General features: G+C 33.1%; 1 protein-coding gene across 1 annotated transcript; it reads right to left on the bottom strand.

Moving 5' to 3' along the window:
* Nucleotides 1–22,855: 22,855 nt before the first annotated feature.
* LOC126892953 (putative cyclin-dependent serine/threonine-protein kinase DDB_G0272797/DDB_G0274007) lies at nucleotides 22,856–42,367 on the bottom strand. Its single transcript, XM_050662896.1, has 2 exons — nucleotides 41,917–42,367; nucleotides 22,856–23,193 (listed from the first exon to the last, which is right to left on the bottom strand). Exons 1-2 carry the CDS (start codon nucleotides 42,341–42,343, stop codon nucleotides 23,189–23,191), a joined length of 432 nt encoding a protein of 143 aa, XP_050518853.1. The 5' UTR covers nucleotides 42,344–42,367; the 3' UTR covers nucleotides 22,856–23,188.
* Between the last annotated feature and the right edge of the window lie 29,722 nt (nucleotides 42,368–72,089).

The following is a 72,089-nucleotide window of genomic DNA, read 5'->3' on the forward strand; positions in this document are numbered from 1 at the left end:
CATTATATTCCTTGACAAGTTAAAAATCCTTTAGTTCTTCTACCTTAAGAAGAAAAACATTTTAAGGCCGGCAAAGTGCGACTTTCTGCGAGTCTGTTAGTTGAGTTCCATACTAAAAGATGTTTAATCTTCGAACATGTTTTTGGAACTATCTTTATTTTCAGCGGCGTACCTTGCCTTTCGAAAAATTCTCTTCGTGCGCTGAGCCGAAGCATTTCTCGACCGAGATATTAACCAATCGCCAACTAAAACTCAAGGATCTTTCAAAATTCTGACCAATAATATCATAGGGTTTTTAGCGCTCAAAACTTAAGGGAAATATACTGGGATTTTTCAACGGATCCTTCCAGAACAATAAATGTTTATACAAGTAAACAGGAAATTTCCTATGATTTTACTATGTTGCGAAATACTTTTAAATATTTCGAACAGGAGCGGCTTAGGAAATTTTAAAGATATATAAACTCGCCAAAATATATTAGAAAAATAAATATTTTTCTTGGGATAGGATTAAAATTAATGGATATTATTTATAAAACATTGTAGTAGAAATCCATCTGCTACAAATGTAGCTTCTAGTAGTTGACTTCTCTCTGGCAAATTTGAGGTGATATTTTAATAATTTTTGCTCTTCTCTTTGTTGTTGGGTATAGTCGTGAGTTATATTTATGTTTTTTCCTTTCAACCGATGGGAATTTTTAAGGATTTCTCTTTTCTTTATATTTGAAACCAATTCTAGTTTAATTGGGTTATTTTTATAATTTTTGAACCAGATAAAGTTGTTAATATCAGACAAACAAATATCAATACCTAGTAATTCTTTTAGGCTGTCGCAAATGAATTTAGAAGAAATTTCTGCTTTGCTCAATTCTAATCCATAAATGAAAATTGAGTTTTCCTTGGATTTTGTTTCTACTTTTTCAAGTTTACTTTTTAACTCTAAATTTTCTTTCTCTAAATCTTTTACTTTTTTATTTAAACCTTCAACATTCAGAATAATTCGGGTTTCAGTTGCCTCTATGCTTCTTTTGAGGCCATCAATTTCTTCTTTAAAAGATTTTATTAAGAATTCTACATCTTCTCTCGTTTTCGTTACTTCTGTTAATATTTTATTTACGTCGCTTGCATTCATAATTTTTAATTTCTTTCAGTTACTTCAAATACGTGTGTGGACACCTTAACTATTATTTTGTTAAAAATATAATTATTATAGAAGTACTGATAACCTTTTTTGTAGAGAGTACTTAACTTTTTATTCCACACAATTAGGAAAGTGAATGTTTCAATCTTATTTAAATGTAATTTTTCGGGATATCCAATTATAGAAATAAAATATGACTTACAGATTTATGCAGTCTGCAATTTTACTGTCCTTCTGGTACCAAACGCTACCATTAACACTTAATAAAAACAACTAAAATTTGATACCATCTGGAGACGAACAAAAATGTGTACTTTACAAATTATTTTATTGGTTGATAAGATCGTTCTTTTTGTTACTAGAGTTGAGGGAGGTTTTATTTTAGATTTGAAATTAAACGACTCGGCTTGAGAGTTCCAAGATATGCCAAGAGCCTTATTATTGGGTGAGTCTGATATAATATATTCAGCGTTAGAGTTTTCTAACTTTAGGTTAGGCAATATAGCGTCACTATTTGAGACAAATTTCCGTAAAACGAAACAAAATGAACCTAAAATGGAGGTTAGATTTTTACGAATTAAGATTAATTCCTCCTCGGTGGAGGCACCAGTCACTACATCGTCGACATAAGTATCGAGTTCTAATATATTACTTTCAATTGCAAAATCGTCTTTTACCAAAACTGATATTTCTTTGAGACACCTTGTTGCTAGGTAGGATGAACATGCCATGCCGTAAGTTACGGTATTTAGCTGACTATTTCACTCATCTTAAAATTTTCACATAATCTGACCAATCACAAACCAAAGACAGCTTGTGTTATCGCGAAAACACCAACTGTCTTTCAATTCTGATTGGTCTATCAGCTTCGTGTTTTCAACGACGTAACCATGGATACCGATCCCAAAGCAAAGTTTGACGTTTGCCAAAAAAATTATTGTAGCTGTATACGTCAAAATGAGTCGTTTCGGTGGTACTTCAAACGAAGTTATAAACCAAAACATTGAAGAAAATATACCGAGTAACACAAGAAAATCTAAATCTTATATATGGAGACAATTTATGATGTTCTGTGTGGATCGCAACTACAAATTAGATGCAGAAAATAACAACGAAAGACTAGCATTCATTCTAAAAGACTGGGCCTTCAACTATTTATTGTTATAGGTAAAAAATAATTATAACAAATTATTTATAGTTATAATAAATATTTCATGATTATGACTAATTGTGAATTATTCAAAAAATGGGTAGATTTGGGTTACCTAGATCAAATGTATTATTATTAAATTCCTTCCTCTCATTCTACTGAATTTTTGACCTATCACTTTGTTCGTGAAATAGTCTAATAAAATACCACTCGTGATTTAATTTATCTTATAAGTCTGTCTTTTATTTCTAAACTCAACTGAGTTGCTTAAAGAAAACACCACTCGTCCTACGGACTCGTGGTGTTTTCAAGCAACTCAGTTTCGTTTAGAAGTAAATCGACAGACTTATCGCGAAAATTGAATCACTAGTGGTATTACTATTGATAAGTGGAGAGTGTTTCCGTAGGAGTATTTCGCCATATTATGCGTTGAAGATTAAGTTGTTCAGGATTAATCAGTATTTGTCGATACATTTTCTCAATATCGCTTGTTAAAACAAAATTATGTTGTCTAAAACGAAATATTATAGAAAATAAATCGCTTTTTACAGTAGGTCCTATCTTGAGTACATTGTTCAAGGATAGCCCTGTTGAGGTGGGAGATGATGCGTCAAATACGATACGGGTTTTGGTAGTTAAACTTTCTTGCTTCTCGACAGCATGATGTGGTAAATAATAAGATATTATATAAGTATATAAGTAAAATTACTTTAATGTACAGTATTGTTTTTTCTTTACGCATTTGAAAATATATTACGAAAATAATAATATTAATAATAATAGCCTTTATTCCCAAACAGTTTCCCATTTACAGAGGAATACAAAGAATAAGAAGTTATAACAGCACTGCATGCTTAATACAAATAATAATAGAACTTAAAATCTAAGGTTGTGCAACTTAAAGTAGAACAATAAAACAAAAAGAAAAAGAATAAAAGATGGGTAAATATTACAGAGATAATAAGACAGAAAATTTATATGCTTATATGTGGTAACTGATTAGAAATTACAAATAAGTATTGCATTTGTTTTTCAATTCCGAGACACTACAACAAAAAATGTCACAAACAGATGAAAGTTTGTTTGCATTAGCACACATCATATTAATCGGCGCTTTTAACATTAGATTTGTTTGAGCTCTTTTGCACAGAAACGTCTCATTTTGTCTTGATGCAAGCCTCGGAACAAAAAAATCTAATTGATTTAGTAACACTGAAGTCTATCCCACCGTTTAATAACTTATGTAGAAACAATACTGATGCCTGATTTCTACGTTTTTCTAGAGAGACAAAGATAAATCTTTCTAATAAATTAAAATAATTGCAACCCCTAGCAGGGTAAACGCCGTCAACTTTAAAACTAAGAAATTTTAAGAATTTCTTTTGCACCCTTTCAACAGCTGTTGTATATTGAGCATAAATAAGATTCCATATTAGAGATTCATGTTCCAATTTTGTTCTCACTAAACTAAAAAATAGACACGACAGCGCAGTTACATCAGTAAAATTCCCACAATTTCTAAATATAAATCCATATGTGCGGTAAGCTTGACTTACAATGAGGTTAATATGAACGTTAAATGTTAAATGAATATCAAAATGAACCCCTAAATCTCTAATTGTTTCAGTTCTCTCCAAAATTGTATTATCAATGACATACGAAAAGAATATTGTATTTGTTTTACGACTAAATGTTAAGACTTTGCATTTAGCTATGTTTAAATAAAGTCTATTGCTCAAACACCACCTATGCAACAAATCAATTTGTTGTTATAACATAATGCAATCATTTAAATTGGATACCGAATCATAAAGTTTCACTTACCGATCGTCAGCAAACATTATGGACTCACATAAATCGTTAATAAATATTAGGAGCAATAACGGACCTAAATTGGAACCTTGTGGAACGCCACTAGTTGCAAGGTAAGTGTCTGAACTATATCCATTGTAACAAACATACTGATTACGATTATGTAAGTAAGACTTAAGAAGTTGATAGTCTCAGGAAAACCCATCAAGAAAATCTTTCTAAGAAGTAGGACATGGCTAATTTTATCAAAGGCCTTGGAAAAATCGGTATAGACCACATCAACCTGTCCTCTTCTGTCTAATGTTTCGCACAAATACTGACTGAAAATTGATAAGTTGCTAATTGTTGATCTAGAACTCATGAAGCCATGTTGATGGACAGATATAATATTTTTCGTGCACAGATAAATGCGACTATATAAGATTGTCTCCAAGAGCTTTGCGACATTGCATAATATAGATATGGGTCTATAATTACTAATGTTCGCCCGATCTAATTGTTTATGAATTGGACATAATTTTGCTACTTTCCATTTATCTGGAAAAATTGAGGTTTTCAATATTAGATTAAAAATTACTTTCAAAGGCAAAAGCAAAGATGGTAGACAGTCTTTTAATAAAAAGGACGGTATTTTATCCGGACCACTTGTGAACTTGTTTTTCAGTTTTTTACCCGCTTGTATAATTTCTTCTTCTGATATTGGTTCACAACTAATGTCTAAAAGTATGTTGTGATCGAAATTAATAGCAAAGTGCTGATCTTGATTTCCAGGAGGCGAAAATACACTTTGAAAAAAATTTCCAAACGCGTCAACAATAGATTGGGGGTTATCAATTTGTTCATTGTTATAAGACATTCTACCAGGTATTCTTGAAGACTTGTTTTTGTTATGTATAAATGACCAAAAAGATTTAGGTTCATCTCGTAGTGAGTACTGTATCTTTTGTACATACGATTGGTAAGCATTTTTAATTTCTTGCTTAATATTTGACCTAAATCGACTAAATTGGTGATAATAAATAATATATACAAATTTTGTAGATTTGAACTTTTTATGAAGTTTTGCTTTTACTTTGATGTGTTTAATTATTTCACTAGTATATCAAACCGGATATTTATGCTTAAAGTTTTTAAAAAGCGGTACATTGGCATCTAGAATTTTATAAAATTTATCATAGACATGTTGAACTGCAGTATTTACGTCCGTACAATTAATTAAAAAGTGCCAATCAGTTGTTATGAAATCGTTGTACAAAGATATGAAATTAGCTTTTTTATAATTATATGTTTTACTGTTGACATTTGTGTTAATATTATCAAATTTCTTACGAAGCCCACTCATTATAATGGATAAAGATGGGTGGTAGAGATCTTCGTTTACTAATGGCACGTAATCTCTAGAAACAGTACAATTTGTATTACTAATTACTAAGTCAAACATCCTATTGTAGTTATTTAAGATGTTGTTACATTGCCTCATATTTAAAAAAGCTAATAAATTTTTTACTGAAGCAGCTTTCCTGTCATTTAGATTATTGACTACAAAATTTGGGCAATTAAAATCACCTAGTATAATAACTTTATCAGAGTTTAGTACATCCCAGTTCTCTAGTGCTTCTAAAAAGAGTTCAAACTCATCAACTGTGGTAGGTGGTGGAATGTACAAAACTGCTACAAAAAAAGATCTAAAAGCTAGATGATATTTACATACCAAAAAATCAACCTTTGGAAAATTTGTATCAAAATCAGAAGAGTTAACCAGTTCAGATTTAATAGTTCCGTCTACAGCAAGTAACACCCCTCCACCAGTAGAAAGATCTAGAGTTGATTAAATTTACGATCACTGCGATATACTTCATATTCACTAGTAAACAGTTCACTCGAATTAACATCTGCTTTTAGCCACGTTTCACTGAGTGCAACGATGTTGTATTCACAGTCACTTATATTTGCAATAAAAGAGTCAATCTTGGTGTTGAGACCTCTTACGTTCTGGTAATAAATAGATATATCACAAGTACTGAGGCTGCTGGGGGGACTTAGTTTAAAGGTACCACCTTAGGTATATTGTTGAAGTATTTAATACGGCAGTTTTCTCCGGCATTTGTTCGGTCCGCTAACTCTTGCTTAATTTGTTTAAAATGTTCAATCTGCCTTTTGGTGCGGTCTGCTGCTATGATGAACTTGTTTAAATTGTCTTGATGTTTTCAACTGTTTGTAGTTTTTTAAAATTTTGTTACGGTGTATTCATTCTCAAATGCTACTTTTATAGAACGAATATTATTGTTGGTGAAATAGCCCCATCTATACGATTTAAAGTTAATGTTTAACAAGTCAAGAGCCACTACACCCATAACATCTCTGACAATATTTCCATCCGATTCGTTCTGCGCCGCTATCGATTTTTGTTGATCAGGTTCGGGAACATTAAAAATTACAATATTTTTTTTTTTCGTTTTTGCCGCTCAGATATTTCAGAAATCATTTCTTCGAAATCAAAGTCTGGCGAATTTAAATTTGTATTTTTTACTTCTTTTAACTCTTTAATTGCGTTCTGCAGTTTCAGAATTAGAGCTTTTAATTCCTTTAAATCTTTTCCTACCGCTCTACATCCAACACAAGTCCAATCATACCCTTTTCCGCTATTTAAAGTGCGTCCGCTTTGAATTTATCCTTGCATACGCAACACGTAACCATTAAATGTTCCTCAAATAATTGTTTGCAACAATTGCAAGCGATCCGTGTAGGCAAGATGATATTAGAAACAATAAAGTCGGAACGCCAATGGTAACTTATCAGTTAAAAGTAATGAGGCGATAAAAAGAGGATTGCTAGACCGTATTTGTAATTGAGGTTAGCAAATTTGGGCAGAGCAAATTTTAATTAATAGAATTCATATCTGCATACGAACATTTATAGAGATGAACTAAGTATTTATAAATACCTCTGTAGTCAAAAGCACAATTATTTCCAAATAATTCACTTTAAATCAGTAATTTACTACTAACAATGAAATCGATGATGTTTACAGACCAGTGCCGGCCACATACTCCGCCGCCGGAAAATAAAACACAAGTGTTATATACATACTATTTATTAACAACTAAAGTTATCCAAGTCATTTACAACTTTAGATTCTCGTTCTGTCCTCTGCATAGCTAATTACGGTGATAATTAAAAACTAATTTTGATATAGTTTAAAGTTTTTACCGCAAAAGTAAAACTTACTGTAGTGAATAAAAACAGTGATTTAATCAAGTTCATCCAGATCAACGTTTGATTCTACAAAAGCTGTAAGTAAACAAAGTTTGTTTACATATATTTAAACAATTAAATATTAATTAAAACTTTAAATTTCTTTGAAGTAGCTCCACAAAATACAAACATACTGGATCTTCTTAAAACATTTACAGACAATGTACCAGGTTTCCTTAATGATCTTGACACTATATACCCTCAAAGCTCAAAAAAGTTGAAAACAAAAACCACAAACATTAAAAGGAAATTACACCATCAAATTTATCAACCCGATAAACCGACACCAATGGACAACGAACTCTCATCTTCACAAGAATCCTTAAATACTTAGCATTCACATCTATAATACAATGGAACCTTAACGGGTACCGTACCCGTTGTGAAATGTTACAAAAGCTAATTGCTCAACAAAAACCGTCAGTTATTTGCCTCCAAGAAACTCATTTCAAATATTCTTACCATACTAGGTTAAAAGGTTTTAAATGCTTTTACAAAAACAGGACCAACAGAGATAAAGCAAGTGGTGGAGTAGCAATATATATCAACCAAATTTACGAAACAGAAGTAATACATTTAAATACATCTTTAGAAGCTGTTGCAGTCACTATTAATAGTGATATAAAAAATCTCAATATGCAACATTTATATCCCACCAAGTGAAAATTTTTCAACGGCCGTAATTGAGGAACTACTTCAACAGATCCCATCTGCCCGTATACTCTTAGGAGATTTTAATAGTCACAGCCCGTACTGGGGGTCCAAATTTCGATCATCAAAAGGAAAAATACTAGAACAATTACTTGACAGTAAGAACCTAAACATCTTGAATACAGGGGAACCCAAAAGATTCAATATACAAACAGGAGAACATTCAGTTATCGACCTGAGCATGTGCGATCCTATCCTACAAACATCTTTAAATTGGGAAGTCCACCCCTACTTGTACGGTAGTGATCACTTTCCTCTCCTTATAACCCGTCCTTTCCAAACCGCATCAACAACCCCTCTCTCAAAATGGAAATTAAACCAGGCCAATTGGACACCCTTCTCAGATGAAGTAGAACAAAAACTGTCATACCTTCCTGACCCTAGTACCTCCGATATAGCTCTAACTTATATACAATTTTCCGAGGTACTATTGGAAGCAGGGCTCAAAGCAGTGGGAAAAACCAAAACTCTAAAAACTCACACACCAGTACCGTGGTGAAATAATGAGTGTGACGAAGCCATCAAAAAATACAAGCGGGCTTTTAACAAATTCAGACGATGTCCAACTACACAAAATCAAATAGAATATAAAAAACTAAGAGCCGAATCGCGGTATAAGATTAAGCAAACCAAAAAACAAAACTGGAAATCTTTTGTGGCATCCATCAATAACTCCACCCCCTTTTCTACATTTTGGGGAAAAATTCGCCAACTATCTGGAAAACAGCAAAACGCTCAAATTAGTTTTTTAAAACATGATGACAAGTTAATTACCTCAACGGAAGAAATCACAGAAATTTTTGCTGACCTTTACGAACAAAATTCCAGCACTAGCAACTACTCTCCGAGTTTTCTTCAATACAAATCTAGAAATGAAAAGGAGCTAATCGTCGCAGAGAACACGGATGACTACATGAACTCTCTAATTTCACCAGAAGAACTGGACGATGCATTGTTTGGCATGAAAAACTCTTCTCCAGGATCGGATGATATACCAATGTTTCTCCAAAAACTAAGCACAAACGCTAGATCATACCTTCTTAATGTTTTAAATCAAATGTGGAAACAACGCTACTTTCCAAAATCCTGGTCAGAATCATATATTATACCAATCCCCAAACCTCAAAAACCTAAAACAGATCCCCAATCATACAGACCAATATCCCTAACTTCATCAACTAGAAAACAAAAAACTGCTAATCCCGGAGCAGAATGGCTTTCGTCAAAATAGATCAACCACCGATAACCTAGTTGATCTTGAATCTGAAGTTCACGAAGCACTCATTAACAAACAACACTGCCTAGCTATTTTCTGCGATATAACAAAAGCCTACGATTGCACATGGAGATATGGTATAATAAAAAAGCTTCACTCCTGGGGTATTAATAGACAATTTCTAAAATTTATTCAAAATTTTCTTCAACTCAGAACATTTAAGGTAAGAGCAAATGGAACACTCTCATCAACTCGAATCCAGGAAAACGGAATCCCTCAGGGCTCGGTGTTGAGTGTAACTTTTTTTCTTGTTGCAATCAACGGTATTTTGGAACAATGTCAACAGCCAGTTAAAGGTAGACTGTATGCTGACGACATGGTTCTCCTACTAAGAGGAACACATCTAGAATCCACCCAAAGAATCCTTCAAAGCACATTAAATAATTTACAGAAATGGTCCGATAAAACAGGACTCAACTTCTCTAGCGAAAAAACAAAATGCCTACTTTTCTCAAAAAAGCGAAAAGAAGATAATCCAGTTTTAACGTTGAATGGTAAGAATCTTATCTTTGTAAAAGAAATAAAATTTATCGGTCTTACATTTGACAAAACATTGGTTTGGAAAAGTCACATTAAAAATTTGAAAGGTACTTGCCAACAAAGTATTAATATTTTGAAGACACTATCGAGCATCTCCTGGGGCAGCGATACATCAACTCTTCTACGAATTTTTTCATCCTTAGTTCGATCAAAAATTGACTACGGCTCAGTGGTATATAACTCAGCTAAGAAATCTGTTCTTAAAGAACTAGATGTCATTCAAAATACGGGATTGCGAGTCGCTTTGGTCGCTTTTCGAACAAGTCCCATACTAAGTATATGTACTGAGTCAGGGCAAACGCCCCTAGAATTTAGACGAGATTTTTTGAGTTTGTCGTTTGCTTGTAAAGTTCTATCCTCTCCAGATAACCCAGTTTATCATAATGTGCATACAAATCGTTTTAATCAGTACTTCTCATCTCACCCTCAATGCAATCCGCCTTTCTATGAACGAATCAACCGATTACTGCAAAAATATCATATAACATTCCCGACCATATACCATCCTGCCGAAAACCCTGATCCTCCATGGACTGTAAATAAACCACGAATTATTACTGATCTGTCAAGATTTAATAAACATGAATTCCATCCAACCATAATATTAAATCATTTCAAAGAGATTATGGATAGATTTAGCAACTACCAACAGATATACACAGATGCATCAAAATCAGCGGACGGAGTGGGGGCAGCAATTTTTTCCAATACCCATAATGCTAAATTTAAGCTGCATAACAACTGGACTATTTCCAATGCAGAGCTGTATGCAATCCTTGAAGCTTTAAAATTCATTAACAAATCGAACCAGAGAAATTACACAATCATAACGGACTCTATGAACGCCCTTGGTGACATTCAAAACATATATTCCTGCAACCCTATTCATAAAGACATTTATCAAGAACTTCAACATGCTGCAAAGGAAAACAAACACGTATTAATCTGGGTTCCATCCCATATTGGAGTACACGGTAACGAGGTTGTGGAGCGCCTAGCTCAGGAAGCAGCAACAAGTGATTAAGTTCATCTAAATAAAATTGTGCCAGGTGATGTGAAATTGTGTCTTAAAAACGTAGTTAGTTGTGCGTGGCAAAACAAGTGGTCGCAGTGTTCCGAAAAATTAAAACAAATTAAAGGCAACGCTGTACAAAAACAGGCCTTTTCTTTACCTAGGAAAAACAAGTTATCTTCACTCGGCTCCGACTTGGTCACACCCGTCATACACATCTCTACAAAATAACTAGAGACAATCCTCCATTCTGCCAGCAGTGTCAAACAAATGTAACAATTAAACATATATTATCCGACTGTCAAAAATACCAGCAAACGAGAAGTAAATTTAACCTTCCCAGAGACATATCTGAGCTTCTTGGAGACGTTAAAAATATCAACAACGTCATCAAGTTTTTAACGGATATAGGAATAAAGGACATTTAATTGTACCACAAATTTTCCAGGTTTGCTTTTTGTTAGTTCATATGTATGTACTTAATATTGTAATAACTGTTTATTTTTAATAATGTATTTTCGATTGTTGTCGTTTATAAACCCAGTGGTTCGGACGACATTAAATAAAAAAAAATTTACAACTTTAATTTTATAATAATATCCATATTAGAATAGAATAGAAATATGCTTTATTGCCATGAAAAATTTAACAATTTTATAGACAAAGCTTACAAGAATCATAAATAAAAACAATAACAAATACAATTTACTAAAATTATATAAATCGTCAATATAAATAAAACATAAAAAAGTGAAATAAAAATCAGTAACAATCTATTGCAAAATTAAAAAGAAAATTGCAAATTGCGTTATCTACCTTAAAAAATTTAATAAGTTAAGCTGCTGCATATGACACTCAAATATATATTAAGATTCTACTTATACATAAGAATGCCGTAATTTCTTAGTTATTGGTTAAGAAACTCTGCTATTGAATATGCTCTTTCAGATAAATAGGCTTTTGTCATTTTACGGAACTTGGGGAAAGATGTTGCAGATTTAAGTTGTAGAGGGAGATGGTTGTATAGTTTTTTTGCAGAATATAATATAGATTTCTTTACTAACTCACTGGGCGGGATCGGTAAATAGATATTAAAGGTAGAATTTCTGGTGGAATAGTCATGTCTAGGTCTTGCTGGAAAGACATGTAGATGTTTACGAATTAAGCAAACAGTTTCTAAAATATATAAAGAATGTAGTGTTAGAATCCTGTGATCTTTGAAGTAGCTTCTGCAATGTGTTGTTCTTCTGAGGCCAAACAGATATCTTATTACTCTTTTTTGTAATTTAAAAATAACATCGGATTGGGCGGCTGTACCACAACCCCAAAAAGGAAGATGAAACAAGATAAAAAGGAACTTCTGTTGGAGTGAAAGTAAAGAGAGTGATAAACTCCAACAGAAGTAAGGAAAAAGAAAGTAACTGTAAGCTAGATATATATAAATAATGATAAGATAGTGTAGTGGAAGAAAGGGGAAGTAAAATGGGATAGAGGTAGAAGTGGGAAGAGACAGAGGCAAATTAAATGGAGTTGGCTAGCAAGAGATGCAAGAGAACAACTTGACACTCAAGGATGGATACGGCTCGTTTGCATGCCTGTCGAAGAACAGTAGCTCAAAGTAGATAATAATGACTAGAAAAGGTATATACTAAGATAAGAATAATGTTCTGAAAATAAATAAAGGAGAATAATTGTCAAAGAAGAACAAATTAAATAACACTAACAAATCATGGGCGCCAAGAAAATGATCTTCGATCATTCTCCCAGGTATCTTACACTGCTGTCAAATATTAAATATATTAAATCAGTAATAATGAACATAAAGAAATAATAAAAATAAATGATATACAAAGTAAATAAATATTTATTAAAAATAACTACCTAGATTTTTGACAATCTTTGAGTTAAACCAAATTTAATATTATGTGACTCTAAAATGACATACGTTATACAAATGCTATATCTGAGATAACAACAATAATGTTACCTGTTACAAAATTACATAAGCACCTCTTACTTACATATAGGGTACAACTCACATGAGATTTCTACCAAATGGTTATAGTACGTAGTTTACGTAGTTATTTTATATACCTTCATGAAATGGTATGAAACCAGGCAAAAGGTAGTTATTTGACAATTTATAAATATATTGGATGCTCAATCACTTTAAAACGTACAGAGAAGTAATGATAATTATTTCCAATATTAATTTGAGGACTTCAGAAATGTTTGGTTATGTAAAAACCCAAAACATGTTAATATACCTATAATTTCTCTTTAATGGATATTAAATAAAAATCGAAATAATCTACATAACTTCACCTAATCAATGGACTAAGAAAGTTTAACAATGGGACTAATATTTTAATATTCAAGACTAACAAAAAAATTATTATAAAAAAGGTTTTATTACCGGTGATTTTTATTCCAATTCCAGAAGGAGTGGTGTTACCCACATGTCTCCCTACTGCAGAAAACCATTTGTGGTAACTTTTCACTTCACTTTAAAATTGCTGGATGTTAAATAAAATAATTATAATAGAAATCAACCGCCATTTTATGGTACCAACTACCCATCTTACAGCCACAAGTCAAGTGTCGGTCCTTCCTCTCTGCTTCAAAGAGGAGAACCTCAAACGACCACAGAACATGAATTAAATGTCACGGAACGATTCGATAAGTATGTTCAGTAGACGCCGACGTGTGACGTCACGTAAGTGGTCCTTTACGAGAAAGTTACAGAAATTAATTGGGAGGTCAAGAGAAAATAATTATAAAAATAATTAAAGAGCTAAAAATGATATTATAACGGGTGGACCGTTACAAAGACCATATCGAAGATGGGAGTCGAACAAAGAAAATTATGTTATTTTGGAAGAGGCTAAATTCATTTCCTTCGAAACAGATCTTATTGCAAAGCAAGCTGAGGATAGTTTCTTGCTTAACACATCAATATGAAGGGACCATTTAAGGTTGCTATCTAAAAAAATACCAAGAAACTTTACAGAATCAACTATACTGATCTGGCTGTTATGAAGAGGTAAGGGTTGAAGAGTTCCTTTATAGGATGTGCTACCATTTTTATTTAGTTGCAATGCGAGGCCAAAAATGTCTTAATTTTTACTTAGATTAGAGAGCGCAACCAGCACTCTTATCGACGATTTCACCTCTTGTTAGAGGCTCTTCAGAGAATGCATAGGTTGCTTTCTCTAATCCAGTAAATTTTTTGACACATATTAGTCCCACACTGCAACTGACGTGAATGGATTAGGTGACTAGCGTCATCTGGCAATTGAAAGATACAGTTTTTCAATCCTAATAGCAACATTAATAATATTGAAAAATATTAAAAATATTACTAAACTATTTTTAAATTGAAAACTTATTGGCACATTTCCATGGTGAAACCTCCAAGGCTTCTACAATTTGCAAGCCAAATGGATGCTGTGGTGAAGACAAAAGGGAAGGAATTCTACACTATGCAATTCACAACCCCCGTCTGCAGCTTGGTAAAGTTCCAACGGAAAATGCACCTAGTTACTCCACGGAGTAATACTACTATAAAATAAAAATGTACACCATTTTTATTCATTTTTATTCGTATTTATACTTTATCTGATAAAGCTACTGTTTTATCTACGTTAAAACAGAGTAAATTAGAATCGGACCAGGATTTTATTGTGAGTAGATCAGAAGTTATAGTAGCATGAAGAGTTATTCTCTCATCGCATGGCTTAACAAAGTATCTGGTGGAGAAATTTCACAAAACGCAGTTATAGCTTCAAACGGACCAGATAAACTAGTATCTGTACAAAAATTCTGTTGCAAAAAATATATAACATTTGTATAATATGCATGAAGTTTAAATTTTCCAACAACGATATGTGATGAGTCACTATACTGTGGTGTACTTGTAGAATTTGCGTGACATCAGTTTCATCTAAATAGTATTGCCCACCTTGTTTTTCAATGACAAGGAACTTGATTGCATCCAACACCAATTGTCGTATCTTGCAGTAGTCTCCACACTGAAACTCGATAGGATCATACTCATCTGCATAGAAAAAATCATTCATCTTTTGTGTGAACAGATTCAAAGTCTTTTGTAGTTTCTTGTTTTATTGCATTCTGGTCACTTATTGCTTTTTGTAAATCATTCATTTCGTTTGTTAAATCAGATATTTTCGAAACAACCAGTTTATTCTATCAGATAACTCATTACTTTTTGTTATTAAAATTGCTTTGAATCTTACCGATGGAATTTTGAAAGTCTGAAATTTTTTTGTTAAAGTTGAGTATCTTTTGAACTATATTCTTTTCGCATCAAATTAATCGCAAAAAAATTTTTATATTTACAGTGTGGTCATCTACGTAATTCTTGTTGAAAATATGTATACCTGCTACAGGAGTATCTAGTTTAATATCCTTATTTACTGCACGTGTCTGATTTTGTAAATCTAAAATAGATTGTTTGAATCCTTCACGCAGCTTTTTAACAGCTTGTTCATTAGAACGATAATGATGACAACCAAACTTATCAACACTCATATTGGAAATAATGTCTAATCTGACCTAACATTAATATATAATACACGTACTTCACGTAATTCGTTGATAATGGCAACAATTTCGTTACTGTGAGATGTGTTTCCTGCTTCTTGGGAAGCAATTAACAATTTGAGTCTGTCATATAGTTCATTTGGATCATTCCAATATACGTATTCAATAGGATTATCGTTGTAGATCAAATGAGAAGCAGCGACGAGCCCTGATCCTTTGGAGGTAGATGATGAAGTTAACGTTGTTGACGATGATGAACGATTCGCTTTTTCTAGACCTTCGAAAGGCGGTTTCTTTAATGTAGTAGACCGAGTTTTCGGTGGTGAACGAGTCACTTTTTCTAGACCTTTGAAAGGAGGTTTATTTAATGTAGTAGACCGAGTTTTTGGTGGTGAACGAGTCGCTTTTTCTAGACCTTCGAAAGAAGGTTTCTTTAATGTAGCAGACCGAGTTTTCGATGGTGAACGAGTTGCTTTTTCTAGACATTCGAAAGACAGTTTCTTAATGTAGTAGACCAAATTTTTGGTGGTGATTGCTTCTTTGCTACTTTAGGTTTAAACAACGGTTTAATATATTTTTCTGCAGTTGCACCTTTAAGATGGCCTATGGAATTGTGATGAACTTCAGTATTATTTAATAATTCTTTATACTCTTTTAAATCTTCATTTTCATGTTCGTTAGCTTGATACGTTGAAGCTGCATCGGAAAATATATCGTCATCGCTGTCTTATTTTTTCATCTCTTCTTCTGTTTTCACCTCTTCCTTTTTGACGTGTCTAAACTTGTGACGTTGTGATAGCATAATGTGACGTTTTTGAGGATTGTGCAATATCTTTTAGAGCAGAGGTTCTCAATCTGTGGTACATGTACCACTGGTGGTACATATCATTATTGGCGTTGGTACACAAAACACAGGAAAAATTAAAATAGTAGTACTTAGTACTACTATTGGGTGATGTACTTGGTACATCACTCAAAAAGGTTGAGAACCGCTGTTTTAGAGGTTTGGCTATGGGTTCAAAGAGTTTAGCGGGTCGTCTTGTTCTGTTCTACCTAGTTTTAGTTCCAAATACTTTTTGCGAATGACTTGAGCTAATTCAGCAACTTTACGCTTGCGTGCAGCTACCTCTTTGTCTAACATGTTATACAATGCGTGTGTTTCGATCATAACTACAATTTTATAAACTTGTCGAAGCCTAAACTATATCCTCCATTAGAAATATCGAAATCCTTAACAATGACGAACGTACCATACCTATCCTGCCAACATTCGGAACAATTTTTTTTAAATTGGACAAATGTCATGTCAGGTGAAACGTGATCATCAAAGACATGTTTTAAATTGAGCTCATCATGTTTAAACAATACAATAAGATTGGCATAATCACGCAGAAGTTGTTTGTCTGCTCGACTGTATGATTGACATATGTATGCACAATCGATATATTTATGTCTACCCATACAGTAATATTCACGTATTGTTTGTTGTGGATCCGTAGATACGTCATTAAATATGAATATGTACTCAGTTTGGTTTAGCTTCGCCAGGACTTATTACGACATCATTGTCTTTAAATGGAAAATAGCCCACCTCTTTCACAGCACACGCTTTCCAACACTTCCTTCAAAAACTGATACTTGGGTTGAAACAACGACTGTGAATAAACGTAAACATTTTTGAATTTAGCGCCATGTAGGCCGAACAGTAATGCTAGCAAGCATTAGTTTTTCCACATCCGCTTGGACCACATACGATAACACGAAAAGAATGTGGTAGCAATGCACCATGTTTACTGGTTCCTGTCACGTTATCGACAAAATCCAAGTTCTCCAGTGCTAGTGTCTTATCTTGTTGAATACACAAATAAACTGCTTAAATCAAAAACGACGGTAAGTGACGATTTTCAAGTACAACCTTTTAATTCTACCAGTTCATTTTTGCCAATTAGTGATAGGCCAGCAAAAAGTTACTCGGGTGTCTTGAAAATAAACAAAACTTTCTGTGATTATGTTTTGCTTGTAAGGTCAACGAACCAAAATATTGCTAACGTACAGGTAATATACAGCGATATTAAATCGAAAATTAATCTTTCTTCTACAAAAGCTACTGTCGATAGTACTAAGTTGGTAAAAAATTGAGTTTTTTAACTGTAGCAACGCAATGTCTTTAGAAAAATTAAAAGTGCCTTACCAAACAATTAGGAAATACTTATTCTGTTACTGAACTAAAGAATTCGAGATTAATGATTCGTGGCGTAAATGCTGCCTCTCTGGAAAAAACAAGTTTTTTGCAAGACCTTATTACTTTATTACTTTAAATGATCTCAACGTAAATGAGGATATAAAAATAGTAACAAAAGTTAAGTTTAAGGAGCGTTTCAACGTGGTGTTAGAGGTTTCACCAGCTTTATACAAAGTGGTAATAGAAAGAAGTTTTCTGTATATAGGCTGGGTCAAATGTTATGTTAGTGAACACTTTAATGTTGTAAAATGTTTTAATGTTGCAAAGCTGGTCACCAGAAAAAAGATTGTCTTAGTAACTTAGTATGTCCGAAATGTTCTGAATCTCATGAAATGAAAGATTGTACCAGTCAGACTATGTGTTGTAATAATTGTAAAACGTTAAACTTAAGATACAAACTTAATTTATATACAGTTCATGTTGCAAACAGTTCAGTTTGTGGTTATTTACTAGGTAAAATTGAGCAACTTAAAACTAGAATTCAGTATGTGTAACAAAAAGCTAAAATTAGCTCATTTTAATATCCGTTCTTTGTTTCCAAAATTTAATGTTTTCTTAGATCTGGTAAATGATCACAACTTTGATATTGTTTGCCTGTCCGAAACTTGGTTGACTTCGGGTGTCTCAGATCAGAGTGTATACATTCCGGGTTTTAAAATAATTCGTAAAGACCGTGGTTCAAGAGGTGGTGGAATCGCTGTTTTGTACGTGATTCAATAATTTCAAAGTCAGAACTTGCTCACCTTCCTTGTCCATTAGGTATCGAACAAATTGGATTTCTGTGAAAATACAGAAAACAACATTTTTAGTCGGTGTTATATATAAAACTGAGGCGTGCAGGATGCTAAATTTCATACAGTATTGTGATGATACCCTTTCTCACATTCTTCTTCTTCTTCTTCTTTTGGCATCATAACCCTGGATGGGTCTTTGCCTGTCTGGCTATGTCCTTCCATTCAGATCTCTCTTGGGCCCTTCTCCTCCATTGTCTTATATTCATGGTTTTCAGGTCGTCTTCCACGTCATCCAACCATCTCGTCCTGGGCCTTCCCTTTTTCCGCCTTCCTACCGGCTTCCACTGTAACATCTTCTTTGTCGTCTTCGTGTCTTCTTGTCGCTGAACATGTCCCAGCCATGACAGTCTTTGACTTTTCACAAATCTTACAATGTCATACCCCTCATTCAGATCATTAACCTCGTCATTTCTCCTGATTCTCCATGTGCCGTCTTCCTCTTGCACAGGGCCATATACTTTTCTCAGTATCTTTCTCTCGAATATCCTGAGTTGGGCTTCATCTTTTTTAGTCATTACCCAGGTTTCACAACCGTAGGTTACTACGGGTCTAATCAAGGTTCTGTAGATAGTCATTTTGGTTCTTTTGTCTAATAATTTCGACGTCATCAATCTTTTATTAGCATAGTATGTACGATTTCCACTGGAAATACGTGCATTAATTTCGTTATTTACGGAATTCTTCTGATTGATTTCTGTGCCCAGATATGTGAAGGCATCCACACGTTTAATACTATAGTTGCCTATTGTTATATTATTTTCATTCTCAAGAGTTCTTTTGACGGTCATGTATTTAGTTTTTCTTTCGTTTATTTTAAGCCCTCTTTTTTGTGCTTCAGGATCAATTTCCTTAAACGTTTCCCTTAGTCGTGTCTTACTTCTACTAATAATGGCGACATCGTCTGCATATGCAGTAATTTGTACTGTTTTGGTGTTTATATGGCCGGTTACTGATGACTGCTTCAAGAACTAGGTTGAACAGCATGGTTGAAAGTGCGTCTCCATGTCTCACCCCCATGTTGATGTCAAACAGGGGAGACAGTTCTCCATCTACTCTAACTGCGGCTTTTGAACCCTTCAACGTCATTTTTATGAGGCTGATATATTTTTTTGGTATACCTAGATTTCGGAGGTCTTCCAGCATTTTGTCTCTTTTCACACTATCAAAAGCTTGTCTGAAGTCTATATACATATTATATAGTTTCATAGTTTCATAGTCGTATTCATAAGCTTTCTCTTGTATTGTTCTAAGTATGAATATGTTGTCTGTAGTGGCTCTATTTGGTCTGAATCCATTTTGATAATCACCAATTATATTTTCAGAGTATTCTGACAATCTAGTATAGATAATGCCAGAAAGGATTTTGTATATTACATTTAGCATTGTAACTGGTCTGTAATTCTGGCATTCCCTCTTATCTTATTTTTTATAAATTAGCTGTATAAGACCAACTGCCCATTCCTCCGGCATTTGCTCCTTGGTCCATACCAACTTTATCAGGTAATGAATTCTTCTCCAGAGTTCGGGTCCTCCATATTTCAACAATTCTGCCGTAACTCCGTCCGTTCCTGGTGCTTTACTGTTTTTTAGTTTCTTTATTATTTGAACTACTTCTTCATAACTTGGATTTTCAATGTGCTGCTCCGCCGTAAAATATATTGTCTCGTTTTGATCATTTCCATTGTCTGCGTTTAGGTTTTCCTCAAAGTATTCTTTCCATCTCATTCCAACCCTGTTTCGAGATGGCAATACTACGACCATTAAAGGTGCGTATCAGCTCCATGCTGCAGCTTCCAAAGTTTCGTTTATTTTTAGCCTTGTGTTGATAGCCAAATATTTCGCTCTTTTAGAACCCACAGTAAACGTGCTCAAATCAGTCTCCTTGGATGCGGTTCAGACATCCCAGCATATTGGTCGTATTTTAAAACGAATCAAAAATAACCGTGAAAAACCCGAAAAAGTAACAAAAGACATTTTCAAAGATGCTACTACTTTTGCGAAAAAAATTGGATTGGCGGAAGATATGAAATCAGTACCCCGTAATGCTGAAAGACAACACCGTATCCACCACACGGTGTAGGTCCATAACAATCCTTATTTGGACCCGTAGTACAATTTTTTGCGAACTGTTTAATATTCGATAAATAATAAAAATAACCTCTGTGTGTAATTAGCACATTAACTTAGGTGTTATTAAGAAGTTCTTGTTAAGTCTTGTTTACATTTTAAACCTGCTACAACTATGGTTATATGTGCGAACTGTTCCAAGCCTTTCACTGATCGCGACAAACAGCTGATTCAATGCGATGGATGTAAACAACAGCTTCAAGTTGTTTCTACTGGACTTTTCATAGTTTGTAATAGTTGTAGTGACAATATGGATCGATTTAAAGATATAAAGGGTTTAGTTGAGTCAATGAAAAAGGATTTTTGGGATAAGATTGGTTCCTTAGAACAAAATATCAAGGATTTACAATCCAATCTCGATGCTGTTAACGAATTATACCAAAAAACATTTTTTGATAAAGTCGCTAGTGAAGCACTTGATCGCATGAATCGCTCTAAAATTATCTTGCGTGGTATCCCTGAAATAGACGACCATTTAGAAACTAAATGACAAAATTAAAATACCCGAAATTCTTGAAGTGGCTTCAAGTAATTCTCATCCTATCACACACTTTCGTTTTGGTAAATAGTCTCATCCTCACACACTTTCGTTTTGGTAAATTTACTAAATATTCTCGGTCTATAAAAGTTGTTTTACCGAATATGACGCCAAACATATACTTAGAAACAAGCGTAAGTTAGTTGAGCATAATTCAACTAAAAATATTACCATTATTGATAACAAAAACCCCTTCCCAACAACAGCGTTTAACTGATCTCAGACAAGAGCTTTCCGACAGAAAGAACAATGGTGAAAGAGACATAACTATTAAGTACATCCATGGTATTCCTACGCTTGTACAAAAAGCTACATTTCAGCGTTAAAAATTCAGTTCTTTTCCATGGCTGGACTATTATAACTTTACGTAAACCCACTAACAAACTACAACTCTTTTCAAACTGATCTAAACTCTGTTGCTGATTGGTGTTCCATATGGGCGTTACCCATTAACGTCCTTCATATTGGAAAAAACAATCCGGTAGTGTCGTATCTATTAAATAAAATCAGACTCACTGTGGTTGACTCTCCTAAAGACTTAAGGTGTGATTGTATAGAAGACTTAAGCTGGTCAAATCATATAAATTATATCTGTAATCAAGCCAACAAAAAATTATTTTTCTTAAGTCTTTCAGCTCAGTTTTTTTTAGAAATTTTATAAGACTATAAGACCAATACTCGAGTACGCAGGGCCAGTGTGGTGTCCCGAACTTACTGGTGATTAAAACAGACTAGAAAGTGTTCAACGTCGCGCTACCCGCTTACCCTTCGGTCGTGTAAGACCGTCATACGAGGAAAGACTGGCTTTGAGTATCAAACCGAAGTTTTGTGATCGTAGACCGAGAGGTGATTTAATAGTGACTTATGAGTGTTAAACAATGCATTTGCGGTGGACTTATCTCATCTATTTACTCTTAACACAGATGAAAGACTAAGACGACGCCCCCTCAAGTTGTGCAGAGGAAATTTTCATTCACTCAACAGCATCCCTACTAAAGTTGTTTTAGCTCCAACAGTGAACAACTTTAAAAATCGTTTGGACGATCTCTAGGAGCGATGTTAAATTTTTATATGAATAATTTTTATGTTTTCTTTATGTATAAGATTTCGTTTCCGTTTACATACTCTGTATTAATTTATTGTTATATTTTTATTGGGCTTTATAATTGAAAAACCATTCTTTATTTGATCATGTTTCTACTGTCAATTCAAGAGCCATAAATCATTTTCAAAACAGTAACAATCTGATATTGCCCGACAGGAAATAAGTGCCATTATTTTAGTATCAGATGTAGATTTAGTATTAGTCTTTTCAATTATCTTGTAGAATATTCTTAATACAATTCCAATTTTTTTGTTTTATAATAATCATAAATCGACTTTTCAAATTTGAAGTCAATGCTATCCTAATGATTATTATAAATAAATTGGTGTTGAAAATCCTCGATGTTCATCTACCATTATTCTCGTCATAAAAATTGAATAAATATATTTTCGTGAGTACTGGCAAAGTTGTTTGGCAGAGTACTTATTTCTATGCTCCTTTTTGTGTGATTATATCATTCGATTTTTTAAACATAAAGCAGATACTAACGTAATATTATTTAAAAAAATCTTGGTAACATATCTACTACTTGAACGTTTGGATCAAAACTTTATAAACCTGGAACTGGGTGCAAAAAGCAATACAAAAACAACATAAACAACATTTAATATTAACAATACTTTAGGGAGTAGATTACTACATTTATACATTAGATAAAGATTTTGAATACTACTCGCCAATGTCTCTTTTTTTTTCTTAACACAAGATGCTATTTCTGCTTTTTAATCCTGTTGTCGTATACATATTGCATATTCATCAGTGTCGATCCGATAAAAAAGACCAAACTTAAAATTGCATCTTCGGCAGAAAAGCTTTTGTGGCAAGCTAAAAATTAGACCCATGAGGTGTTTGTAAGGTCTCCTTAATACTCAAAAATCCATGTATATTGTAGCCAGACATTATGATGGCACTGCATCTGCTCTTAACCTAAAAAAAATATCAACATAATAAATATAATAGACTAATATTTGAATATAATATGATATTAAAAAATAAAGATTAGTGTAAACATGATCTAACTAAATGTTAATATTGATTTATCAGCAGATTTTTGGAATTCCTTTGTGTGTTTAAAACATTTCGTAATTCTAATAACCAATAAACTTCGCCAATGGTTGAAGGAGTGAGAAATGTATGAATTGAGAAGCATGAGCCATTTCCAAGATCATTGCCTGTATAAAGCCAATATAAAGCAGGAGAGTTTAAAAAAAAATTGGAAAAGCTTTCTTTATGAGTTGTATGTTAAGGATAGTTCCTTGCCACCAGACGAAAATAAAAAAAAATGGTGGCTATTATATTAACGTAGGCGTAAAATGATGAAAAACATTATTTAAATACATTTTTAAAGACAAAAGAGAATTTAGCATTCCAACCGATAATTAAAAAAATCACAAAGTGCAAAATAAATCTGAACCAAGAACGAACTAACAATACAATCAAAGTTAGAAAAGGTGTATCATAAGGAGATGCATTGACCTGTATTTTTTTATCCCATTGGAGAAAAGCATCAGAGAGTCAAAACTAAAAGAACAAAATTTGTACAAATTATTAGCATTTGCATATGATGCCGATATCATAGCTAGAAGTAGAAGAGATAAGGTAGAAGCAGTTAACTTGATGGAAAGAGTAACACAAACTAAAGTAGAAGCCAGAGTTAGAATGCAGTGCAGGTAGCATAGGGCAATGTATTTCTTACCGGAGAATGGCCGACCACGTTGTCGGTTTGCCCCGAGCGGTGCATTAGGACCTGATTAAGAATCATAGCACTGGAATATACGCGCACACAATTGCTTACGGTTGTATACACGTACCTACCACTGTGCCGACATGAGCGGCATCCATGCGCATTCCGTAAAACTAACACTGTATTCTAACTCTGGCTTTTACTATAGTAGTGATGGGGTGCTCAAATACCAAGAGTAGACGAGTATCTGATTCCTAAAAGTGCTTGAGATACCTCGAGAACTTAAGCCAAAGTATTCGAATACTAGTTGACGAAGCGGTTGCTAGTTTATTAAGGTACTCGTACTCGATGTGGGTCTCAGTATTCGAATATCAGCGGCTATTTTTAAACGCGGATGATGTCTTCCAATATAAGCGAAGTTAGTTATATGATCCTTTTCATAGGCATTTTTCAGTGCGTCACAAATGATATAGAAAAAGGTAAGTCCGTGATAATACACATTAGTGATGTAACGAATATTCGTATTCGCATTCGAGAATATTCGCATTCGCATCCGCATTCGCGACATTTGTGCGAATGTTTTGCGAATATGAAAACCAGAAAAAAAAAATTTTAAAATAATATTAGGTTAATAAAATCAAAACCTATTCACTTCTCATCTTTTTTATTAAGAAAAGGTAACTTAACCTCAAACATGTAGCTACTCTCAAATGGAAATATGCAGGACACAACAGATGGAATGAAGCGATAACTCACTAGAGACCTTGGAACTACAAAAGAGGAAGGGGCAGACCACAGACGAGATGGTCGAATGACCTAAAAAGATACGCAGGGACCAGATCGACAGCGTTAGCACTGAACCGAGAAGAGTGGAAAAATAAGGGGGAGGCCTACGTTCAACTTTGAACAAATGAAGGGCAATAGATAGATAGAACTTAACCTTGTATAATCACATTATCAGCCTTCACTTTTTTTATTATTTGGTATTATGTAATAAAGTTTAAGGTTCAGATTGATTTACACTAAATATCAATTAACTTTTCATTATAAATTTAGAAAACATTACAAAAATAGAAACAAATTAAAAAAACTGAATATTCGCATTCGCATCCGCGAATGTCGATAGCAGATATTCGCATATGTTCAAAAAATGACATTCGTTACATCACTAATACACATTTATAACATTTATTCTAACATGACCTTTTAGTTAAATCTGACAGTTGTCACATTTTATTTGCAATTTGGCATAAAAACAAATCAATTGTGTTTATTGCATTTATAAAATGGTATTTTCTTTGATTTGTATAGTCTTATAAATTGTACAGATTATATTCGTAGATATATTATATAATTCGTAAATAATTTTTTTTTTCGATTATAGCGCCATCTATCGATAACTAGAATAAATGTTATAAATGTCTGTAATCACGAACGTGCCTTTTTTCTGTCACATACAATTTAATGCGTTAGAAAGAAATCGAAAAACTGTGACGCACTAAAAGATGCCTATGAGAAAGAGATTACAATATGTCCCTCTAAGTTAGAACCACAATATGGAAAAATCGTTTAATATTAATTTTACGAAAAAAATTATTCTTCATAAGTTCTGCAAGATGTAAAATCTAAAATACAATCATCAAATATTAAAATTTTTCAGTCGTACAGAGCAGTGGTGGGCAAAGTACGGCCCGCAGGCCAATTCCGTCCCGCGAATGTATTTAATCTGGCCCGCCGAGGGTCCATCAACATATGGATAGTATACATAATATAGCTTTAACACAAAATGCATTTTTTCTATAATTCTGGCCCTCCTATAGAATTTATTGAACTTTGTGGCCCCTATTAAAAAAGTTTGCCCACCACTGGTAGAGAGTTATGTCAAAAAATACGAATTTCGCTCAAAGTACCTTTATTTTTCACAACATCGAAAATTCTTATTAAGAAGAGTTGTTTAAAATTAAAAATTATGTTATAATATGCAATTAAACTCTTCCAATTGAAAAAAAAATTTATCAAATTATGGAGACTTAAAATTATTTTTATTTATGGTAACTCCGTTATTATTAATTTTACGAAAAATAGTTATTCTTTATAGACAGTTCTGCATGGTTTAAAAACTACGATGCAATCATAAGATATCATATGTTATCAATTCTATACAACGTATGTATGTCAAAAAATATGAAGTTCGCGATTTCAGTAGGTTTAGTCATGATACTATAAATAAAGAGATAGTATTTTCCCGTAGCGCAAATACGTCCGAGCTCGCGCATTGATGATGTAACTGGAGACCGGAAGTTGAATTTGAATTCTTGTTAAGTTGAATGGGATTTGTATGCATTATGTGATGAAATTATTTAATTAGCAAAATAAAATTAAACTTCAATGTATTCGAAAAGAATTAGGTGTCGAGATTCCAGTCAAAATAACTGTCAAAGATAAAATATAAAATACAACCGCGAACAATTCAAAGTAATCGGACATAACGAATGATTACGAACCATTACGAACTTGCCGGTCTCCAGTTACGTCACGACTTCCGGATGTGCATTATTATCTTGTTATTTATAGTATCATGGGTTTAGTGTGAGAGCCATTAACGAATATAAACATTAAAGACTGGGAGATATTATACAGAAGTTCAGCCTCGATTTTCTAAGTCCTGCCTTTTGCAATACTGGAAGTGTAGACGATGTACTTACAATCTGTGGAAACATCCACAAATTTCCTGTGACATTTTCCTGTAAAAATTAGATTTTTCCAAAAAATAAAAATAGGGTTTTGCGATGAATTTCTAAGTCCTGCTATATCCGTAGATAGACAGGATACTATCGATTTTATGAAGAAAATTTTTTGGGCAGGAGGGTTGCAAACGGGGTAACGGAGTATATATGTATACAAACATGTAAGAAAAATAATGAAATTTTCATGATTTTCTAGGTCCTGCCAACTAAAAAAATAAACATATTTATTTCAAAATGATCAAAAAAAATATTGGCATGACGTCTCCTAATGTTTAAGTATACTTGTCCCTTGGAAAATTCTGCGGAAAATTTTCACCCTGATTCCGTGATTTTCTTAGTCCTGCCTTTAAAAAGTTATAATACTCAAATACAATCAATACCTTTTCGGTACTCGGCAGGAAGGTTGAACGGTTCTTGTAAGACGGCAGGAGTCCTAGATTTGTAAGAAAATTCGTGAAAAAGTCAACGATTTTCTGAGTCATGCCATTTTGCACATGTTTCAAGAATCTTATTATAAGTCTATTTACAAAGAGGCAGGATGGTTTTATGGTTATTTTGTATACAGGGTGGAGCATTAGTGTGACAAAGTCCAATTACTCGTTTGTCGTAAAAAAGTTACGAAAAAAGTTATATAGGTAAAACATGGTCCACAGGTAGGACTACGATTTAACAGTATTTTCTAATATACAGGGCTACCCGTTTTCACAGGGTGACACAAATTTATGTTTTTTTAAATGGAATACCCTGTATATTTTTACATTTTTGGATTCTACTCGATGTTCTCTTTAATAAAATATAGTGTTTCGAAATATTATACGAGGTAGTTTAAAATATAATTACGTTTTTTTGTTAATTTTGTAGGAACATTCACACCCTATACATATTGTTAGTGATTTGATATCCAAATTTGTATTAATTTATGTTTAAACGATTTTTAATATAGTCTACTATTGTCAGTTATTAATAGTATACCAAAATGTTTAATTTTAATATACGGGGTTGGTTGAAACTCGGAATGAGTATTTTCTGAGTTTTCTTAAATGGGACACCCTGTATTTTAGTATTATAATAAAATGGTATTTTATGGTACCTTTTTATTTGTTAAGCATTTTCTGTACCATATTTATATATTAATTTCGGCAGTAAATTGATACAGACAGATTACTCAGGTGGTTTTTGGGGTTTCTGAACAAGAATGTCACATTAGAACAGATCTTTACCTAGTGCTCGGGGTGACTAATATACACGCCATATTCTTAAATTTCGAGGCTTTCAGACACTAAAGTGATGCAAGTAGATTACTCGAGGAGTTTTGTGGTTGCTGAACATGAATACGCCATCAGAATCGACCTCCAAAAACTCTCTAAATTCGAGATCAGTCACCCTAGGCACCAGGTGCTCCGAGGGTCGGTTGTAATGTCATATTCGTGTTCGGCCATCCCAAAAACCCTCGAATAATCTGTTTTCTTTAATTTACTGCCGATATCCCACGAAACTCTAGATGACGTGCCTTAGCAGCAACTCTGGGCACTAGGTGATTCGGAGGTCGGTTCTGCTTGCGTATTCGTAACTCCATAAACCTCCCAAATAACAAAATTTTGCCCTTAATACACTGATTTTGACAGGTTTATGGACTTTTGGATGCATGTTATGCACTAAAATGCAATTTCCACCCATTTTTATATTGTACACCTTGTATTTGAATTTGAAAAAAATTTTAAAAAAATAAAAAAAAAACGGCGTATTTGCCGACTTAAAGCAAGAGTAACTTTTAGTACTAGAATACCTCATAATTTAATACTCTACTCTCAAAAATGTCTAAAAATTTAAAGACCAATAAGTTATGAGATAAAATATCCGTTGATCTACCCAAGACGGATGCCTATGACCAGTACTAGAAATTCACAATTGATAAACTCGATTCATCTCTGGAAGAGAAATAAACGTAGCAGTTTTCGTTTTCCTAAATAGAATTTTTCTAAATTCTTTTAAACTCAAAAAACCAAAAAACGAAATTTTTCAAATCGATTTTTCTAGAACACTGCGTATTCTTCTGAGTTAAAGCAAAAGTACCTTTTAGTACAAAACTATCCCAGAATTTAATAATCCAGTGTCAGAAATGCTTAAAAGTTATGCTGGTCACTCACTTACGGATATCGAAGAGGCCGAGCGACTGACAGGCGGTTAATTGAAGCCAAAATCACCACATACATGCAGTTTTCGTAAAGGCGTTGGCACTCTCGATCACAAAACTGCGTGTGTGTGGCGTTTCAACTGCAGTTCATTAACTTAACTACTCAAATAACGGCCTTTAGTCCTGGCCTGCATGCCATAGCCTCTTCGATATCCGTAAGTGAGTGGCCAGCATAAGACAGAAAAGTTATTCGATAAAATATCTGTTTCCGTACCCAAAACGGACCCCTATGACTGATACTAAAAATTGACATTTGACAATTGACCTCTGGAAGATAAATAAGTGTACCAGTTTTCGTTTTTCCAAATAAAAGCGTTCTGCAGCTATTTTAAAGAAACTAATTACAAGACTTCGATATGCTTCTTCGAGACGAAGCATATCGAAGTAGAGGTCGTCCGCCAACCAGATGGTCTGATGACATCAAAAAGATCGACAAAAACCTGATGCAGACAGCACAGGACAGAAATGCATAAGACTGACGGAGACCTATACCCAGCATTGGATAGATCCGGATTGAATTATGACGATGATGAATTACAAGACGCCATCTTTAAAGAACTTTAGCTTTCCACGGAAGCATTTTTAAACTAGGTGAATTAAGTTAAATTTTCTTAAAATTATCCGAGGAATTTCCGGTTTTCGTTCGTTATGAGAGCTTCTGGACACCCTGTATAATATAATGGGTAGGTAAATTCCCTACTATAACCAATAAATTGTAAAATCTGTTTATTTACTTTTATTGCGTTTAATTAGATAAAAATATGATCTAATCACTTAAAATAAAGATGTTACAGTTTGCTATTAGATTTGAAAAGTGTGTAAAAATTCCGGACATTATTCAGGAAAATAATATTTAATAGTATACGATTGTTTTAATTGTATACAAATTAATTTTTTGTATTATTCATCTTTGAGGTTATCCTGCCAAGTTGTAAACGGTTTTAGATTAGTGTTTTTAAGCATACTCGACATGGTATGACTCAGAAAATTGTGGTGATATGAATATGTTTGTATAACACCATGAAATAATTTTACACACAATTTAATTTTTTTATACGAAATAACTATACAACCATCCTGCCTCTTTGAAAATAGATTTATATTAACCTTCTTGAGATATGTGCGAAATGGCATGACTTAGAAAATCGTGTAATTTTCCACAAATTTTCTTACAATTTTTTTAACTATATATAGTAAAAAAGGTGTAACTAAACATCCTGCCATTTTGAATAATGTCTACTGAAATTATTTATTTTATAACAAAATTTATTTTATGACTTAGAAAATCACGGAACCAGAGTGAAAATTGTATACAGAATTTTCCAAGAAACAAGTGCAGTTAAACATTAGGTGACGTCATGCCAACATTTTTTTTGGTCATTTTGAAATAAAATTGATTAATTTATTAAGTTGGCAGGACTTAGAAAATTATGAAAATTTCATTATTTTTATTACATGTTTGTATATCTGTATACTCCCTTAGTCCTTTTGCAACCGTCCTGCCCAAAAAATTTTCTTCATAAAATAGATAGTGTCCTGTTATTCTATGGATATGGCAGGACTTAAAAATTCATCGCAACTTCCAATTTTTTTTTTCATGGAAAATCTAATTTTCACAGGAAAATGTCACAGGAAACCCGTGGATTTTTCCACAAATTGTAAGTACCTTCTCTAACCTTCCAGTATTGCAAAGGGCAGGTCTTAGAAAATCGTGGTTGAACTTCTGTTAATATCTCCCGGTTTATTAAACAAATTAGGAATTGATGAATTTAAAACGGCATTTATTTTTTAAATTAACTTTAAAAATGAATAAGGTTCTCCAGTTCTCTGTATTTCAAAATTTTTTCGATTCTTAAAAGTTCTCGAGTACCGAGTTCTCGATCCTTGAAAGTATTCGATTCTGCTAATCACTACAAACTATTTAGTGGCTTAAAAATTAATGAATTAAAAACAAAAAAGATGAATTTGGGCAAATCAACATGAATGAATTCTACAGAACATAAGGAATATCAATATACAAGATAGGATATCGTAATATTGAAAATGTGATCAACTTGGCTGTTACTATCCAAAGTAATGCCAGGAAGACTAAAAGAAGTGGAATTTACTATTTTTGTTTGCAATAAGCCACAATTGCCCTATCTACAGTTGAGTCCGGGAATCTTTACCCGTGCGTCATCATTTAAAATTTAAAGCATACGAAATAAGTCGATGATAAGTCAGAAATTGAAATTTACTAAACGCAACAGCAAGTGACAGTAAGTGACTATAGTTTGCAGAATAAGCCAATTCTGTCGCTTATTCCCAACTAAAACAGTAAATTGATATGACAAAGTATTAATTTGGTAAATTAAAATAATAATTCTTCTGATTTATTCGTTTTATTCACTGATTTACCCCTTAGTAGACCGCAAGCTATAGTAGAAACACGACGGTCAACCGGATACTATATTAGCACCAAAAATTATTCTAATAATTTAATTTTATCTGACTCATTCATATTGACAATTCAGACATATAATATGCATTTAAACTAGATGACTTTAAAATGATATTGACAATATGGCATACATGTGAGCCACATAGTGCATCCACCAATGTGCGGACAGCTCCCATGTATGACATTAGATATATGAACTTCTAAAATGAAAATTAATTTCAAGTCACCTAATTTCCACTCCTCTTCAGATTTGGTTATAATTTGGAATACTCATAGTGGCTAATAAGGGAAACAAAAACACAAAATTTAAAATTTTTATCTCAAGCCGTTTCCAATGTATGGTTATGGAAAATTTTCCAAAAAAATCCAAAACACTGCGACCATACTTTATTGGAATGGTTGTAGAAGCTGTCCTAATTGAGCTAGAATGCTGGGAGAGGTGTCATTTTTCGGGGTCCGGACAAAAAATTCCCGGGACAAATAATCCCGGAAAAAATCCCCACATATTACCCCGGACAAAAAATCCCCACAAATAATCCCCGGACAAAAAATCCCCACAAACAATCCCGAACAGATAATCCCCACGATTTTTTTTGGGCAAAATATCTCAACAAATAATCCCGGACAAAAAATCCCCAAGAAATATTTTTGCCGAATAAAGTTGTCAAATGAATGCTTATAATCCAAGGATGGTACTAAAGATGAGAAATTTGGCCTAGGCTGTGTGTCCGTCCGACCGCGAATATTCCTCCGTCACTATAACAGGTAGAACGACAAATGAGGTGAAGAATGAACGGTTATAATCCAACGATGGTACTAAAAATGAGCAATTTGGTCCGTCGGTCTGCCTGACGCGAATATAACTCCTCCGTTACTGTACCAGGTAGAATGACAAATAAGGTGTCGAATGAAAGCTTATAACCAAGGATGGTACTAAAGATGATAAATTTGACCTAGGCTGTCTGTCCGTCCGACCGCGAATATTCCTCCGTCACTATATCAGGTAGAATAACAAATGAGGTGTAGAATGAAGGCTTATAACCCAAGGATGGTACTAAAGATGAGAAAATTGACCTAGACTGTCTGTCCGTCCAACCGCGAATATAACTCCTCCGTCACTATGCCTGCTAGAATGACACATGAGGTGTCAGATGAAAGCTTATAATCCAAGGATAGTACTAAAGATGAGAAATTTGGCCTAGGCTGTCTGTCCGTCCGACCGCGAATGTAACTACTCCGTCATTATGCCAGGCAGAATGACAAATGAGGTGTCGAATGAAAACTTATAATCCAAGGATGGTACTAATAAAGATAAGAAATTAGACCTAGGCTGTCTGTCCGTCCGACCGCGAATATTCCTCCGTCACTATACCAGTTAGAATGACAAATGAGGTGTCGAATGAAAGCTTATTTGGCATAAAAACAAATCAATTGTGTTTATTGCATTTATAAAATGGTATTTTCTTTGATTTGTATAGTCTTATAAATTGTACAGATTATATTCGTAGATATATTATATAATTCGTAAATATTTTTTTTTCGATTATAGCGCCATCTATTGACAACTAAAATAAATGTTATAAATGTCACCGACTAAATGTAATCACCGACGTGCGTTTTTCGTCACTTACAATTTAATGCGTTCGAAATAAATAGAAAAACTGTGACGCACTGAAAAATACTCATGAAAAGGACTCTAGAGTATATTAAATTATATACCAAGCAATTCTCATCAGATTGATCACTCCCAATGGCAAAATGTCTCAGTATACACTCTATAGACTATTAAGTTCAATACTATGCAGTTGTTTGGCTTTATTGTATGCAATTTAAACCAAGACATAGTTGTTTTTTATATATGTATATGTACATTTTTGTGATTTTAGCTTGTAGTTTGTATTGTGAAGACTTTATGTACTGGGCCTGAAGATGAGGCATAAATTGTAAGCCTCGACACCGGTTGCCCCACCATTATGTAACAACTATTAAAATACAAGCTTAAGATTGCGAGTATCGACTCAATTCCTATATCCAATTGTATAATGGACTCGCATTGGCAACCCTTTCATCATTTGAACAATTTTATAGATGCTTTTTTAAAGCTTAGGATGTAATCTTTAAAATGCACTAATTTATTTTAATTTAAAAATGAAATAGACTATTTCTTTTTGAAAATATAAAGAAAGATAACAAAAATGTAATACTAAAACCGAAAATTACCAGCTAAAAAATGTTAACTTTTAAAACTTACCAAAAATACTTAATAATAAAAAAACATTTAATATACGCTTCAACAATAATAACTGTTCAACAAAAAATTTTTAGTTCTTAAACACTATGTCTGCTTAACTTGGAACCTATTGATAACTTTTTTACTATCAGTTTTACGAAAAAAAGTTATTCTTAATAAAATACACTGCATCATATTTAATCTAAGATACAACCATCAAATATCCGATTTTATTAATTTTATAGTTGATTGGTTACATAGGGCCCAAATTATACAATTTGCTACCGGATAATTTAAAACAATTTGAAAATTACAAAAAACATATAGGGGAGTGCAATTAGAACGAAAACATGCATTGTTTCGGAAAAATTGGTCGCTAATTGTTTATTAATTGTTTAAACAATAACAATAGTTTTGTATAAATAATTTTAAAAATATCATTAAAGTCATCATTTTACTTTGATCAAATATATTTCTATTTTGTTTTTGATTATGCTGAATCCGAATATGGCATTGCAATTTGAAAATTCTTATACAGAAGATCTTATACAGTATGTCTGCGTAGCTAGGAACCACATGGAAAACTTTTTTATTATCAATTTTACGAAAAAAAGTTATTCTTCATAAAATGCTCTGGATAGTCAAAAATCTAAAACTCAACCATCAGATGTCAAATTTTGGCAATTTTATACGAGTTATGTCAAAAATATGAATTTCGTTAAAGAGTAAAGTACCTTCATATTCCAGAATATTAAAAAATGCTATTATGAAAAGTTGGTTGAAATTAAGAACTATGTTTAAATATACAATTACATCATTCTAATCGAATTTTTTTTATTTTTTCTCAAATTACGGATACTCCTCATCATTTTATTACAATTATGATAACTATTTTATTATCACTTTTACGAAAAAAAGTTATTTTTCATAAAATGCTCTCCCTGATCTAAAATCTAAGATACAACCATCAGATATCAAACTTTTTTAATTTTATGCGAGGTATATAAAAAATATGAATTTTTCTTAAGAGTTAAGTGCCTTTATTATTCACAATATTTTAATTAGAAAGATGTAATTGAACACTAAAACAATTTTTTTAATTCCAAACAACTTTTCTTGATAACAATTTTCGATATTGTGAAATGTAAAGGTACTTTACCCTTGAATAAATTCATATTTTTTGACATACCTCGTATAAAATTAATTAAATTTAATATTTGATGATTTCATCTTACGAGTATATACCAGGGGGACCAAACTGTGGCTCGCGAGCCACATGTGGCTCTTTGAAGGATTATTTGTGGCTCTCAATAAATAATGTCCTGAATTACTTTTAATTTTTGTGTTTCAAAATGTCTTAAATTACTAACAACAAATTTAAATAACTAAGTGTAACATTAGGACTTTGACAAGGAAACCCCTTCACCGTTGCTATTCAATTTGACCTTAGAATATGTAATAAGTAAAATATCATCTATCCCGTGGACTTACCGGGTCACAAATGAGGAGTAGAAAAATGGGGAAGAACCGAGAGGTACTAATTCCCCATCAAATCTCGAAAGTTGGAATACTTTGGACATATTTTGCGAAATGAATCCAGATATGGCCTCCTACAAGCCATCCTGCAAGGAAAAATAGTTGGAAAGCGAGGTCCAGGAAGAACATCCTAAAGATCCTTAGAATCTGGTTCAACACAACATCTGTGCAGCTTTTTCGCGATGCTGCAGATAAAATAAAGATTGCCATGATGCTCGCCAACATTCGTCACTGACAGGGGGATTTGCGAATCGAGGATCAAATTGCTGGAATTTGATGATGATCTAGATGCAGTCTCCCATTCTACAATAGACTTGAGAGAGGTGAGAGACGTGACAACTCGAGGAAGAAATAGGTAGTCAGGGCCTTCGAATAAATGAAGAGAAGACGAAATACAACTGAATTGGTGACTCTGTATGGTACTGAAAACATCGTCAGACATATAAAAGCTTAGATAAGATGGACAGATCATGTAGTAAGATCAGAGGAAGACAGAGTGTTAAATACAGTGTTTTTTGATTTCGGTAGATCAGTAGGCCGTCCCAGAAAAAGATGGAAGGATGATGAAGAATCGAAGTACCCTGAATTAGTAAAGGCGGCTTATAGCATTATTTGAAACAACGATGTGAACCATTTTACTTCACTTTAAAATTCGTGAAATCCAAACAGTGAGAGAAACATTTGATACCTTTTTCACATTTAAATAATTGTTTAGTTGCGGCTCCCGAAAAATTTCAAATTTTGAAAAATGGCTCGGACTATCAAAGAGCTTGGCCACCCCTGTAATATAATATAGTTATTCTATTACTATTATTTTTTTAACGTACGTTTTGCTGAGACAACTCCTATCGATATGAGATTTTTTTTGTTATTGCACACACATTTTTTACAAAAAGTTTTACAATTTTAACGTCCACTGTTTGAATTGTCTGCCGAATGATAACCTTCATCTTTAAATCTATGCAAGTTATCATCATCTATATTATCTACGTAATGTCTAATCGATCTATATATATCGTTAGAGTAACTATGTCGACTTGTATTATACGATACCCATAAATTGGCAGCTTTATGATTGGAATATTTGTTAAAATTAGTATTTTTGCCGGTATTATGCTACGGCTCTAGGGGCGAGATATTGATGCTAGCAGTAGCCGTAAAACGAACTTAAGGTTCCGCGGAACGGGATAGGAATAGCCGAACTGTACCGACTACAGGACTTGTGCGTAGTCGGTTCAGTTCGGCTATTCCTATTCCGTTCCGTGGAACGTTAAGTTCGTTTTACTGCTAGCGTCAATTTCTCGCCCGTGGAGCCGTTCGCTAAGTATTATAATTACGGCTATTATTGCTGCCGCTACTACTGCTAATACCGCTTCCACTTGCACCGCTATTGCGACCACTAGTATTTGAACTTTTGTCTTTTTGTGGTACACTTTTATAATCTGATGTATATTTTTTAGACATGATGCTTCTTTACTTTCGCGCTCTCTTTCTTTGTAACTCGTATTTTCTTTATTTTCTATCTTTATTATTGTGGTACAGACAGGAGAAACAGCAGGTAAATAACAGTGTAATGGTGTTATTTTCGTACTTTACTCACTAACGACGGTTATAAAGAGCTTGTATTTATACTGTTTGTATATGTACTACTACCATTACGCAAGTTATATTGATGTAAGTAGGAAGGATCGTGTATATAGAGACAATAAAAACATATATTTTTAGCAACGTATATAATTTTTATAACACTAACGATGTAATATAATATGAAATGTATAAATATATGTATGTATAAAAATATAAAAAATTTTAATATAAATATTTGGTTATATAACAACGATTAATAATAATTATAACGAGGATTAAAAATATAATACGTTATAATATAATAACTAGAAAGAGCACTCATACATTACAAATAAGATTCACCTTCAATAAATTAAATCTAATATGTAAGTGACCTTTCTTGATAATAATAATATATGGATGCAGCGTAAATAAATACTTTCATAATACATGATAAATAAAAAATATCTAGTTAATACTTTACAAATACAATAATAGTGTGCGTAAAGCTAATAAATATCAAAAATTAAAAAAGCAATATGTAAATTTGTATCAAATATATAGTATAATGTATAAAAAATTACTAAATAACATGAACACATTCAATTATTGCATATAATGTTATATTATACTCCGTCTACCGAACAGACGAAGTAATCACGTGAATAAATAAAAATATTTCTTTAAAATACCTTAACTCACGCCCTTGTACACAATACCGATCACAAGGTATTCGGTATTGGTGTTATCAGAATTATGTACAAGGGTAGAAGTTAAGGTATTTTAAAGAAATATTTTAATTTATTCACGTGATTACTCCGTCTGTTCGGTAGACGGAGTATAGAATTAGTCAATGTCTCTGTATCATGGTACTGATCTTTCTTTTTCTTTTCGCAACTTATCTTTTTCTCTTTTTTGTTTCACATACACAATTAAATTTGCACTATACGTAGCTCCAGGTTTGGGCGTTTTAGTAATGACTGTATTATCTTTATTAAATACATAAGACAATTTTAATTGTGCATATATTTTAATACTCTCGTGATCTATTAACCTATCTTTGGGATCTTTCAAATAATCGTGAATTAATGTCGACAAACAAGTTTTACAACACAACATACGCAATTGTGGTGTTATTTCTATCTGTATCTTAGTGTGACATTTGGCACACATTGGGCAAACTCTTCTGCGATTATCTTCATGGTGTGTAGCACGTTGATATGGAGTATCGTGATTTGTTGGAATTTTATACGTTTTTCTTACTATCGGGCGATCTTCCGTTGGAAGACTAGGATCATACTCTATTTCTGAATCAGAAGGTGGATCTTTATTTGATGCGTCAATAGATGTGATTCTAGTCATTTGTTGTTTTGGAATTATAGGTTCTTTAAATAATATTATATCGTTATGTGATGTCGAAGCGTCGCGTCGGTAGGATACTCCATAGATTTGATGCTTATAGTCGATGTCGACTTTTTAAATTTCTTTATAGTTTTTGTTAATTTTTTTTGTTTACAGTTTTGCATCATAGGTACTTTAGAATTATTGTCGTCGTCTGTTGACGAAGATGAATATTCAACGTATCTACGTTTATCGTGTCTTTGTTTGCCGCTTTTTTCTTGTTGTACCTTATTATTAGATCCCAAATCATCAAATTCATCAATATTCTCGATATCCGATGGCATCGGGGTTGTCTGATGAATTTTTTTCATCATCTTCTACATGCTGATTATAATAAGGTATGTTAGTTACTGATGGCGTGTCTATTGTATTGATTATTATATCTTTATTTTTTTTATTGTTTTGTGCCATATTTCGACGACAATGATGATGATGATGATGCTGCTGCAACAACTACTTTATCGATTGTATTAGATAAAGATACACTGTCTTCGTAATCTTTTAACGGTGTTTAATATTTTTCCAATTGTTGTTGATTAGTTTTATATTGTATACAAGTCTCGATCTGTTGATTAAATAACGATTCAATTTTAAATTTGTCCGTCTCCAAATCTAATTTTTCATACATCCATTCATTGTCAGATTGAGAGTCGTACTCGTTACTTTCACTATCATCACTATTGCTACTACTACTACTCGATAGATACATTATATCATTATCGTCATCATCATCATCATCATCATTATTATTATCATCTTTGTCGTCGTAACTATCATTCTCTTTATAAACATTTAAAAATCTATTAATTTTTCGACAATTATTAATTGTCGAATTAATAATGTGTAATTGTGTAATTAATAATTAAGCTTCGACAAATGTATAGATATTAAATTTTTCAGAATCTGTTTGGCACCAAGCGTCAATATTATTTATATCGTTAAAAGTAATGCGTGTTTTAAAATCTACGAGTGCATCATCCATTAATGATGCCATCGAAGCATCACGTATGACCGGATTTTGAGCCATGGAATAAATAATTGGATCAACACATCGTAAAATAATCAGATAAATGGCTCCGGTCAATGCTATCGGTGTAGATTCTTCAAAATTGATTTTAAATGATGGCGTCGTGTATTTCGTTTCTTATTACTTTTAACATTTGTTGATATTTTGATCGTAAAGCTGGCATTTTTAAATGTAACGAATTAATGCTGGTTATATCTTTATATTTCTTAATAAATGCTTGCACGTGATCTATCGTTATTGTCGATCCTCCAGATAATATCGCATTTTCGTCGATATATGCTGCAAATAATTTGCAGACCGTCGTAAATATATCGGCGATAGATTTTTGTAACGATGAAAATGATTTTCTATACGAATTTTGAAACCCAGGTATATTTTTAAAAATGGTTAACAATTCAGGTTTTGTAAATTTAATCACGTCAGCATCGAATTGCTTAGTCTCTAGCATATATCTTTCGTACCTATTCGTTATAAATTTTTGTATCTCTTTTGCCTGTTCTATGATCGCCCGTGTCGTATGTGGACACAAATAGTGATGTATGTTACATTTCATCATTATATAGAAGGGTCATTCCATTTCAAATCACTCAATTTTGGAGCAAAAAAAATTTTGGACCTCCGATTTGTCTGAAAATTGGTATATAGCTTCTGCGGGACGTACAAATAAGATATTTAAGGTCAAAAAATCTTCTTCTTCTTTTTTTCTCAAAATGTTATTTTATGCGATTTTACAGTGATTTGGTGTTTATTTATACAAATTTGCATTTTCTATCGTAAAGTATCAATGAAAAACATAATATTTTAATAGAATGGACTCAAAAATGTCATTATATGGCATTATAACAAGTTACTTTGATTCAAAACAAGCTTTTCATCAAATTTTATAGTGTAGAAAACGTTAAAATACCGTTTTTTACATTTTTCTCCATTCCCAAAATACATCATAATCGATTTGGCTGAAAATTTGCCCACAGATAGACAAAACATAGGACTTTAAGTGGTGAGAAGGATTTGAATTATATTACAATACCAAAAAAGTTACATGCAATATTATAGTCAAAAATATAGGCGTCTACTGTAAGTAAAATTAACTCGAAAATATCGACCTCACGACAAAAATTGTTAAAAAGAAATTGTAATAATTGTAAATACGATTTATTTGGAACAATTTCAGTTCCTACCATTTTTGTCGAAAAGTTAAAAATGGCGGAGATATTGAGCCAAACAGGTTCTCCTTTAAAATCATGATGGCGGCTAACGTAACGGAGGAATTCATTCGTGATTTTAAATTTAGGCTACTATTGACTCCCTTAAAGATCAGAAAAATAAAATTTTGGGCAGCTCGGCATTCAAGGTCAAATGCTATCCCGACTGGACTAATACATACTTTTGAGTCTGATATTACTGCATGTAACTTTTTTGGTATTGTAATATAATTCAAATCCTTCTAACCACTTAAAGTTCTATCTTTTGGATACCTGTGGGCAAATTTTCAGCCAAATCGATGATGACGTATTTTGGGAATGGAGGAAAATGTAAAAAACCGTATTTTAACGTTTTTTACACTATAAAATTTGATCAAAAACTTGTTTTGATTCAAAATAACTTGTTATAATGCCATATAATGACATTTTTGAGTCCTTTCTATTAAAATATTATGTTTTTCATTGATACTTTACGACAGAAAATGCAAATTTGTTTAAATAAACACTAAATCACTGTAAAATCGCATAAAATCACATTTTGAGAAAAAAAGAAGATTTTTTGACCTTAAATATCTTATTTGTACGTCCCGCAGAAGCTATATACCAATTTTCAGACAAATCGGAGATCCAAAATTTTTTGCCTGAGTGATTTGACATGGAATGTACCAGAACCATAACGATAATAAGGCATTATATTTACTTGAATCGCGTTCTTTATATGTACCAACGTCATTAATTATTGCTTGAAACTTTAATTTGATATGCAACAGACTGTATCCTGAAATATACGTGGGTTCTGCAAAATCTATATATTGTGACAATTCTGTTTGTAGGGCACGATCGGTAAGCCAGCTACAGGTTATTTTCAATAGTGTCTTTATATATCCATTCTTTTCGCCATCATTCCACGTAAGTAAATCCGTAGAGTCTAAACAATAATAAGCACGTGCATACAATTTCTATTGTGCCAGCATTAAACAATTCAGTTTTTTTCGTTATTTTGCCATCGTTTCTATAATATTTAGTTAATAGATAGGTTATAATAAGGTTTACAAACACGAGGTATTGCACCTGCTACGCAATAATATTGAGCTATATAAAAATTGACATCGTTAATTTTCGGGTATGTCATGTACGGTTTAACGACACTAATAATATTGGTATCATGAGCATTAGGTTCAACAACAATACCCGAAGACGGCACTATACTGTGATCAACAGAACGTCCAACATCATTTATCGTACCATCTTTAAACTTGTAATTAGTTTGATTATTCTTATTATTATTACTATTGTTGTTATGCAACATTTCTTGAAGATCACCGAGTCCTAAATCGATTAAATTATCAGGAATAGTGATTGCATCGAGATGAAAAAAATCTGCCAAGTTTAAAGATGGATTTAATGAGTTTGTACCTCCTGTCGTCAACCCTAATTCGTTTACTAAATCTTCCAATACGGTACGTTTCGGCTCGACGTGTTGTGTCGATTCTACTAAACTAGTAGTTCTTTGTTGTACCGTATTGGTCGTATTACAAACGTTCGACCCAATATTATTCGTTAAATTTTGAAAAGTATAATTTGATAAAGTATCAGTAGTATATGCTAAAGAGACATTACCTTTATGATGCGTCATTGGTTGGTGTTGCTGTTGTGGTGGTGGTTGTTGTGGCTGTGGTGCAACAATAGTAGATCCGGACATTGTACCTATAGATTTGGGATAATTTTGCTCCGTAAAATATTCATATTTACATGCCGAAGTCTGATTAGGATAATAAGGATATTGAGACGATGTATAATAAGGATTTATCAAAGGTTGTTGGTGTTGTTGTTGAAATTTAGGTTGTTGATGAGGATACGATATAGTAGACGGAAAATTTGCTGGGTAAATAGGATGTAATTGTGAATTAGTTTTTTGTTGGTACGTCCGGATGTGTTGTTGGGGTCGCTGATAAGCGTATTGCTGATTTTGTTGCTGTTGCTGCACCTGTTTCTGCATAGGTAACCGAATGTTACAAGGCGTAGATTTGTGTTGTAGATTGTGCATTATATTTTTGAGGTGATATCTGTAACAAATTAAACAAATATTAATATATAATCGTCATAAAATATCGTTTTTTTTTTACAAAAATTACGACTCGATAAAATAATTCAATAAAAATGGCATACTATGTACAATATAAATATTATCATTATTATTATGTATCGGTGTATATAAAATTTAATAAATTATATAAAATTTTAAAATAAAACAAATCCAAAGTATAATTAGGTATTTAGTAGGAAACAATAAATTATCGAATAATATTGTGTAAAACAATCAACTAATTTAATGCACCAGCATATATGCACTTATATAGACGTCGACATCGGAAATCATCTAACCCCCTCCTTGTAATTTCAATTATCAAAATCATAACAAGTGGTGACAAATGCACGTACACCCACTGTGCTGCACCAGTTGCGATAATTAGATTATTATCTTTACATGACACTCTTGCGAAAAAACCACTTCAGTTTCCCCATTTAATTGCACGTTATTTATCCAATAAATGTAAATATTCCGTATTTGCATTTTTTAATTGCTGATAATTCTCTAAAGTAAAGTGCATAAACGACCTACTTGTAATTATTATGGCAGCATATTATACTGTTTACATAATCGATATTATGCGTTAACCATATGCATAAATTGCATCTCAACCACATCCTGGTACAAAGTAGTTTATTTATATTATTTCTCGCAATTTGCACGGACTCACGTTCTTTAGTTTATCATACGTTCGTGTACATGCATTCCATCTCGAAAATAGCTAACAATCGTCGTTAAGATATAGTGAGTTCAGCATCACCTCATTTTGATTTTCCCAATAACAAGTTACTAATTTTCTACATTTGGTACCACACAACGATTAGGTACAAATTAGGTATAAATATCGTATAAATTTGGTATAAATTCGGTATAAATTACAAATATGCTCTCAAGGAAAAACAATTATGTAAAAAGAGTGGGTATAAATTATGAATACCGATTGTGGACATTTCCGTTTAAAGTCGCACCGTGAATCGTGACATTTTCCTAAACGCTATCTGAATCATTTCGATAATCGTTTCCGATTATTTAAATAATAGGTATGTATATAAAAATAGGTATACTTAAAATCGATTAGTATACCGTGAAAATCATTATCGAGACGCGTATATACGATGCCTATAAGTTCTATGTTTGAGGAAAAAAGATCGTCGAAAGGGTATAAGAATATACTAATGAATCATATCGTCATTCATCCAGACGCTATGAGTATAATGTACGAGGACGATGATGCACCATCCACCACGCGTCCCTTACGATCTCGACGCGACGCTATGCAATCGTACAAAAATTATCATTTTTGGCGATCGAAATTCGATAAAGTACAAAATCCTTTAGGGCTAATAAACGTAAACGATGGTTTACGATGGTCAAATTTTCATAAATGTTCTTGTTTTCGATATACGCGTCTTTTCGATATTATGAATAAACTACTACACTTGTGTCTGGAAAAGATACAATGTCCGTAAAAGATGGTTTATGTACGTAAATGAAGAGAATAATACTTATATTGATGATAATAGTAATAATAATAATAATCATATTTCTCTTATCGTGCGAAACGATTCACAGAAACATGCGCTCGCATCCCTATCTATCCGTATTATACCCCCACCATTCCTACATCTCTATATAACGGGCTTTAATAATTGTGCAATTTGTAGTTTACGAGTTGATCTCGTACAAGAAACTTACAATACAAATAATAATAATAGTATTTTAACTACATCGCCACCACACAATAACCATCAACAACAAGACGAAGAGATAGAACAAGAAGAAGAAGACGTTAGAAGAATACCGTTTCCAGTTTTCGAGGCATATTTATTAACAAGAATGTCACAAGAACGACGACAACAGGTACGACCCTCAATGTCAGTCTCAGAATATCAGAGACGAGTGCTTTTACCTAACAGTATTCGACGGCGCTTGTGGCCTGTACGCTAGGGTGACCAAACGTCCCGTAAAAACGGGATTGTCCCGTTTTTTAACGATTTGTCCCGTGGTCCCGAAAAAGTCTCTCGGGACGCCTAAATGTCCCGTATTTGCGTTGGGTTGATTTTATGTATCTGACTATATTTTCTCTCTTTAATTGTTCTTCAATTTCGGAATTTGTTTTCATTTTTGTTTCTTCCTCTCTTGTTACATTGTGGCCCAATATTGTTCTTATTATTTTTCATCAATTTGGCCCTTTCAAATTTCAGAAAGCTATCTTCCTCTTTCTTGTTCATCATCATTATTTCCATCCTATATAAATAGGTCTTATTAAGGTCTTATATATAGACATCATAGTATACTGAGAGTCTTGCTTCTCAGCAGATTTCTAATAATTTGAATGTTTTTATGCCTTTCAGAATTCTTTTCTCTGTTCTTTCTTTTCTGGTTTTTAGAGGTGGATACAGTTTCAAATTTATGGTTCTGTGTTATAAGATATTTCTGAGTTGTCGGGTTATCCTTCTCTGTCGTCATGTATTTTGTTTTCTGCTGGTTTATCTCTAGTCCTATTCTCTTCGTTTCCCTATCTAATTTTCCAACTGCTTTCATAAGTATCATTTTTTAGTTGAAGTTGATCTGTAATAATGTTTTTGTTTGCAAAGTTTGTCCTCCTTATGATTACCATCAGATAAAATAGTGTTGGGGAGATATAATCACCTTGTTTCACGCCTTTGTTTACATTGATCTTCTTAGAAGTTGTTCCGTTGAAACTGATCCTTGCTCTGGTGTTCTTTAGGCTCACTGTTAGCATATGTCTTAATTTCTCTGGGATTCCAACATTCTCTAGCTCTAGCTCCTCCATCATTTTGGTCCCATTGATTGTATCAAAAGCGCTTCTAAAATCTACGAATACAATAATTAGGTAAGTGCATTTCTCTGTTGTACTCTCTCAATTTTTGAATTATTTGCTCCACCGTATGTATGCAATTAATCGTCGACGTCGACCTCCCTGGTAATATGCAATCACTTCTCCCGAGCTCCTTTTTTATACATAGGTACTACGAGTATAATACCTGAGTTCCAATTGTCCAGTAGTCTGTTTTGTCCATATTTGTTGTATTAGCTGGTTTATTTCTTTATGTGATTCTCTTCGTTCGTATTTTATTAATTCTACTGCTATTTAATCTTTTCCTGCTGCTTTCCCGTTTCCAAGGTTTTTAATATTTGTTTTTGTACTTCTTCTGTGAAAATGTCTACTTCGTCGTTATCTTGTACGGTCTTACTTCTTCATTGCAGTGTGTTTACTTCATAGTGGTGAATGGCATTTTTTAGTAATATTCTTACCATATTCTGCTGATCTGTTTGTCTTCAAATACGGTTTCTCCCTTTTGGTTTTTTAGTCTTTTTGTTTTAATGCTGGAGGTATTTTTTGCTGCTTTGACTTTTTTGTAAAATTGTTTTATTTTATGGTTTTCTGTCTTTCCTAATATCCTCCAGCGAAACCAGTCATTTTGCTTCTTTTTATTTGTTAAGTTGGCTTTTTTTCTCACTATTTTGTATTCTTCCGTGTTTTGTTCTGACGGGTTGTTGATCCATGTCATTCTGGCGGAGTTTTTTGTGATCTGTCTGTTTCGCATTCTTGATCGTACGTAAATTACATATTCAAAGGTAAATTGAAAAAGATTTATAGGTCCCAAATTAGCTAAAAGACCATGTTTCAATTGCCCCTACCTGTTTGAGTATCGCCTCAAACCTTCCTTGGGAGAGGCTCACTTAGGAAGGGTTTGCGGTTTAAACCCCTTTCCTCCAGGGCATTTGAAACATATATAAAGATCAGTAGGAAAATGTAACGTGTCTTTCACAAAAAATACAAAAAAAATTCGACGACCAAGCCAACTATCCCCAGAGAAAAATTCTAGGGCGCTACTGTTCCTTGTATGTGTCCCGTTTTTTCAGGTTTCTGATTTGGTCACCCTACTGTACGCGTACTTCCGTTTGCGTGTTCATTTCAAGACATTGCGGCTTTGAAACGGACACCGAAACGGTGATACATATCTAGTTCCAAAAAAGTGTTGATTTGAAAGCGCCAACCCCCGAAATGCGCACGGGTTTGTACCGAAACATGTGGCGTTGGAATTCTACAAACAAGTGCATAGAACTAATAGGTCTATTATTCGTTGCACGTGCTGTTTATCAACTTAGCTTTGAGGGTCGTGTTGTTGTGTATTTAAGTCAATTATTTAAGGTGCATTCGTAACTCGTTGGATCCATGGTATTTTCAAAATCCTTCTATTGCACCATCTCAAATGCTTCCAACTTCTTTATGTTGTCTACTTTCAGTGTCCATCTTTCCATTCCATACAAAAAAGTCGAGAACAGGTAGCATGTTAAGGCTCTTATTCTCAGTTCCAGAGAAAGGTCTCGATTAACAAACATTTTTTCCATTTTTATAAATGCTTTTCTTGCAATTTCGATTCGTGTCCTGATTTCTCCACCTTGGTCGTTGTTTTCTGTTACCCAGGTTCCCAGATATTTGTAGTTATTCACTCTTTCTACTTGTTTTCCCTCGATATCTAGCCTTCCTATTGTATGTTGCTTAGAATTAATCATGAACTTGGTTTTCTTAACGTTCATTCGTAGTCCAAATTTTATACTGACTTGATGTAATCTATTTAGGTACTACTCGTTGCAGTGCTTTTAAACTGTCTGCAAAATAGCGGTGTCGTCTGCGAATCCTATGTTTTTCAAGAATTTTCCGTCTATTGATATACCCTGTTCTTCCTCTGATATTGCTTCCTTAAAAATAGCTTTAAAAATAGCTAAAAATATGTTTGCTGAACAATAATTGTTTAGCTGAAACTAAAATATGTTTTTAATATATGTAACACTTTTAGTACTTATAGATATGGTTGTGCATTACTACGAAATGTATACGTATCGTACTAGTTTATTTTGACAGGATATTTTTGCACTACTTTGAGTTTTTTGAAAAATTATAAAGAAAAAAAGAAGGTTACTTTGGTAACAAAATTGTTTTATTTCCACAGATCCAATGAATGATAATTTGTTTTTCTGCAGATAGGAGCTATTTGTGATAAACAGTTCAAATAAAATAAAATAATGTTACAACTTAACACGTATTTGTGATAATTTTACGCGCGAAGTTCTTTAACAAACCAGTGCGCATTTCAAAATTAAACGTCTTGAAATGCACACGTGTTTGAAAGCAGATATGCTCCGCCGTTTAGTGCCGGCGCAAATTGAACCTAAGCGAGCACAACCTGGCACCGAGAATTATCAAAAGAAAGAAAACAAAAATGTAAGTAATTAAGTTGTAATATTTCGTAATTAGGTTGTAATATTTCGTAATTTTATTTCTGTTTTCAAAAAATAAAAGTTCTGTTAAAAAATTTTGTAAATGCGTTCTTTACATACTTTTTGAATATGTATTTAAGTAATTGCGGCTCGCGAAAAATTTCAACTTGTGAAAAGTGGCTCGGACTATTAAGCATCGGAGCTTGGCCACCCCTGATATAGATGAACAAATTTATTTTAAATTTAGCTTAATCTGTTAAAAGCTCATCCACAGATTTTTCGTAATAAAATAAATGGCTCAAATTTCATTTTCTGCTGGAAATTCGGAACTTATATATCAAGATTTTCTGCAATTTCATAAAATTTTCATTTGGTCATTAGCCATATTGTCTGTAACTTTTCATTTTTTTCTCTCGTTTCTGACAACATTTTTACACAATCTGACAATTTTTTTTATTTTACTGATTATGGAGCCTCCCTTATGATGCCGCCTGATGTGACTGCCTCGCTGCATCATAGCATAAGCAGCTTGGTATTACACATACCCTTGGACAATAATAGTTACAGTAAATTTTATTTATTTTATTTTATTTTACTTATCAACGGGCAATCACCCAATTAAAATACAGTGTAAACATTAATCACAGGAGATTTATAACCTAACCTAAAGTAAATTTCAAAATTTTAATCATACAAACTAGGAACATTAAATAAATAAAAAAGCATTAACAAAAAATGTACAAAACACAAGGACATCAAGTTGTCACATACCGTTTTTAAGAAGCTGAGCTTTAAATTCATTTGGAAAACTATAGCAATCTAAATCCTCCGAATATTGGTTAGCAAACCTAGGTGTTCTGGACATGAATGAGTTGTGTCCATAGTTAGTGCGATGGGGTCTAATGTAAAAAGGTTGATTTAGCCTCGTTTGTCTACTGGGAACATGGAGCGTAATTTTCTCCAATAGTTGAGGACCAAAATTATTGGAGTGTAGTATATTATAAAACATTGTTAGATCCTTATGCATGCGTCGGATTTGGAGAGAGGTTATGTTGAGAGACTTTTCTATATTAGAATAGTTAACTTCATCAACCCTCTGGTTTTGTTTAAATGCAACAAATCTTAAGAACTTGTGCTGAACTCTCTCAATAGCTAGAATATGGGTGTTATAGTGTGGAGACCAAACACATGAACAGTAATCTAGGTGAGGTCGAGGTCTCACAAGTGAACAATATAATACTTTTATGGATGGGATATTTAGAAAGTCTTTTGCACAACATTTGATAAACCCTAAAAGTTGAAGTGATTTTGAGACAATAGATGAGATATGGGGGATGTAGGATAAGCTGGAATCGAGCACAACACCTAGGTCTTTTATCTGAGATACAGAGTCTAAACGACAATCCTTAATAGTATAGATATGATTTGTAGGAGTTCTATTTCGACCAAAAACCATTAAGGAGGGGGTATGGTTGGAAATATTTAAATTTTTTTATTATTTCAAATAAAAGTGCATACTTTCAAGAATACTCTCTAGAAATTTCAAAATAATCGGAGTAAAATTACCAGAGATACAGGGTGTTGAATATCCCTACCTTCGACTCGCTTTGCCGCGGCTTCGCGCCAGCACGCCGGAGCGTAGTGAAAAACGTTAAACAACTGTTCGTTTTCTCTTTTGTAGATTACTCCCCAATTTTAAAAACATATTCCAATGTTCATCACTTTACGATTTGGCAGATAAATAAGAAGATGAAGATGCAGTTGTCGAAACTTTAAACGCATTTTTCTCAAAACTGCTTTTTCAAATGCGGTGGACATTGTAACTGAAAAACTACTCGGCCGATCTACCTGATATTTTGCACATATTTTCTTTAGACATTTCTTGAGGTAACAACGTCGAGATATTTTTCGTTTTGTGCTTATTTTTTGTTCAACAATATTAAATCTGTTGGTTTTCACAAAATTTTTATCAAAAATTTCGTATTTTTGACTTTCGAGTGATACCAAAAATTCAAAAATCATTAAACATAAAAAAACTCGATGTTGTTACCTCGTGAAACTCATAAGCTAATAAAATCTTTTTGAATTTTTTGTTTCGTATAATCCAGTGATGAGTTCTGATGTCCACCGCAAAATCCATTTTTTTGAGCTGCCTGCCAAAATTTGTCTCCAATCGCGTATTTTTCAATATTTTGGATTGAATTTTTTCTTAAATATTCTTTGAATTGTACTTAATGTGTTTATTTAATTTAAAAATAAAATAATTCTACCATAGTTTCGAAAAAAATTCACAAAAATGTGCTTGATAATTTCAAACCATACCCCCTCCTTAAGTGACACTTTTTAACATTAAGTTCCATTCCGTTGTTATCACACCAATAGCTCAACCGATCCAAGTCAGATTGTAATTTTTGATAGTCACCATCATTCTCGATTTTCAAATATAATTTTAAATCGTCAGCAAACATTAGGAAAAAAGCAAAGTGGAAACAGGAGGCAATATCATTAACATAGATATTGAATAGAAGGGGTCCAAGATAAATTTATGTAAATACATAAATATCCATATTATAAAAAATAAAGTTCTCTTAGATCAAGGTTACTCTCATTGTGTCCTAAATATATTCTGTGTGATTTGATTGCAGTTGTTGTTTTTGGTTCATTATATTTCTTCAATTTCTTTATTATTCCTTTGTCTTCACTGATCATCTATTTTCACACCTCCATGTATTTCTCCTAGTCTTCCCATCTGTCTAAAAGGTCTATTTCTGCTCTGATTTTTTAACACCCATGTTTCACGTGCATAAAGGCCTATATGCCTGATAACTGTTAGATTCTAATTTTCGTTTTTCTTGAGACATGTTTGGATTTAATTAATTATAGCAATGCTCCATACTTTTTGTTTCCTTTTGCTATTGCCTTTATCTTCCCTTCCCCATATCACTTCTCATCTAATTGAATCAGTAATTTTGAAAACATTATATGTACAGTACCGGTTATTTGCCAGATAATAGGGAGGGTTAAATGAAACACAAGTTTAGGCCTATTGTAATAACATTGCAATGGACTTTACTCTTAAAAGTGTTTAATTATGTACTGTATAATATTTATATAATATAAAAATATAAACAAGATTAAAATAAAACCAAAATCAGTTTTTTACTGACATCGGACATTGTAGATAGAATGGTTTAGGATTAATGAAAAAAACTAGTAGTTTTCATCTGCCTTGCCGATATATCTCGTTTTGTTGCTGTCAAGTCTTGCCATCTCTGCAGCATCATAATATTGACAGCTCTGGCTTCTTGTTGCTCAAAATATTTTATCGCAGCTTAAAAAATTTTTACCCATTCTTTAATATTTTCAATATTTGAAAAATTATACAAATTTGAAAATATTTTATTCCATAAATCTTGCAGCAGATAAAATGGAATGGCGGATAACCGAAGGGTGACGGAGACTCTACTTCTTCTTCTTCTTCGTGCCACTTATGAATAATAGCAAGGATATTGATTTGGCTATGCATTTCTTCTGCAGCATTATCTATGAGGCTATTCATTTATTTGTACCACTGAAACTTTATAAAACATCAACTTTTCCAGTATGGTTTACATGAGAATTAAAAAATTTGGTTTTTAAGAAAAAAATGCAGCACAAACAATACAGACAAACACTTAATCCTTTTGACTACCATAAATTTTGTGAACTACGCTTACAATGTAAAGCTCTGAGTGAGATTTGTTATAGAAACTAGGTGATTAAAACTGAAACAAATATTCAGAACGATCCTAGTTGTTTTTGGAAATATGTTAATAATTTACGTAAATCTAATCGTTATCCCAATACAATGTTTTTAAATGATGAACGTAGTTCTGATGGTCAAACTCTTTTTGCTGAAAACTTTAGCACAGTATATTCAGGTAAAAAAATAACATTACCAACTACTACCTCTATTGATGTAATTGACTTAAACATGGCAACTCTAAGTATTATTGAAGTAAAAAAAAAACTAAAAAACTAATTGAAAATGGTTATTCATTTTTGATATTATTGAAGTGTTCGAAGGTATTAACAGATTAAAAACAGGTCTTCATTTGACCCAGATGGTGTCCCTGCTCTTTTAATTAAATGTTGCAAATTTACTTTAGCCTATCCCATTTTATATTTGTTTAACTTGTCTTTGGAAACAGAAACATTTCCTGATTTTTGGAAGGATAGTTTTATTACACCAATTTTTACATCAAGTGATAGGGAAAATATTAAAAACTACAGGGGTATATGCATACAATCAACATTACCTAAACTTTTGGATAAATTAGTGACTCGTCACTTAAATTGGACATGTCAAAATGTAATTATACCACAACAGCATGGTTTTCAATCAAGTAAATCTACTGTTACAAATTTACTTTGTTATCACAGTTTTATATTAGAGTCTATTGAAAAGGGATTACAAGTTGATTGTATTTACACAGACTTCTCTAAAGAATTCGATAGAGTCAATCATGACCTACTTGTATATAAGTTGAAGAATCTTGGTTTAGGCAATGGCATTGTGACCTGGTTCAGTAGCTTTCTTTATGGTTGTCAACAACGTGTTAAAATTGGCAGTTACATATCTAACGAAATTCAGGTTCATTCAGCAGTACCACAAGGCTCACATTGTGGACCATTATTATTTAACCTCTTTATCAATGATCTATCATCTGTAATAGAAAATGTCAACTTCCTACTCTTTGCTGATGACTTATAATTATTTCACATTGTAGAGAACTTATTGGATAGTAAAATTCTGCAAAATGACTTGGATAAAGTATATGAATGGTCTATTTCAAACAATTTATTATTAAATATCGACAAATGTCATATTATTAGTTTCTCAAAAACTAACACTACAGATCTGTATGAATATAATATTGGTATAAATGTGTTGTCTAGAGTTGATGAGATGAGAGATCTAGGAGTAATTTTTGATAAACAATTAAATTTTAAATCTCACCTGCGTGTTCTATCATCTAATGCTAACAGATCTCTAGGTTTTGTAAAAAGGAATACAAAAGTTTTTTCTGTATCCGTTCTTCGAATTTTATATTGTTCAAAAGTTCGATCATCCATAGAGTATGCTTCCATTATTTGGTCTCCTTATTATGAGGTTGACAAAGTCTTAATTAAGTACGTTTTGCTCGATATGCTAGATTTAAATTGCAGATTCTCAATAATTTTAACAACAATGATGTCCTTCAGCATTTGAATTTGTCACTTCTTGTAAATAGATGAATAAAACTAGAAATGCTTTTTATCTTTAAACTAATTAACGGCTTTGTTAACTGTCCTGAATTACTATCAGAAATCCGAATTAATACAACCAGTTACAGCTTACGAAATCCTTATTTATTCTTTATTGAGTATCACCATACTAATTATGGTAGAAATGATCCGATGACTAGAGCTCTTAGGCACTTTAACACATATACTGTTGATCCATTTTTTAGTTCAATTTATTCTTTTAGGCAATTGTTAAATTGTGTTGATCATGTTTAGTTTGTTGTCGATCGGATAGCTCAGTGCGACTAGCGGCTGACCCGCACTTCACTTCGCCGGGAGGTACGAGAGTTCAAGCCCAGCCCCAGGCCATCGGAAAACAAAAAGGCTAACGCGTCAGTATAAAATTCTAAATATGAATCTGGCGCTTAGACCTGAATATGCGGGCATCTGATCGACCTATGAGGGAGCAGTACGGCAAGGGATAAGGGCTTGCGGCTCGGTGATACTCCCCCATAGATCCCTACCGAAGGGCGTTGACGCCTAAGAACGGTGTATATACACATGTTTAGTTTGTTTATGGTGTTACATAATCTTATTTTTAACACATGTGAATGTGTTTCACCATTTAACAATGGTGAAACCGTTAATAAATAAATAAATAAATAAACTAGGATTACTCCTGTTTGTCTGCCTCTTATTCTGTTTCAGTTGTTGTTGACTGTACATTGTCTTTCCACCTTTTCGGCGCAGCCTTCCAACGGGTCTTCTACTATACAGTATACAGCTTATTGTTTTTACAGATGCCCGCTAATCTATCTGGTTCCATTCGGTTTACATGTTCGTTGCAGTTTTTTTTTCTTGTTTTGATCCATCTGTTATTATTTTGAATTTTGCATCGTTCTCGTGTACTTCTGTTGCTTTGTCTGCCTCTTAATGATATGCCCTTTATTGATCTTAATACTTTCATTTCGATGTTGTTGATTTGTTGTTTCGTCTTTCTTGTATCATTCCTTGTCTCCGCTGCATATGTTAGGAAAGGTCTTACTGTTGTCTTGTATCCAGTGCCGGCAAAAAAATCTTTACATTGCCAAATAAATCACCAAATTTGAAGACAATTTGCATGCGTTTGTCCACGCTGGTAGGGGAGGGTAGCGGAGGGGGTATAGCGTGCTTGCACAATACCCGCACAAAGCCAACTATTTACAGTGCAAATGTGCAGAATACCCTAAATAAGCCAAGCGGTCCGTAAACTACAGATAATTGCTGTCGCAAGTACGCTACCTACCCTCACCTACCTACCACTACCTACCCTCAACTCCAAGCGCAGACAGAACGCATGCAAACTGTCTTCAAATTTGGTGATTTATTTGACAATGTAAAGATTTTTTTTGCCGGCACTGTACTTTTATTTTGCTTTCCTTGGTCAGATATTTGTTTCTTCATATCGTTTCTCAGAGGCAACCACTTATTCTTGCTGCTTCTGTTGCTTGTATTGTGGTCTCTGTTCTTATATTCCTGTCACTAGTGATCTCTAAAGCTTTTAGGTGCCGAGGGCATTAAGATACTTACGAAATTGTTCAACTTAATCTACGAAAGCGGAAAAATTCCTAAAGATTGGCTTAAATCCTCATTTGTTGTACTACCAAAAAAACACAGAGCCACAAAATGCAGCGACTATCGCACCATCAGTCTAATGAGTCATGTATTGAAAACGTTTCTCAGAATAATTCATCAAAGAACATATAGAAGAATTGAGGAAAGAATCTCAAGTACTCAATTCGGTTTTCGCTGTGGCTTTGGAACGCGTGATGCACTATTCGCAACTCAAGTTTTAATTCAAAGATGCAGAGATGTAAATCATGACGTTTTCATGTGCGCGATTGATTTTGAAAAGGCCTTTGATAAAGTTCGCCATGAAAAAATGCTACATATTCTTAAAACTACCGGTCTGGATGGTAGGGACATTAGAATAATCGCAAATTTGTATTGGGGCCAGGCTGCATGTATTAGGGTTGCGAATCAGTGCTCTGAAGAAGTAAAAATCAAGCGCGGAGTTCGACAAGGCTGTATATTGTCACCAATGTTGTTTAATCTTTACGCTGAAACAATCTTAAATGAAGTGTTGGAAAACGCAAAAGAGGGAATACTCATTAATGGTATGCTTATGAACAATATCAGATACGCAGATGACACCTTGTTGCTGACTGGATCAATTGAACATCTTCAAGCGTTATTGAACCGAATGGTGGCATTCTGCGCGATATATGGACTCAAACTCAACGCAAGAAAAACAAAGTTTATGGTTATTAGTAAACAGGCAGCCGTAAATAATAATAACTATAACGTAACAATCGGTAATGACTCAGTTGAACGAGTAAGTAGTCTTGTATATCTGGGTACTCATATTAATGAAAGCTGGAACCCTAGTACAGAAATAAAAAGTAGAATTGCCAAAGCAAGAACAAGTCTTATGAAATTTAAGAAAATCCTGTGCAGTCATGATCTAAATTTGGAACTTCGCATAAGAATGGTCCGATGTTATATATTCCCAGTACTACTTTACGGGGTCGAAGCATGGACACTGACAGAATCGCTTTTAAAAAACCTAGAAGCATTTGAAATGTGGGTCTACCGCCGTATCCTGAAGATCAGTTGGGTAGAAAGAGTCACAAACGAAAGGGTTTTGCAACGTTTGAATAAAAGTTGCGAAGTAGTGAACACGGTTAAAAGGCGCAAATTGGAATACTTTGGTCATATAATGCGTCACCCAGAAAAATATGACATACTTCACCTTGTCATGCAAGGTAAAATAATGGGAAAAAGAAGTGTGGGCCGCCGTACAACTTCTTGGCTTAAAAACCTACGCCAATGGTTTGGGAAAACTAGCACTGAACTATTTCGTGCGGCTGTAAATAAGACAATGATTGTTAATATGCTGGGCAACATGAGAGCCAACGATCGACAAGCGGTCTCGGCACCTTAAGAAGAAGAGTGATCTCTACTCTAGGATATTGAATTTCATTACTTCTTTTACAGTTTTGCCTGTATGTTAAAATTTGTATATTTTTTGAGACTACTGTATGTTATAATTTGTACATTTTTGAGGAAACGTAAAAATCTTTCTATTATGTTACTTAGTTTTTTTGATATTTTTTTAATTTTGTGGGCTTATGCTGTTTTATACTAAAACTTTCTTTATTTTCAGCAAGAAACAGTTAACATACACAAGTAAAGGACATAATGTGTTGTTTTCGAACTAACAGAAAAACATACTGACCTACCATACAATATTTAAACTTCTATTAAGCAGTAACTGCTGTTGTTTTTGCGAGGAATTGTTGATTTAAATCTTAAAAACATCACGGCATCAAAAATTCATTTTACCCAAAATATGGACTTATATTGTTTTCGAAATGGCTGATTCAATATTACACCCAGGTAAGTAAACACTTTTGAACATGCATGAATTTTCTCCTTCTATCTCCAATGTGAAATTGTCTTCTTTTTCTTTATCTGTTACTGACATATTCTGTACTTTCTTTTTTTCCTTATTTATTAGAAACCCAACACTTTCGCTGCTATCTGTCTCCAAAAGGAACTTTACCTTATTTAAGTGAGGTGCCACTGTTGCCTTCTGGTGTGCACAAATTGTGGAAATGAATAGGTTTTTTGCCAGTCAGTTCTACGCTTAATTACTTCTGGTTTTGGAGGCACCTAGTTAATTCAATTCATACATTTTTGACTCTGGTGTTTTATCTGAGGTTTTTTAAGTCCTGAATATACAGTCTTCAAATTTCGTATTGGCTTTCTACTAATGTTACTGAATATATATCTGACAGCAATAGTGAGTAACCAATAAATAGGTGGCAGTGAAAGTGTTATTAGTGTAAGATCATCTGCGAATGCTATACATTGATGGCCATTTTTAAAAATCATTTCCTGCATATTTATTTTTTTTCTTCAATATCACATTAAAAAGAGTCATTTATAGTGGGACCCCTTGTAATCCATTCTTTGTTTCAAAATTGTTTAATTTATGACCGTTCCATGCTATTCCATTTGTTGTGTTCAGTTATTTTTACCATCCTGAAGATTTTACTTGGCCCATGTCCTTCATTAGTTTATACATCTGTTGTCTCTTTACCCTATCATAGGCTTGCTTAAAGTCGACAAACAGTACATATACTTGGTGGTTTATGTTCATAGCACATAGTCTGGATTCCTTTTAGCACAAATATTTGGTCTGTCATTGCTTCTAAATGCTGCCTGATATTCACCCAATATTTCTTCTGTGTATTTATTTAGCTTCTTCCTAATGATTTGTGCTAAGATTTTGTAAACTACTTCTAGCAATATGATATCTCTATAATTTTCACATCTTTTTTGTTTGTGGGCCATTTTGGCATGGCCCACTCTGTTGGCTGTTTCTCATATGCTTTTATCAGGTTATGTATCTCAATATGTGGTCTTTTCTCTCCCACTGTTACCATTTCTGCAGATATTTCTGTTATTCCTGTACATTTTTTCATATTACAATGATCCAAAAGTTTTTCTATAAATATTTCTTGATCAATTTTGTACAGAGTCTTCTGTCCTAGTAATGTACATACCTAAAAAAAATTAATTTCCTGTAAATATTTTGTCTGAAAATTATCTCTAAATATTTTTATAATTCACTTGATATCCTTGTTTTAGCCCATTAACCTTACACTGTTTATTTATTTATTTATTATTAATAAACGGGGCAAGCCCATTGACAAAAAATATACAATTAAGCAACATTTATAAAAATTACAAACAAATACTAAATAAAATACAAAATCTTAAATATAATATATAATCATAATCCCTTCTACCGTAAGTGTAGGTATCAAAAAATCTTAAAATAAATATGTATATAGAATTACAATTAAATTTAACGCTTCAGAGATTATTTAAAGGCACTTAAGGACAAGTTAAAAAAAATCTGTCTCATGAGGCAACCGATTAGCATGAGCAAGAAGTCTGACCAGACCTATATTCACAGAATAATTAGTTCGACGAAAAGGAATATGAAATAGTGTATTCTCACGAAGGATATGGGAAGGAATGTGGAAACAAACCAATAGGGAACTTGCATAAATTTTTAAATTCGAAAAAAATGTTATAAATCACAACACAACATAATTTAAAACATGTATCAAAGATAAAAAGTTTTGTTTGTCTTTCGTTTGGCCCCTAAAGACGATTAAAAATTCAAATTAAAACAGGTGGTCCAAAACGCATCGTGACTTCACTTGGTTTTACATTTACATTTTTCCAATAAAGTATACAGAATTTTAAATTAGACGTTATAAACGTCAGTAGAAAATACATTTATGTGACGTTACAAGTGTTTTTGATCGTTTGAACTATTCATAGAAAAATTCGTACTTTTACAAAATGGGTTTATTTTCAATAGTACACCTTCGTTCCTTTCCTTCAAAAACAGTATAAAACTACAATTTTAACAAACTAGTATATATTATTACAATGACATACGATAAATGTCATTAGAATATAAATATTTTTGACTTATTCCACGACGATGAGCTTGCCAAATACCCAAGTAGGTGGAGGCCAATAAACTAAAGAAGGAGAAGAAGAATATACATAAATATAAGGTTGTGTCTAGGTATACGTTACCGTGTACGCAAATAAAAAAGTTAGAGTGTCAGTGATTTCTTATTTTTTATTTGTTTAGTGTTTGTTTTTAAATTAACTACGGAGTGTGGACAATTATTTAGTTCTTTTAATGAGTTTAAGAACATTTTAAAACAGTACGAAAAAGATAAGAGAATATAAATTAATATATATTTTTTTAGTTATAAATGAAATACAGTAGAACCCCGCAAATCCGAACTAATTGGGGGGACAGCCTGTTCGGATTCCGAAAAGTTCGGATTATCCGAAAGTTAGCCTTAACTAGTAGCTCAAAGCTTTCATTGTGATTTTGAGTAGCCAAACGTTCTCGCAAGAGTGTGGACAATATTTTTGGACTCAAGTTGACTACGAGAGAACCAAATTAAGTTTGTGTTTAACTTTTATAAACACTTTATAAACCGATATATTAAAGTATAATATTTATTTTTAAGAAATTTTAAATGTCAAAGTGATAGTAATCCTACATTGTCCAATTTTCTGGCTTTACTCTGTATAATAAACATGTTTTTAAGTTTTTGTCTTGAATTTTTAAATTTTATTTCACTTTCCGTTGGTTCGGATTTGCCGAAAGTTCGGATTCGCGGGGTTCGGATGTACGGGGTTCTACTGTAGTATGTTTTACCGTAAAAGATTAAAATAAAAAGAAGACCTAAAGCTTTCACAATAATAATTAACTTGTTCTGAAGCTATTATCCTTGTGGCATTTTTGTAATCAACTATTCTAAATGAGAACTAAGCCACAATTTAACCAAAAAATGATTTTATTAACGTTTCGACGTCTAAATCGGACGTCGTTGTCAAAATACAAAATATTATTAAATTAAACAAAAATGGGGTTGCTTAGTAAAAAATTTTTCTAATCATTCATTTAATCTGACTAATTTTTGTATTTTGACAATGACATCCGATTTGGACGTCGAAACGTTGATAAAATCATTTTTTAAGTTAAATTGTGGCTTATTTCCCATTTAGAATAGTTGATTATAATAATTAACTTACGTATAAAAATTATTTTAACAATATTTTTTACGTGTTATGTCAACTAAATACATATATTTATTTTGCTAACCTAAATATATACTTTAATATATACATTGATTTATTACAATTAAGTTTGAAACATCTGAATAGTTCTGCTTCCCTTCCTTTAACAAATATTTTTCTATCAAACACACGCTAAACATATCAAAATAGCATGTACCAAAATATACAGTTACTGCGCACGCTAAATAATAACGTCACTGGCTTGATGAAGTTTAATTCGCGTGTACATACCTAACTTTTTTATTTGCGTACACGTTAGCGTGTACCTAGACACAGCGAAATATAACCATAATAATAACTAATGTAAAACTATGTGACGTCACGGGTCGTTTGAACTATTTTATACCGCTGAAGACTTTAAATACGTATTTCTAAGTTATTACGAGTTTTTGAAGCGTGAAATTTTGGAAATCTCATTTTTAAACAATACTGAACATTATTATGTAATAAAAAAAAATTGTGCAAGTTCCCTATTGAAGCAGTTCAGGTGAATGTATAATTCCGTTAACCAATTTAAAAATGAAGATGAGATCAAAAGTAACTCATCTAGTAGACAGAGGTCCAAGTTCTAAGTATCTCATCATATCAGAATATGAATAAGGTCTGTGTAATTTAAAGGCACAGTGCATAAAGAACCGTCTTTGCACTCTCTCCAACTTTTGAACAGAGGATTGGACAAAGGGAGACCAGATTATAGTGGAATTTTCAAGTTGAGATCGGACCAGAGAACAGTATAAAATTCTCAGCGAAGAAATGTTATGAAAATCCTTTGTATGCCTCTTAATAAACCCTAGCTGCCTAAGAGCGTTATTACAAATAAAATAAATATGCAAATTAAAGGATAAGTCTCTCTGAAAAATGACACCAAGATCCTTGAAGCTAGTGACTCTCTCAATCAAAAAACCATCCAAATTGTAATCAAAATCTACCATTTCCACTGATCGATGAAAATGGATAACGTGACACTTGTCACGATTAATGACTAATCTGTTGTTATCACACCAATTCGCAAATAAGTCGAGAGATTTCTGTAGCCTAGCACAATCAGAGTAATCCCGAACAGAACAAAACAACTTTATGTCATCGGCATATGCCAACACTTCGCAGTCAGTCAATGATTTAATAGCATCGTCAATAAAAACTGCAAACAATAAAGGTCCCAAGTGGGACCCCTGAGGCAATCCTGAGAGTGGAAAATACTCATTAGAAGTGAAACCATTCAGTTTGACACATAAAGACCTGTCCCGCAAGTAAGTTTTCAACCAGCAAAGAAGTTTACCACTCACACCAAAACATTCCAATTTATGCAATAAAAGGTCTACCTTATCGAAATAAGGTCTACCTTATCGAACGCTTGGACAGATCAGTATAAATGGAATCCACCTGTAAACCGTCCACGAAAGCATTTACAATATGACCCGTGTAAAGAAGAAGGTTGGTCGAAATAGAACGGCCAGGCAGAAAGCCATGTTGAGCTTATCAGTCAAGAAATCAGTTCAGCATCAACAATTTCCTGCCACAGCCACGTTTCCACCAAAATGATAATATTGTATGCGTTAGAAGCAGCTGTTAACATGCATTATTTTAACATAATTGCTAATATCTGTCTCTGGGATCGTGCATTTATACATGCCCTAGTACAAGGGTCACCAGTTAGTTTCCCTGAGGGTCCGTTTCAAAAACTTATGACACTTCCGGGGTCCAGATTTAATGCTACCTGTGTCTGGTTGTTCTGATTCGGTTTCTTTGCAGATTCTTATTAAAAAGTATCCCCTATACACAAATCAGAAGGGTGCTGGGCGAAATTTTTGGGCAGAAATTGTTTAACAATTTTTCTTAACAAATTCAAAACATCACCTTTTTTACCCCTGAAAATATGTTTTTAGCATTTTTGTGTTATCTTAACAAAAAAGATCTATCATTTTCCAAAAACTTGGCAGATTTCGGGTTTTAAGCGATTTAAAACTTGAAAAATGTGAAAATAAGCATTTTTGAAGCTTGAAAACTCATGTTTAAATTATTATTTTTGCGGTTGTTAAGTGCCTAAATTGAAGTTTAAACATTCAATTTCAAGATTCTGATGAGTAATTGGGGCTTATTTCAATTATTTAGACCACTGTTTTCAATTGTTAATTATGCGCGATAATTCGCGCGAAATAAGCCCCGATTACTCATTAGAATCTTGAAATTGAATGAAAAAAACTTCAATTCAGGCACTTGGCCACCTGAAAACTAATAATTTATATATGAGTTTTCAAGTATCGAAAATGCCTATATTCGTATTTATCAGATTCACTATCGACTCGAAAACTATCAACTTTTCAGAAATATGACAAGCGACCCTTTTTGTTTAAAATTACCCAAAAAAGAGAGAAAGATAATTTTGAATTTATTTAAAAAAAATTTTTCGCCCGGCGCCCTTCTGATTTCTTTGAACATATATATTTAAACATTAAGGGGGCATATTTGAACAGGAATCCGCATAAAAAACGAATCAGAAAATTTTTATTTTGGATACAGCAACACAGTAATATTTTAAAAGTTAGTAATTTATATTGTGAATGTTAATGACCCTTTCTTTAAATCCAGTTATTGAAACTGAGAAATTTAAAATAAATAATCATAGTACAAAATGGTAATTAACATATTATCTTTTCTACATTAGTTTCAATGCAAGCTGTTTGCTGCAAACTTATTAACCCGGCATTGGTCGCTAGGTAAAATGTTACGCGATTGGTCGCGCGTGAGATTTTCTCTCACATATCCAACTTTTGCCATTCTTTACAAAATTTTATAAAAAAGATGAGGTTTCATCAACGATAAAGCCATTTGCTTTAAAAAGACACGACGTTTTTCTGTTTTATTATTATTATCTTTATATAAAATGTGACTATTTATGCCGCCAATATTTAACATTGAAAAATATATGGTAAGTGACCATCTACAACTAACCCATGAAACAGAATATAGGATTTTCATATCATCGTACACATTCACGGCGCCTTTTATTACATCATAAAAGGATATTATTTCACGTTTTAAGGGGAAAAATAAAATTAATTTTTATACACAGTTGGTGACGCCGGTGGTCGCTTGATGAGAGAATCTCTCACATGAAGCGCACTGACTCAACAATATGGTGATACTAAGTAAACTGAGTCACTATCTGAGCGGACGAGTCTATTAGATTGTCGAGGAAGGATAGTTAGGAGACTATAAGGAACTTACTTACTTATTCCTCTTCACTCCATGCGGAGCATAGGGCGTCAACTGTCTGCCTCCATTCTGTCCTATCCTTTGCACTAATCTTTATTTCTGCCCAGGTTTTCCCAATAGCATTAATTTCTTTGTCCACACTTCTTTTCCACGTTTCTACGGGTCTACCTGGTCTTCTCTTGCCATGTGGTGTGTATTCTAGGGCTTGCCTTGCAATGTCTGTATCAGGTCTTCTTAGTGTATGCCCCATCCAACTCCATTTCCTTTTGCATATTGTCTTAGATATAGGTACCTGGTTAGTTCTTGTCCATAATTCTTGGTTTGATATGCGGTTTGGCCAGTAAATGTTAAGAATCTTCCTTAGGCATTTATTTATAAACACTTGCATCTGTCCGATACATTTTCTTGACACTTTCCAAGTTTCTGCTCCGTATAATAACACAGTCTTCACGTTGCTGTTGAATAATCTTATCTTGGTTTTACTTGTCATCTGACGTGAAGACCACATTTTTCTTAGCATATTGAATGCGTTTTGAGCTATTCCTATTCTCCGTTTTACGTCCTCCTCCGTCCCTCCTTTGTTGTTCAAAATACTGCCCAAGTAGTTAAATTTCTCTACCGTTTCTAATTCCGTGCCTCCCAGTGATATTCCCATTTCTCTTGGTGTATTTATTTTCATTATCTTAGTTTTTCTGACGTTTATGTTAAGTCCGACCTTCTTCCCTGCCTCTGCTACTTTTTCAGTTTTGCGTTGCACATGTTGTCTTTTTTCTGTTAAAAGGCATATGTCATCTGCAAATTGCAAGTCCTCAAGTTGGTTAAAAACATTCCATCTTATTCCACCACGACAAATTTATAATATGTACGGACAGCAAAAGTGCAGTAGATAAACTTAAAAATGTTAAAATAAATAGATCAGTTAATCATATTGAAGCAAAAATCCTGTATTTACATAATGAGATACACATCAAGAATAAAGTCGTCATATATCTATGGGTAAAGGGACACGCAGGCATAACAGGTAATGAAATGGTGGATGCCTTAGCAAAAACAGCTCCAACATCAGGAGAAGAACTAAATCTTAAACTACCCCTGTCCGATTTATTCTTAAATCAAAGGAACAAAATAAATGAGATGTGGCAAAACCTATACAGTGCATCAACAACCGGAACAAACTTTTGTAAACACCAGCCAAGGATCCCCAGAAAACCATGGTTTCACAAAATACCAAACAGAAACTTTGTCGCCACAATAAATCGAATACGTGCAAACCATGCACTAACACCTTATTATAAGCACAAAATAAAAATTACAGACGATCCACTGTGTAGTTGTGGTAAAATGGGTACATTGGTAGATGTTTTACTTGAATGTCCAATAAATATTGTAAACATTAATAATCTATATAAAAACTTAATTCACTACAAGATAAACCTTCCAATAGACCTAAATTGTATTATTTTTTCAGGAAATAATAATATACTTTATGTACTTCATCAACACATATTGTAAAATTACTAACCAATTTTGTAAGCAATTCTGCAAAACAAACTAAATGTAAAGCATTAAAGGAAAAAAAAAGGTGAATACAAAAAAAAATAAAAAAAATAAAAAAAAAGTTAACCAATTAAAAAAAAAACAAAAAAAAAAAAACAAAAAAAAACAAAAAAAAAGAAAACAAAAAAAAAAATAAAAACATACACACAAAGAGGGCTAAAACCTCCGCGGCGTTGAACCGGGTTGATGCTCTAGCGCGGAAGGAAAAAAAAAACTAAACACCTTACACTTTACTAATGCTACATATTACTAACAAAACAAATGAATACATCATGCTCAAGTTTGATACTATGAAACAATTTACACAAACTAATTATACAATCTGACATAGTCTGGCTAATTGGTTCTCACCAAAGCCATAAATTCCACAGAAAAAAAAATCTTATTCCAGTCTTATTACTAGTAGCCTTAGACATGATCCAGTCGATTACTATCAGGAATAAGGTTGGAGAGAGCACACAGCCTTGCCTTACTCCTGTACTAATATCTATTTGTTCTGTTAACTTGCCTTCGTGGACTATGCGTGCTGTGGATCCTTCGTAGAACAGTTTTATAATTCTGATATACTTGGGAGGCATTCCGTATTTCTCTAGCAATTTCCATAAGGCTTTGCGATCTACACGATCAAACGCTTTCTCGAAGTCTATAAAGTTCACATATAGCTTATTCTGCCACTCTAATGATTGCTCTATAATCGTTCTCATCGTACAAATGTGGTCAATGCAGGATCTTCGTGCTCGGAATCCAGCTTGGTTTTCCCTTATAACTTTATCAAATTCCTTCTTCATTCTTTCAAGCATGATTCGGGTCATTATTTTGCTTGTTGTGCATAGCAGGGTGATCGGCCTCCAATTTTCACATTTGGATGTGTCGCCCTTCTTAGTAATTTTTACAATTAAGCCTTGAGTCCATTCTCTGAGTAGCTCTTCGGTTCTCCAAATTTTATTTAAAAGTGTGTACAGTATAGAGGTGGACGTTTAGATGTCAGCTTTGATTAACTCAGCAGGGATATTGTCTATTCCGGCAGGTTTTCCTCTTTTTAATTGATTAATTGCATCTTTTATCTCTTCATGGGTGAATTGTTCTGTGTTCATGTTCATTGGTTGTCTGTTAGGTTCCTCTTCTATTTCGTTTATTATATTCTGTTCTTCATACATTTCTTTGAAATATTCCATCCATCTAGTAAGAATTTGTTGTTCTGTTTTCAGTACGACACCATCTTTATCTTTTATTTTAGTGGTACCATTTCGGCTTGTTCTTGTCAAGGTTCTTGTGATGTCATACAATTTTTTTAGGTCGTTTTCTCTTGCCGCGTTTTCAGCTTCATTAATGAGTTCGTTTTGGTATGATCTTTTGTCATTTCTTGCGCTTCTTTTGACTTCTTTATTTTTTTCCCAGTATTTCTGTTCTAATCGTTGCTTCTCATCGTCGTCTTTCATTCCTAGTAACTTGACTTTAATTTGTTTACGTTCTTGTATCTTGTCCCATGTTGTTTTTGTCATCCAGGGTTTGTTACTGTTTTTCTTGTAGCCAACTGTTTCCACTGCCGTTTTCTTTATCGTCTCTTTATACTTGTTCCAGAGTTCCTCAACAGTGGCTTCCTCTATGTCGCCGACCGTTCTCCAATTATTCTGCATTCACTCTCTGAATTCATTCTGTACGTCATTTCCATCTCTGATCCAGTGAACATTGTATTTTTCTCTATTCGGCGTTCTCTTTGCTGCTGCTCGCAGCTTAACTGTAAATTTCGCTCTCACTAATACATGATCGGACACTACATCTGCCCCTCTCATAGATCTTACATCCAGTAGTGATTTCCTCCATCATCTATTTATTGTAATGTGGTCTATTTGGTTTTGTACATACTTCACCTCCTGGAGAAATCCACGTTATCTTATCATTAAGTTGTTTTGGAACTACAGCGCGTATATTTTCCCAGAAAAAAAGTTGTGCGCAATTTTCTAAAACCGTGAGAGAAAATCTCTGCGTGAGCGACCACTGGCGGGTTAACGGCTATAGCGGGATAAGATGGTCAAAAATGCCCCCGCACCGATCAGCCCCGCTACTTATGTTTTCGATAAAGGATATAAAATTATGCCCTCATGCAAATTTTTAGCTTCCCAGAGGTCCTAAAACGTCTTAAATCCAGAAAAGAAGAATTTTTAGGTTTAATTTTTTTGTAAGCGCAATTTTACTTTAAAAAATCTGAAAAAATTCAAGAGGTTGTATCTTTTGAATACAAAACAACCTGATTTTTTTCAGATTTTTGTAATGAAAAATAACCCCAGGAAAATTTTTTGAAATTTTCAAAAAAATTTTAGGTTATGATAATATGATTTGGCCAACTTTTAAACAGTACTTTTTTGTGTACTTTTTGCCGTTCTTTTAAATGGCAGAGGCAGAATTTTTAATATCTGAGCGGAAAGAACGAACAAATCGAAAAAGCCCTTTTTGGCTGTCTCGAGATGCATCTCAGGACAGCCAATTTTAGGATTTAGGATCCTGACTACAACAGCTGAAAAAAAACTAAAATTCTGAATTTTGTCATAAAATTTGGTATGTGGGGCTATAATAATATTTGGAACAACTTTTCCAAATAACTTTTATCGATATCTGTAACGCGAAGCAAATCGAAAATTCACCCTGCTTTTAAAATTTAAAGTTCAGTTGACTATTTTAAAAATTGTGAACCATTTGTGCAAAATTTCAAATCTTTATATATTTTTATAGCCGAAACATAGGGGTGTCTTCATCTTAAATGCGACACACTGTATCTTATCAATTTGATAATTTATTGCAACTAATATAGTCGTATTTTTTATAGATTCAAAATATTCAATCAAGGTACTGACTAATTCACTAATTTTATCATAAAAAGTTCAAATTGATTTCATTGAAGTATTGAACCAATTATTAATGTGCATTAATAATTAATGTGTATTAATAAATAATGTTTATATAATTATGTGTAATAATATAATATAATATACAGAGTGAGTTTTATGTATGGAGACCCTCAATTATCTCGGAAATGGCTTGCGCGATTTTTATGGATTGGGGTGGGTTGGTGTTTTCTAATGTGGCCGATATTATAGTAATACTTACATTGTTGTCAGATTCTCCATTTTTCTGAAAATCTAATTAACTTTCTTATTTCAAATAGAACACCCTGTATATTTTTTGCGTTTTGAAGTCCTTAAGAAATACTGATTATTTTCCATATTATATTCCCTATACCTAAAGGCCTTTTAAACAAATTATAAAAATCAATTTTTTCGGCCTGCGTAGACATTATTTTACGTTCTTTGGACCATTGGGAACAAAAAAGTACTCTCGTAATTTATCTATAAAGTTAATCGTTTTTGAGTTATAAATAATTTAAAACTGAAAAGAAATCGAATAATTACGATTTTCAAGGTTAAAAAACACAAATCAAAAATATTATTTTTGAAACTGCCAAGTATAGAAATTTAAGCTAAAGCCTTGTTTTATCAGTTAGCAATAAGTAATTTTTGAGCTAGTTTCATTCTAAAATATTGTTTTTTAGTTATTAATGCAGCCCGATCGCCCGCCCTCTCATATGCGCTTCATTAACATTTATTAAAAAGCAATGTTTTAGAATAAAATGAGCCAAAAAATTTTATAGCGAGCCCCTGGAAGAAGGGTTTTGGGCACTCCGCAGTTTCAAAAATAATGTTTTTTATTTTTGTTTTTGAACCTTGAAAATCGTCATTCGATTTTTTTCAGTTTTAAATTGTTTATAACTCGAAAACGATTAACTTTGAGAAAAATTACAAAACACCTATTTTTGTTCCCAATGATCAAAAGAACCTAAAATAAGGTCTACACGGGCCGAAAAAATTGATTTTTATAATTTCTTTAATTATTTTTTAAATAAATGTAGCAATAACTCCAAAACTATGGCATTTAGGTATATACAATATAACAAAAAATAATCAGTATATCTTAAGGACTTCGAAACGTAAAAAATATACAGGGTGTTCTATTTGAAATAAGAAATGTCATTAGATTTCCAGAAAAACGAAAAATCTGACAACAATGTAATTATCACTGTAATATCGGCTGCATTAGAAAACCCCTACCCACCAAAACCTATGAAAAACGTGCAAGTCGTTTCCGAGATACTTGAGGGTTTTTATACATAAAACTCACTATTATAAATATTTAAGTATAATAATATTATATTAATACGCATTAATTGGTTCAATATTTCAATGCAATCAATTTGAACTTTTTATGATAAAATTAGTGAATTAGTCAGTATTCTCATTGTATATTTTGAATCTATAAAAAATACGACTATATTAGTTGCAATAAATTATCGAATTGATAAGATACAGTGTGTCGCATTTAAGATGAAGACACCCCTAAGTTTCGGCTATGAAAATATATACAGATTTGAAATTTTGCACAGTCATACAGGTTGATGGTTCACAATTTTTAAAATAGTCAACTGAACTTAAGTTTTAAACGCGGCCTACTGCGAATCCACAAACAGGGTGAATTTTCGATATGCGATTCGATTTGCTTAGCGTTACAGATATCGATAAAAGATATTTGGAAAAGTTGTTCCAAATATTATTATAACCCCACATACCAAATTTTATGATAAAATTCACAATTTTAGTTTTTTTTTTCAGTTGTTGTAGTCAGGATCCTAAATCCTAAAATTGGCTGTCCCCGAGATGCATCTGGAGACAGCAAAAATGGTTTTCTCGATTTTTTCGTTCTTTCCGCTCAGATATTAAAAATTTCGCCTCTGCTATTTAAAAGAACGGCAAAAAGTACACAAAAAATACTATTTAAAAGTTGGCCAAATCGTATTATCATAACCTAAATTTTTTTTGAAAATTTCAAAAAATTTTCCTGTGCTCATTTTTTATTACAAAAATCTGAAAAAAATTAGGTTGTTTTGTAGTCAAAAGATACAAAAATTTTTCAGATTTTTTAAAGTAAAATTGCGCTCACAAAAAAATAAAACCTTAAAATTCTTCTTTTCTCGATTTAAGACGTTTTAGAACCTCTGGGAAGCTAAAAATTTGCATGAGGGCATAATTTTATATCCTTTATCGAAAACATAAGTAGCGGGGCTGCGGTGCGGGGGCATTTTTGACCATCTTATCCCGCATAGCCTTTGAAAACTATTTCAATTAAATGCACAGCTGAAAAGTACTCCCACTTAAATCTACTTATAGTAGAGAGGAAATGAATACAAAAAAAAACGCACGTGACAATTTTATATAGCAGTTTACTTAAATTCAAAATTAATGATTATAATAAGTATATATAACAATAGGGGCAAAACTCTTTACAGAATTAAATTATTAGTGAGAAAAATGACATTTTTTATTATGTACAACCTGTCTGAAGTTTTGAGTGAGTTTAGTGCAACTGATTCTTATTAGGGAGTTAAGATATTCATCTGTTAGCTGAGATCTGTACCGATTTGTAATAAAGTTCATTCTTGATAAAGCGGCTTTCCACACATAAGTTGAGCCAAAGTAGTACACACGGCCAAACATTTTCAAAATTGCCAAACACTATATTCTGAATTCAATGGCGGTCGCACAAAACTAGTCCACGGTCCGGATGCGGACCGCGGTCCGCCAATTGGTGATCCCTGCCCTAGTAGTATAAATTTTACAAATTTTAAGATTTAGTTACTTCAAGGGTCTTATAAATATCTTTTTATTTGCAATAAATACAGTTTTATTTAAAAATTATATTTACAAACATTTTTTTTTTTACAAAAAATAATTCCTTAAAAACCAGGAACTATTCTAAAAAGTGAGAAAAAACCTAAAATCTTACTGTAAACAAAAAATTTGCTTAATTATTTTTAAACTAAAGATGAATTTATCAGCTTATAATAAACCTTCTTCTTCTACGGCACTACAGCCCAAATTGAGCCTTGGCCTCCTTTATTTTTTTGCCTCCACCCTTGCCTGTCTGTGGCTGCTCTTCTCCATACACGGACTCCTAAAAGGACTTGTGCGTCGCTGTTTACTGTGTCTTCCCAGCGCTTTCGTCTTTCGTGGCTTCCCAACCGGTCTATTTCCTTGCATTCTAGCATTCAGTGCTCGTTTTGGTAGCTTATCCTCTCCCATTCTTATCACATGTCCGGCCCACTGCAATCTTTGTATTCTAATGAAGTCTGACAGGGGCGTTTCCTTATAAAGTTGATAAAGCTCGTTGTTGTATCGACTTCTGAAGATTCCGTTTTCCCTCACAGGTCCTAGTATTCTCCTAAGTACTTTCCTTTCGAATGTGTCGAGTTTGTTTTTGGATGTTTCCTTCAGGACCCAGGCTTCACTGCCCTAGCATGTTATTGGCCGAATTAAGGTTTTATAGATTCTCATCTTTGTATTTCGGTGGACACTTTTAGACCGAAATATATGGGGGAGGGCAAAATAAGCTCTGATTGCCTGCGCTATTCTGTGTTTATTATCTTTGTTTTTTCTATGTTAATTTCCAGACCTAGCATTTTTGTTTGTGTTTTTAACTCTGCATATGTTTCCTGTGCTCCTGTTGATGTTCTACTCATAATATTAATATCATCAGCATAAGCGGCCAGTTGAACCGTTCGGTTGGTCAGTAGATAATAAACCATACTTAAACAATTCTAATAATAATTAATTGGTAACTTTAAAATTATTACAAAATGTCAATCTTTTTCTGAACATTCCACATACCCTTTATGTGTCTAATATTATCTTTGTTTTTTCTATGTTAATTTCCAGACCTAGCATTTTTGTTTGTGTTTTTAACTCTGCATATGTTTCCTGTGCTCCTGTTGATGTTCTACTCATAATATTAATATCATCAGCATAAGCGGCCAGTTGAACCGTTCGGTTGGTCAGTAGATAATAAACCATACTTAAACAGTTCTAATAATAATTAATTGGTAACTTTAAAATTATTAAAAAATGTCAATCTTTTTCTGAACATTCCACATACCCTTTATGTGTCTAATATTATCTTTGTTTTTTCTATGTTAATTTCCAGACCTAGCATTTTTGTTTGTGTTTTTAACTCTGCATATGTTTCCTGTGCTCCTGTTGATGTTCTACTCATAATATTAATATCATCAGCATAAGCGGCCAGTTGAACCGTTCGGTTGGTCAGTAGATAATAAACCATACTTAAACAATTCTAATAATAATTAATTGGTAACTTTAAAATTATTAAAAAATGTCAATCTTTTTCTGAACATTCCACATACCCTTTATGTGTCTAAGCACATACATTTATTACACGAGTAACAACTGTACTTTGTTTTTTTACTTTTCATGAGATTTGTCATTATTTTACACATTCAACGTGATATTACACATTTATATGAGTCACAAGTTTAGCATGTCAGAAAACAAGTTCTCTTCTTTCAGACCACTCACCCTGTCTCTGTCTCATACTGTTTTTCCTGTTTTCATCCCTGATCTTCATTATATTTCCCTTTCTCTTATTGTACATAGTCGGCCTCTCCTTTACCATTAATTGGATTGGTACAACTGCTATTACTCGTACTGCAATTGCTCTGGTTGTTCTATATGAGCTTACAACCCTTGATAGTGGTTTTCTTTGTGCACTCATCATCTCCATGTATTTTTGTCTTTAATATTTCCTTCCAGACTGGGACTGCATAGAGCTCTAGACTGTACTATTTTTA

The sequence above is a fragment of the Diabrotica virgifera genome, chromosome 9 (assembly GCF_917563875.1).
Source record: "Diabrotica virgifera virgifera chromosome 9, PGI_DIABVI_V3a".
NCBI classification, from domain to species: domain Eukaryota; kingdom Metazoa; phylum Arthropoda; class Insecta; order Coleoptera; family Chrysomelidae; genus Diabrotica; species Diabrotica virgifera.

Excerpts from the sequence above, each read along its gene's own strand:
- LOC126892953 (XM_050662896.1), bottom strand. The coding sequence starts at position 42,343 with ATGCACAATCTACAACACAAATCTACGCCTTGTAACATTCGGTTACCT.